Below are 72,089 nucleotides of genomic sequence, written 5' to 3'. Positions count from 1 at the left end.
TTGTAGCATCGGGACGCGAGGCAGTATGTGTGTGCGCGCGTGTGTGTGGGTGTGTAAGTTACGCTCAGCGCAGCTTCTAGGTCTCCAATGTCAATTTTTTTGAAATATGTGAAATGTTTGTCGCTGTTATTGGAGTTGTCATAAAGAATAGAGCGTCTTGTAGTACTGCAGTGCTTTATCAATATTTTTTTGCATTATGCTAACAAACAACTGACTGGGTCTGTCATCTGACCAATCACTGCCGATTAGCGTCACGCAAAGGAGTGGTTTGGAAAAATGAGTCGTTGTACGAATCATCTGGGAGTCGGTGAGCAAATCAGTTAAAAATAAATGCATATTATAAGACAAATAGTGTTTTTTTATCCTTGCATGCATGTTAAACTGTTTTTGGGAACTCCTAAAACAAAAATAGGAACATTTTAAATGCTATGATAGGGGCTCTTTAATACCATCTCAGCCCTTTTCATTTTTATCTGTCAGTGTAAAAAAAAAAAAAAAAAAAAGTTAGTCATGAACATTTAGAGTTGATGATAATATCATATATGAATTTGATGATGAAGTGGATGATATCATCAAAGGATAACAAGGATAGGTGAACTATCCCTTTAAAGTAAATAGACAATTCCTATTTTTATGGAATAATTGTTGATCTTCACAATTTAGATTTAAAAACAGTAAAGTTTGCCGCCTTTAAAGATACGTTTTATAATGTGAATCTACAGACACAAATAAATAAAGTGCAATAAAACCAAACACATAAAAGGCTATTTTGGATGTTTTCATTCCACTAGTCACTATAATAAAAAAGCCAAATGAAAAAATTGCTTTTGCATGTAGCGATCACGTTATGACGAGGCTGTCTTCATACCTAGAGCTGCATGTGATGATGACCTAACGACAGATGCTTTGATGTGGATGCTGCTGGTTCAGATAGTGGGAAGGAACTGACCCAAACCATGTGCCGCACAGACCCGAGATCAGCCCCCGAGCATCACACAGGCGCCACGCACAGTGGCAGGTCTCCGATCATGTCCTCCATCCAGCGCGAGGCTGAAGCCCCTGCTGGGAGCAGAAGGCTAGAACGGGGCTCGGGTTACGAGCTGCGAGTCTGCCTGTCTTTCTTCTCTCAGACCTCCAGCCTGGACCCACTACCGAGCAGAGACAAACCCGGGCAGGGCCCGTGGCCGGCGGAGAGCCCGGGTGACCTCTGCCAGCAGGGTTTGGGGACGAGCAGATACAACAGCGATGGGTTTCTTTGAGGAGAGAGGAGTCACGGCCTTAGGGGAGGAAGACTTTATGAGCTGGAAAGCTGCTGCAAGAAACCCCCTTAAATTAGGAAAACCCTCGGTTTATGTGTATCATCACTAAGGCTAAAGGTCCGTTCAAGTCACCTTCGTTTATGTAGCGCTAGATTGTTTCAAAGCAGCAGGAAATTAAACGAACGGAGATTGTTTTGGCTTTACAGCAGCTCTAGAATAAAGTTATGTTCCAGCAAAAGTTCGTTTTTGATTCGTTCTTGTTCTTCGTTTCAAAAAAAATGTTTTCCCAAAAAATGCTCATCCACAGTGAAATATGTGCAAGCGTAAAACATACTAAAAGTTCACAAGATGATACAGAGAGATTAGATATGATAAAGTTCTCGCGCTATCATTTTATTAGCTAAATATCCCGCGACTCTGTGTTGAGTCACACTCAAAATCGCACAATTGGCATCATGTTTTGCCGCAGGACAGCAATTGCGAGTAATAAAGTCATGAATTTCAATTTCAATTGCAAGTTTTCTTCCTTACATTCAAATTCAAATTGCAATTGACTACATCAATACAATTTCTAATGAATGGAATTGAATTTTTAATTCAGTTCTGAATGGTGCACTTCAATTGTAGCCGATTTCTCTTCTAGCATCTAACCATGTCTTTCAGGACATTGACTGTATTCAAATGCCCTTGAACTGAGAAATCAATTTTTCCTTGAGTTTTGACATCTAAGAGGTCAATCAATCATATTATAAGAATACCCTGTAAGTTTCAGAACTGAAAACGTCCTTGTTAGTCCAATTAAAGCTTTTATTGACACCAGCCTCAGCAAACGACTCGTTTTTCAAAGTGGGGAACTATGACGTCAAAGAGGATAAAACACCATTTTACAACATTGGACGTTTTTAGAACAATTTCCCCAAGTGCATCGACGAGTGAGTTGAAACTCATTATAATATGCAAAACTGTTATCCACTCACAGCAGTGGGCGTTTACTTCCAAGTCTTCAGTGCGAGATGCTCATAAAAACCCAGTGTTTTTGAGCTAGGCTCAAAACTAGGGTAGAAAGTACTTACTTATTCATTTTGATGTTTTTGAAACATCCAACCAAGCGAATGTCATAAGTTGACCTCAGACAACAATATCATAAAATTTAAAAAGCCAATTCATGACCCCTTTAAAAGTCAAATAAACTCAGCAGAACATCTTAGCATATAATCTCAGCCTGACGCACCTGATTTTAAGTGACAATTGCATGTAAAGTTTCTATGAATAAGGAGGATTGTGTCCATTTCAGCATAATACTGATTCTACACACAAAAGCAGGTTAACCCTTAAGGCACCCTGAACCCTCACATTATCCCATCCACACCTTTAAAGCGTTCTGTAGCGATGGTTAACTCAGGAGTGGGCTGGTGTCAAAAAAGTCCACTCACTTTCGATTGCATGTACCAGTTTTGACGCACAACCTTCACATTTAGCAGAGGGAAGTTACAGGCTATTTCTGGGCCGCTGAGGGGGAAGACATGCCCTACTTTGAGCTGGTCATCGGTACCAGGCAAACCCCTCACGCTGCGAGGTGTTGTAAGGTCACGGAGAACAGGAGGAGGGAGTGCCAGAAGATCCTAAATCAACACTATTTCCCCTCGAAGCTTGTGCAACAGCAGTCATGGAGCATGACGGTGAATCACAGCACATGATAAGCCCACCGATCTCACGCTAGTCTCACATCACTTAGTCTTGGTGTCTAGTATCAACAAAGTCTTTCAGTATATTCAGTTTACACCGTGTGTTCAAAAGATTCAGCAATCTTGATCACAACGGAAGTTGCACCAGTTTCTTTGAATGGGCATTTCGTGCTTTATCTCAGATGTTGCTCCTAAAAATGGACTGAATGAGAAATGAGAAACACAAATTAGACATTTTTAAGTCCAAATTGAAATCTTTGACTTCTGACTGCAGAATCTGAGCACAGTTTGAGATATTGTCCTGTTCTGGAACTCTAGACGAGACACGTATGAGATCATTGAGCTCTTTTTCTCAGAGGAAACATCTGAAAAACAGTTCAAATTAATTTACACTCTTAAACGCAAGGAGGTTTCACAGCAATGCCATTGAAGAACCCTTTTTGGTTCCTCAAATAACCTTCCTCTACAGGTGTTGAAAATTAGCATGTATGCTATAATCACTAAAAACAAACGCATATGGTTCGTTCGTCCAATGTAATTGTATGTCCATGTCCTTTCAGAGAACATTCTTAAAAAGTCCTCTTGTAGTCAATAATTGTACCATTAAATCACCAAAATTATATATTTAAATGATTTTTTTCTTGAAAATAAACTCTTCATGCCTTAAAGGGGAACTCTGGCGAACAATGAACCTTTGGTCTACTAAAACATCGCTACATAGTCAACCGTTCTCTGAGATTTGTTTTCATGATAATCGAATGTAAAAAGTTTTATCTCTACAGTTTTTAGAGATAAAACTCTTTACATTCGATTATCGTGAAAACAAATCTCAGAGAACGATTGACTAGGTACCGATGTTTTATTAGCCCAAAGTTCGTCTGAGTTCTCCTTTAAAATAGCTTGAAATGTAACTCTACAACCTTGCCTCATTTAGTATACGCAGTTCTATGAATATGCAAATGAGCCCCGCCTCCACTCACTCAGCTCTGAGATCTACTCGTTGACGATCACACGTTGATCTGATTGGATACAAGGTTACAGTTTGTGACATCAGAAACAGCAGCGATTTCAAACCATGTTTTTGAGACCGTCTTTGATTCACTGCAGTTTTAAGCAGAACATACTCGGCAATGACTTATGAATTTGCACATGGTTTATCTTAAAAAGCATATTAAAAATACCACATAGACGTATAGACAACATTAAAATAACCATTTTTCATTTAATAACTCAAACCTCTTTCCACTATAAAGAACCTTTAGTGGAATGCAAAGGTTCTTCACGGAACCATCAAAACACTGCTGGGTTGTTTGAACCCAAATTTGGGTCAAATATGGACAAACCCAAATGTTGGGTTAAAAATGCAATTAAAAAATTACAGTTGAAAGTAAAAAGTTGAAGTTGGGTTAAAATTTGAAATTACAATTTTAACCCAACATTTGGGTTTGTCCATATCTGACCCGAATTTGGGTTCAAACAACCCAGCATTGTTTAGAGTGAATGAATAACCTTTATTTTTAAGAGTGTACAGTGAAATAAATAACACATTTCAGTGACAAAAAAAGAAGGAACAATATGCCCCAATGGCATATTTCCAATATCTCAACTCTTTCACCAAGACAGAAACTAAATTACAAATAGGACTTTAAGGTGCGCGGCGTGTCGATGGAGAAGTTTAAAGTTCGGCACACTGCCGGCTGTCATCACCTCCAAGGCAAGCATCCCAAACCCTCCTACCCCGGCCAAGATTGTTCTGTTTGAAGCTCCTTCAGGGTCGGGAAAACCAGATTACAAATCACCTTGAGCTGAAGGAGCATGGGCGCGAGGGAGGAGAGGAAAGTCTTGCGTGGGTCTTTGCACGGGAGGCATGAAACACAATCCGGAGAGCACTTCCCACCGAGTGTTGTTTTTGCAGCCTCTACGACTTACTCGTCTCCGCAAACTCACAGGAGCTGAATGTTTCGAGGTCTTGGTGGCCCGCTGTGCCCGGGATCCTGGATTTACACCCGGATACGCGGCCTTGATCCCTTTGATAGACAGGGAGCGCTTTCTAATAAAACTGAGCTCTTGGTTTTTACAACGTGACGCCCCTGCTTGCCTCCTCATTTGCAGGAGAGTTATGGAGAGTTGAAACTGAAGACAAAAGGCTTAAGATATTCCCACTGAATGGAGAATGAACTCTTTACCTTTCCTTACATCAGAATATTCAAATCAGATAAAAGCCGATCATTTTTGACTGTAACCACCCACATGTTAAAGGTTGAACGGTTTAAGGTAGTGGACGTTGAAGTGGTAGTGTAAGAAAAATGTTCTTCATATATTTAAATGTATTCATTTGTTTCAGTCACACAATGTCTTCCATTCATCCACTATATTTGTGAACATCAATGAGGCAAAGTAATGGAGATGAATACAAAAACAAATTTGAAGTTAAGACATAAATGCTGTTATATTCAAAGAATCTTGAAAAACAGTGTATTACGGTTTCTATTTTCGGATAACCAAAAATGGGCAGAGGCGGATTAGCTGAGGTGACGTGACGCTAACAGACAGCACACAAACGGCTAGTAGTGACATCAGCGAAAATCCACCGGTCACTCAAGTGGCACACCCTTGTGGGCGGAGCCGGCCGTCGCCATCTTGGATGCGCGTCACTCCCGGATAACCGAAAACGAGCAAAGAGGCGGATTAGCTGAGGTGACGTGACGCTAACACACAGCACACAAGCGGCTAGTAGTGACATCAGCGGCAATCCACCTGTCACTCAAGTGGGCGGAGCCGGCCGTCGCCATCTTGGATGCGCGTCACTCCCAGATAACCGAAAACGAGCAAAGAGGCGGATTAGCTGAGGTGACGTGACGCTAACACACAGCACACAAGCGGCTAGTAGTGACATCAGCGGGTCTATGGGAGCCTGCCTCTAGTGGCCAGTCGATGAATTACAGTTTGAGTCACTTCCGTATTGGATTCAACAGAGAAACAGGACGGTTGCTGCTTGGTGAAAACCAGGCCTGACATTGTTCTGTCATGATGCAAATCTCATCTGTTGTGAGACGGGACGGTTGAGGTGTACAGGAATGTGGTCCGGATCGGCGTCCTGCAGACCACATGTCACCCCCACATTAGTTCTGACCCACTGGAGGTGGAAACAGGCTGTTGTGCACCTGACCTGGAGATAATGAGTTTCGTCTCACTCCATCTGTTTAACAGACGACCAACAATAGTTGGCTGAGTTCAGAAAAACTGCTCTGAGTTCGATTCTCTATTCAGGACAGGAGGACAGCAAAAGCAACACGAGATGCATCTTACGACCGATAATGTAGAGGCCTAAAACAGGTTCTGGTTGATTAATTGTACCAATGAATACCAATATTCTTCATAAAACTCAATATTGGTGAAGCATATGAAAATTCATAGTCATTAAAAATGTGACAAAATCTTTTGCGCACTACTAAAACATCTCTTGTGTTTGTTTTAAACTGTTTTCAGAGGCTTTTGTGAACCCTTGGTAATCTTTAGAAGGTAAAATATGGTGTTTACAACAATGCACAATATGTACAGTAATAAGAACAACGTAACGTTCAAAATAATGGTGATCAGAACCCTGTATGGCAAATATCTAATGAAGTAAATATTATACAGACATGTTAAATAAATAAATAAAAAGGTGACCAGAACCCTGACTTGAACGGCTACTAACTAATGAAGTAAATAAATAAATAAAATCATTAAATAAATAAATAAGTAAATAAATAAATAAATATTACATAAAATGGTAAACAAACAATCATAATTAAATAAATAATGGGTGATCAGGACCCAGACTTGCTTGGCTTAACTAACTAACTAACTAAATAACTAACTAATTAATACATGTTATATAAAAATGTTAAATCAACAACCTTAAATAAATAAATAAATAAAGGGTGATCAGGACCCAGACTTGCTTGGCTTAACTAACTAACTAACTAACTAACTAACTAACTAACTAACTAACTAACTAACTAACTAACTAACTAACTAACTAACTAACTAACTAACTAACTAACTAACTAACTAATTAATGTTATATAAAAATGTTAAATAAACCACCATAGATAAATAAATAAATAAATAAATAAATGTTATATAAAAATGTTAAATAAACAACCATAGATAAATAAATAAAAGAATGAATAAATAAATAAATAAAGGGTGATCAGGACCCAGACTTACTTGGCTTAACTAACTAACTAACTAACTAACTAACTAACTAACTAACTAACTAACTTTATGTTATATAAAAATGTTAAATAAAAACCATAGTTAAATAAATAAATAAATAAATAAATGAATGAATAAAGGGTGATCGGGACCCAGACTTGCTTGGCTTAACTAACTAATAAATGTTATATAAAAAAGTTAAATAAATAAATTAAATAAAGGGTGAAAAAAATAAATAAATAAAGGGTGATCAGATTCAGGACCCATACTTGCTTGGCTTAACTAAGTAACTATCTAACTAACTAACTAACTAAAAACAAAAAAATTAATAAATATTATATAAATGTGTTAAACAAAATGAATAAAAAAATGTGGAAATTATTTTTGATAATGCAATCACAGAGTGATACAAAACACATAAAACCAGCAACTATAAAACTATGAAGCAAATCGTTTGCTTGGGACAACTTTCCATTATACGGTTCAGAGCTCATTATGCAAAACAACTGCAGAATAAATCTGTGGCCAGTGCAGAAAAACAAAAGGACACTTAAACACACATGTGTGCGTCTAAAGCCTCATAATATCGATCTCATGTTCTCTGATGTGGTTTAAGAACAGAGTCGCAGGGGTCTTTTCCAGGGTCCCTCCTCTTCCATCCCGTATTGTTCCATCCTCTCATTCTTTTCCTTCATTCTCCACACGAATAAGTGGATTAGGGAACAGGCTTCCGGTGGGCACAAAGCGACAGGGGAGCTCAGTGTCACAGTCAGTGATAAAAGTGTGGAGCTCAACTCTACAGCCGGGGCGGAAGCGCGGGGGTCATACTGCTAATCCCATTAGAGGAAGAAGAAGAGACCACGAGAAAGACAGAGGGAATCTGGGAGGTGCGTCGGGAAGCGGGGGCCTGCGAGGAAAAAGGTATCGCTCAAACGACGCTCCAGTCAAACTGGAGTCCTCTGATATGTCAACTTTGTCAAAAATGTTTCTCACTAAATTCCTTTAGAATAGTAAAAAAAAAAAAAAAAAAGATACAAAAGACACATAAAACATCAAATGAACGTGGATAGCAGCTCGGACTATTTGTTCCTGGGAGAATTTGATCAGAAATGTTTGATTCTACTTAAATATTTAAAAGTTAGGTAATTAATAATTGACTTATTTTATAATAGTCCGCTAATTATTAAAAATATATATATACACACAAATATATTCAGTATCTACACACATGTATACATTCATTTATATCAATTTATTATATTTATGTTAATTTGTATATATTTTAATTGCATAAATATAGGTGGAAATCTGGATTATTAGATTCCAAAAAAAATAAGTACCTGTAATTAGATTACATTACATTTTATAATGATCAGATTATAGTAACTTTATGGATTAAATGATTATATATTATTCACAAAATGGTAATAAATTATTCATAATTTATTGATGCTTGGTAATTATTATTATTATTTTTTTTACATTTTTATAATGTAATTAATTATTATCTTTTCATCAATCCACTGTTGTTTTATTATATAAAAGTAATGTAAAAGTAGTCTGAATACATTGACTGAACTTAGTTATCTAGACTAAGTTACTTTGTAATTTGTAATCAATAACGGACAACAATTTGCAGGTAATCTATCCAGCACTGTATATGTGTGTGTGTGTGTGTGTGTGTGTGTATGAAGAGTTCAGATGCAAAAGCTTCTAAATGCCATTTGAAATTTTCTTCTTTAATGATGATTTTTTATCAAACTTGTATATTTAAGTTCAGTAATTTCACTTAAATAACAATTAATAGGTAATTATCATTGCCATTTAAGTGAAATTACTGAACTTAAATAAACAAGCTTGATAAAAATGATCATTCTAGAAGAAAATTTCAAATGGCAAATAGAGGCTTTTGCATCTGAACTCTTCATATATATATATTAAAGAGATCTCATGGAAGTGGTAAAAATGGGTTGCAAATGCTATAGGTCTCTGTGCACTGCGGCATCATGGGGAATGTGCCGGTGTGAGAGGATGGCGTGTGTTTCTGCATGTCTGTGGACTCTCACGTGTTCCTGAGAGTGTTTCTGTCCTCCGTGAAGGAGAACGCTGCGCCCCGCGGGCAGAATGTGGGACGGGGGTGCGAGAGCAGGCCTGCAGGTACACACAGCACTTAACAGAGCCGTGACAACCTCTCCTCACAGCGGGGTGACAGAAGAGCCGAGAGGTGACATTTCAACAGGCATTCCAGACCAGAAAACCACACACACACACACACACACACACCAGTTCAGAGGAACTCTAGAGAGATTCCTGCAAACACTTCCACAACAACAAATAATCCACAGTACAGAATCATACAGCCACTGTTAATACCCACAAATCATTTACAATAGAAAACAAGGGATGAAATCTGGCTCTAAATGCACATCAGTCTACGACCGGCACTAGCACTGACAGACCACAAACATCAGCCAACATACTGCGAAAATATGGAAATCACAATGTTATAGAGCCATATGAAAAATACAAATCTAACAGCAATAATCAAAGACTCACATTCAACCTATGAAGACAATTCATGTATAAATTAATAAATCGAGGAATTTGTACGTAAATGTAAAAAATACTGTCAACCTAACAAGAAAGAAAGAAAGAAAGAAAGAAAGAAAGAAAGAAAGAAAGAAAGAAAGAAAGAAAGAAAGAAAGAAGTGTGTGTGTGTGTGTGTGTGTGTGTGTGTGTGTGTGTGTGTGTGTGTGTGTGTGTCTTAACATCATATAAATCTAAGTGATGTTTTTTGAAAATGTAAAATACAGGAACTGTTCAGTATAGGGTTAGGACAGAATATACAGTCTGTACAGTATAGAAATCATTATTGTCTACACTCTTAGAAGAAAAGGTTCTATATAGAACCTTAAAAGGTTCTATCAGTGCTACATATTTGGAACCCCTAAAAGGTTCTATACACTCTTAAAAAAGGGTTCTTCTGGGTTCTATATAGAACACTGGGGTTCCATACTTGGCCAATAGAAACTTTTACCAAAAAAAATGGTTCTATATAGAACCATTTTGGAGTTCCATATATGAAGCGGGGGATGGAACCATTTTTGGTTCTAAATAGAACCATTTCTTCTAAGAGTCTATCATGGAAAGTCCTCATGAAACATGGAAACCCAACTGTGTGTGTGTGTGTGTATTTCACACTCTCTCTCAAAGGAGGCCACAGTGTGCAGAGTGAACGATCTCACACACACGCGATGAGCCAGAGGAGCAAACACACCCTGAGCTCAGAGTCAGACACATCTATTACCCCGTTAAACTGCAGAATCAGGCTTTGTTTAGTTATTGTTCCTCAACAGGTTTAATGCTCCCCAAATGACCTGATCCTCGATAAAGAATAAGGCATATGTGATAGAAAAGCACAATCCTAAAAACATGAGATTATTTTATTCATATTGATCCTAATTACCCTGCATCAAGTCATATATACATTTACTAAATCCATAAAATGCTTCTACAACCGTTTGTATAATCAAAGATAAAACAGATCATATTAAAATACAGTATTTATCTGGTGTATATTGTTTCATTAACACATTATGACAATTGTCTATATTATTTTTTACACCTTCTGAATTGAATGTGCAAAATAGCATTGTGTTTTCTCCAAAATTTAAAGCTGGGATCATGTCAATATTTGTCAAGATTTTGAACATATAAAATATCCTGTACCACATCATTTTAATTGCGTGCATTAATATTTCTACAAATTATGTCATGTTTTAAACACTGTAATCCAACCCTCTGGACAGTTAAAAGAGTAGTTTTATTGATAATTTACTCACCCCCATGTCATCCAAGATGTCCATGTCTTTCTTTCTTCAGTCGAAAAGAAATGAAGGTTTTTGATGAAAACATTCCAGGATTTTTCTCCATATAATGGACTTCAATGGGGACCAAACGGTTCAAGGTCCAAATGAGAGTTTCAGTGCAAACTGCAAACTGTTCAAAGGGCTTTAAACGATTCCAGACGATGAATAAGGGTCTTATCAAGCGAAACGATCACTCGTTTAATAAATGAATAACAAAGTTTAAGTTTTATAAGCTCAAATGCTCGCCTTGCTCTGTTCGGTGTCGTTTAAAGCCCTTTGAACAGTTTGCAGTTTGCACTGAAACTGTCTTTTGGACCTTGAACTGTTTGGTTCCCATTGAAGTCCATTATATGGAGAAAAATCCAGGAATGTTTTCATCAAAAACCTTAATTTCTTTTTGACTGAAGAAAGAAAGACATGGACATCTTGGATGACATGGAGGTGAGTAAATTTTCAGCAAAAGTTTTTTTTTAAAAGTGAACTACTCCTTTAAGACACGATTAAAGAACGTCATCATCACAATAAAAAACTAAATGTCAACAGGTTCCTGAACCCTACATCTATCCACTTAAAATAAAACACTGCCACGCAGCTTATTAAAGTTAAATGCTGGTGCAACATGAATTTGATACTTAAGTTTTTAAATTGTGACTCAAGTGAACGAATAGTTTTAGGGGCCAATGACGGAACAGGCTAACGTCTCATTCCCACATCATTTCTGAAGGGCTAATCAGCATGTTTGTTGTTTCAGTAATCGAGATATTTCTCTGCGCATCAGAATCCAAACATAGAAAGAGGAGAGAGTTGCATTATGAAGATCAGGGTTCAGGATCTCAGGAATTCCTGCTCTCTGTCTCTCAGACCCGACCCAAAACACGGAGCATGAAGTCAAAGCCATTAAAGAGGTTGTGAAATAAAACCTTGTGTTTGTGTCTATGTTTCCTAAAGGTCCAGCAGTGGCTGTAAAGTGGCAGATATTTTCTCTCTCGTATACAGACGTCTATAACACGGTTTATGGCCTCTTTGGGTTTGGGGTTCTGCCATGTCAGACTTTATGGACAACTTGCTCTTTTGAGCATTTCTAGTAAAAACCAAATTGTGCAAGCAGAATAGCGCAATCTCAATATCAATAAAACGTTTTACAGAAAACATGCAACAAACTCACAAAGAAACCAAATGTATAGAAATTATAATAAATTGAAATGAAGCATACTACTGTATCACCATATTGTCCAATATATATATATATATATATATATATATATATATATATATATATATATATATATATATATATATTAGGGCTGGGCAACGATTAATCGCAATTAATCGCATCCAAAATAAAAGTTTGTGTTTCTATAATATGTGTGTATAATTATTTTCTTTTTATATATATATATATATATATATATATATATATATATATATATATATATATATATATATATACACACACACACACATGCTTGTATATGTTTAAGAAATATTTTCATGTATATACTGTATAGATTTATATATAATTTATATTATATATAAATATTTTATATATAAATAATATATATATATATATATATATATATATATATATATATATATATATATATATATATATATATATATAATATATTATAAATAATATTTTTTCTTAAATATACATGCATGTGTGTATATTTATATATTATATATACCACATATATTATGTAAACACAAACTTTCATTTTGGATCCGATTAATCGCGACTAATCGTTTGACAGCCCTAAGATTATGTTATACATATTCTACATTATATTATATTTTTATCAATCAGGATATTTTAGATAGCCACAGGATAAACACACACACACACAATATATAGGCTATATATTTGTATACACACCAATATTTCAACATTTATATGTATGCAGTACAATAGCAACATGCCAAAAACCCACAAACGAATCAAAAGTACAGAAATTATAATACATTTTGGGGCTAAAAGAGCATATTGTCCTTAAATATACTGGATTTGCATGCTTTCCTGAAAAGAAGCTTCAATAGAATAAGCAGTACATCAGAATCGGTATCTTATAAACACAAAATATGCTTTTAAATGATAAGTTTGAGCATGTCTTATCATGTCGTGAGCCAAGTGTGAAATCAACACGAAACCACACATTCCTGCGATCACATTTAAATGCTTGACGAGATACACAAATTCAACCAGAAATAGCAGAAAATCCACAATCTCTCCCAATTACATAACTAGAAAATGTACCCTCCGACTTTTACAACACACCACCATGCATACGTGTAGTGATGTTTCCTCATTTGAAAATCATTACATCACTGTCTATACCCTCAAAAAGAGGAATATGAACAATATGAACGTCCAGCTAACATTTGACAACCACGAAGAGAGCTAATACTAATGTTTTATCACTTAACGCGACAACATAATGTGATTTATTATTATTCACAGCAGACTGGATGAGTTAATCCAGAGACATCTCTTTATTTGAGATTTACTGTTCGACTCATTACAAGCGTGTCTGTCAATTAGAGCGAGTTAAACATGGAGGTGTGTGAGTGTGTTCTGTGGCTTTGCTTGTTAATCTCTCTTAAAAGAGAGCCATAAAAAGCAGTGCCGGGCCGGGTGTGAATTAAGAGCACTAAGTACCTCATCACTGCTTTATAAATACTACTTTGAAAGAGACAAATAACATGCAATTAAAGTCAATTCACACTACATAGTTTGTTGACTGCAGCGTAAATATAAAGTTTGTGCTATAAAATTCAAAGTGTGTAATTTAGCCTAATAAGAGAAAGACATAAATACATATAATTCTCCAATTGTGTTACAAACTTTGTCTACAGTGAATCTATCTATCATGTATTTGACACTATTAAAAAGAATTTAAAAGACACTAAACGTATAGGCTATTAAAAACCATCAGACGCTTATATAATTCAAAACCAATAATAAATAGGCCTCAATGTTAAAAACTTTAACTATTAAACCACATTTAATAAAACAATGAAGACAGAAATATTTCAAAAAAAAAACTGCTGTAAAAACTGAACGAGACGCGTGACGTCAGATTGAACGCGACAATATCGCGATGATTGAAGAAAAGTTGTTTAAAGAGTAATTGGACAAAAGAAAAAAAAAACTCTTGACAATCATGAAGAGCAGACTAGTATAAACAGAATTCACTGTAGGTACGACAAGCTCTGTGATTTATGAGTGGACACATCAACGGCAATAAAAACAAGATTATTATACATATTACCCAGAATATTCGAGTTCTTTGTAGGCTATTATAATTATCGTGGCCAAATTTTCACGTTTAGTTCAATTTATTTCTTTAAAGTGTTTTAACGTTCAAATTAGCCTATATGCATCTATTTTCTAGCCTATTTGCTTTTACAATATCGCACAGATATAATAGGCCCTAATAATAACAATTAGGCCTAGGCATATGCCGTTGTCGTTATTTGCTAAAAACAATTAAATTGATAATATCGATAATATCGAAATATAAATCATTTACGATAGAGCCTATCCTTAAAAACCACGTGAAAGACAATGTTTGATTAAAAAAAATAATCGCTTCTAAATATTTCCTTTAATGTAAACACACACGCGGGCGCGCGCGAACTGATATCGCGACGCTCCAAAACATCGCGCGCCAGAACTAGACACCAGCTCTACATGCCGTGGGATGAATGAACGAGCTCTTACTGTTGGTAGTCGTGTTTGCAGTAGAGTTTCTGGTCTCTGGAGTAGCAGCTCATGGTGAGAGGCTGCTGACACACCGAGCACTGCACACACTCCTCGTGCCACGAGCAGTCGTTCACGCGCAGGAGGAAGCGGTCAGAGATGGGTCTGTGACATCCTTCACACACACTCGGATGCGCGCAATCTGAACCTGCAACGCAACAGCAATATACATCACACACACTCACAAATGCCACATTAGGAACTTGCGTTCTGAAGTATCCTACACTAAAAAATATTGTTTCCATAATAACATCTCGAGCCTAAATAGTGCCGTTCGAAATCGTTAAAAAGTAGGCCAACTTTAGTTGGGGTAAACTAATGTAGGCTAATCAGAAATTTCATTTAATAGCCGGGCTACGGAATTGTAAACTATTCAAAAAATCAATAAATAAACATATTAAAATATTTTAGGCCTATGCCAAATTGGCCGATGTTTACAGAATGTAAAAAAAATAGAACCAGTTAATTTCGATGTTAGCCTATCTGACAAAACACTTAAACTGGTAATTCTGACTGACTGTCGTTGCAACATTAACCTAAACATTTGTATTAGCCTATATTTTCTGCACTATCATTTAATACAACTGTTTGTTTTTTGTTTACAAAAATGATCATGACCATGATCCATGTCTCCAGTTGATATACAAGCAGTTGTTTTAGGGGCAATATCAAAAACAAGCTGATTAAATGCATTTTACATTAGTAGCCATTTGCAATATAGTAGCCTATACTTCTATGACGAACATGTAATATTTAATTATTTTGAGAAGCTCCTTTTTATTACAGCTCGTCGTTGTCACTAGTTAATTATGCAAACATATAGGTAGCTATGTCTATCGTTTTTAAAGCGCTGTAAAAACGAGAAAATGTGCACACAAATGTTGCCTAATTGATGTCATATTTAATGTTTTGGTAACACTTTAAAATTTGGCTTCATTTCTTAATATATCCTAGTTAACATTAACAATAAACAATATTTGTACAGCATTTATTAATTTTACTCTAGTCTAAAAAATATTGTTTCAACGGTCAAATATGCACAAACCCGACCGTTGTAATTAAAAAATGTAATTATTGAAATTAAACTAACGGTTGGGTTGAAAATATACAATTAAAAAAATTAAACCAAAGGTTGGGTTGAAAAATACAATTTAAAAATTTAAACCAACGGTTGGGTTAAAAAAAATGCAATTTAAAAATTTAAACCAACGGTTGGATTTTTCAATGTTTGACAGTTGAAACAACACAGCATTTTTAGAGTGTCATGATATTTTTTTCATTTTTACAACATTTTTATATCCAAAGTTGTGTTTGTCAACATTAGGCTACATAACATGCCAGTTAATGAACTAACATGAACAATTAGCCTAAAAAAGTTAACAAATATCAGTGTGCTAAAATAGTTCATAATGCTAACCAAGAATGAGACCTTAATGTAAAGTATCACCAATATATTTATTTTAGTTCAGACGTCTCTCTGGAACAACTGTGACACTTCGATGTAAAGTAAAGTGTTGTTAGTCGTTTCTGTGAGAAACTCACCGAGCATCAGTGCCAGAGACTCGGCTCCAGTCCTGAACTGATCTTCAATCTTGATTCCGTCCAGCATCTCGACTCAGCTGATCTCGGACCTGTTGCGAAGTCCAGAAGAAGTGAAGAAGCAGATCCAGACTTCTGCTGCACACGGACCGTGACGAGATAGAAACTAAAAGTAAACTGCCTTTTCTTTTTTTATACGTGTAGAGTAGGCGACGCCTGTTTCTTCGGTTGTTCGGCGAGAAACAGAATGAAACCGTCGATCCTCGGTAATCCAGGGGCCGCGCGCGCGTGAGCTATGACCGGGACCGGCGCGAGATCTTCTCACACTGATCGCGTTCACGAGCCCTGCTCCTCTTGAGGAGTCCGCGCGCGTCATTCTCCTCAACTCCGTGTGATGCTATTGGTGCTGTTGGGTCACTGCGGAACCGCCTACAACACACACACACACACACGCACACACACAATCATATGCTGCTGAGGGCAATTACAAATAGATTGAATACATAATTAGCATGTCTTTATAAATAAAAATTAGATTGCACATGAACATCTGAATTATTCAAGTCAAAAATATAATTGAATATCCCCAACACTGTAAAAACAAACCTATAGAATCTACAATAATATATATATATATATATATATATATATATATATATACGAACAGGTTCACATGCCAATTAAAGTATTTTTAGAGGTCAAGGAAACAACGTCATATTTTCAGGTGTTACAGTTTGCGACCACAAAACATTCAGAGTTCAATGTGATGATTTCAACAACGATGACAGCAAAAAATAAAAAGCTTTGTAATAATTTATGGTGATGGTTTTTGGCTGTTATAATTAATTATTGTACCGTTACTACATACAACCATTGAGTCGTTACTAAAGTGCTTTTTATAAGCGAAAAAGTTACATAGCCTGTATGAAAAAAATGTTGGGTTGTTTCAACTCATGTTTGAGTCAAATATGGACAAACCCAACCGTTCGGTTACATTTTTAACCAATTAAATGAAACTTAGGTTAGTTTAAAAGGTTAACCCGGTTTTTAATTTAATTTAAAATGTATATAGGCTATAGCAACGGTTGAGTTTGGCCATATTTGACCCAAACATGGGTTGAACAACCCAGCATTTTTTTTAAATGATAGCCTTTTTAGTATTAAAACTATTTTAAGTTTTCGTCTTCATATTTTATACAGCTGATATAAAACAAACAGCATGTAATTGGGGCGTAAATTAAGTCCCAAAGCCATTAACGTTTTATTTCCATTTTATTTCGCGTTCATAAATAAATGACGGAAATGGCTTTCTATATAAAATATGACTAGGCTATAATTAAAAATAACTCTAATTGTTTATAGAATATAGGTAACTTTAACTCGTTACATATTATTTAATTGCTTTTGTCATAAACAATTTCTCACTCAAAACACATTCAACACAGGCGTGAAATCGAGCCGATATATTCAGAATCCGAATCATTTGATTCCTCGCGCAGCTGCTTTCATCTTCATGACATTATCTGCATGATTAATAAAGACCCAGATAAAAGCTGATTTAATCTCTCTCCGCATAATATCCATGCAAAATTCATAAGGAGAATCTTTTGTGTTTCCGATCTGCGCAAATTCATTTCACAGACAGACATCTCAGGGCAATAAACCTGCGAGGAGAGGAAAAGAAAGGGGGAGTTTGTATCTTTATTACTTTCCTCATTAGTATTCATCTCTCTTCTAATTATGACAGGCTGATTTACGCTCTCTCCGTGAAATAAATACGACTTTCTCATCTTTTTACAGTTTTTATCTTTCCCAGTAAAAATGATGGATGGATCAGAAGAGGGATTTATTTGGTAAATGCCTCACACCAAAATATAGCCTAAACACACCTGACGTATCGTATGTGTGTGTTTAGGTTATCTTATTTTATGTTGCATTTTATATAAAATAAAGATTAGTAAAACATAAACTAACAAATAAAGATGATTATTTTTTCGCGACATGCTATTTTGTATTAATAATATTAATTTTCATGCAAATAGCATTAGCCTAATTAAAGGGCAAACAAACACACTGCATTATTTTTATTCAGCTATCACTATTTTAACCTATTAATAATTAGCAATAGCCTAGCTTATATGTAACACTAATTCAGGCCTTTTGGTGTCTGTAGAACATAGGCGCGAGTGGGAACAAATATTGTGAACAAACATCAGGGAGAGGTTTTCTTCTTCCTCTTAGAATTCGAATTATTCAGCGACTTTCAAGCGGGAGATTTTTCCCTCTAGAATTTCTACACGTTCTAAAAAGAATTCGGTCAGTTTTAATATCGCGCATCCGGTACTTTAGGCCTACTTGTGTAGGCTATCTTTGTTTTATGAATATTGATCTACTTTAAAAACAAAAACGCACATACTTAGGCCTAGCTATAGCCTACTTTTTATATATGTTATACATTATAGCCAACTGAAATCACCCACCCTTTTCTTTGAACTTCTATGAATGGATTTCAAGCCATATAAACACAGGGTTAAACAGGCACAAAACCCAACAAACTCTAATCATGTCATTTCTAATCCTTTGCCATGTTATCCTTAAAACATTTTCAAGTATTTTAACTCTAAAACCCCAGCAATTATAAGCTAATTACAATCACACAAACATATGTTTTTAAACCAATTTAATATAAACATGAAACTACAACTTGCAAAGGAAATAATTCATAGTCATGTTATTATTACTAGACTCATAGTTTCTAAAAGTATAGGCTATAACAGGCTATATGTCATTAATAACGCTGAACGCTTGTGTTCATATTGTGTTCTTGCGCTCTCTAGTGTTAATCTTCCTGATCACAACCTCTGCCTTCTGTCTCTATCACTCACTACACAATGAAAATATCGAATTACAAACATTGTATTTTACAAAGAATAATAATAATAAAAAAAACTCTTGGGATCATTTTTTTTCTTATTCAAGTCATTTAAACCAGGGCTGAATAACTGGAGGGAAGAAAATAGTGCCATAAAACAAATAGTGCCATTTGATATCAGCGACACTGATAAGAATGAAGTTAGTAATTGTGAGCAAATCCTCTTCACAATAGCCGTTTATTAAACTCAATAGCACCATTTATCAACCTGGCCACACACTTTGGTATCACACAAGTAATGTTCTCACGTAAATGCGTCTATAGCACGCATTGTGTTTTATCGTGCAGTTTATACGCGAAAATGAGTTAAAAAAAATTTTATTTTTTTTCAGGCTATAAATTGCACGATAAACACACTGCGTGCTATAGAGACGCATTTAGTGTGATTTATTAACTAATTTATGCAGGAAAAAAATCTGTACCACGTTCAAACTCCAGCGCCTGGTTTCACAAACAGAGTTTAGAATACAGCCCATTCTCACTCCCAAGGCGTCACCTAACTGACGCCTTGGGAAGCATTTGGACATGCTTCAATATCTGACGCTTTAGGCGCCCTTTAGCGTCAGTTAGATGACGCCCTAGGATCGCGTGTACCCTACCCCCACCCCACACCTAAACCTAACCGCGTCCTCTAACAGACGCTTTCCTTTAGCGTCAGTTAGATGACGCCGTAGGATCGCGTCATGTAAGTGACGCTAAAGGCCGCCTAAAACGTCAAATATTGAAGCATGGTCAAAGGTGACGCCTTGGGGTGAGAATGCGTTGTAGAATAGGCTAAGCCAGACTATAGGACTTAGTTCAATTAGTAGGCCTATATTTAAGAAGCTTTTATAAATGTCCCGCTACTGTAACTGGTCTTCATCTTGAGACAAAACAATGATAGGCTACATTTTAAGATATTACAGTTAATAATGATAAATAATAATAATAATAATAAGTTGATTTTAGTTAAAACAGCTCAAACTTGTCAATGAAGCGAAACGGGGTAAATCAACCAGAGCATTACTACATGCATTGCAAATGCAATCGATTTCTGAAGAAAATGTTAGCGCTTGCCTGTGCAAAAGTCACAACTAAAAACATGGAGGTGCAAACAAATATCAAATCAAACAAGAATCAAGACCTTTTTGACGGGCAGATTACAGCAACTTCTGCCGACAGAAACTGGTGGACACTGAGTATTAAGTTGTGGATGTTTAGTATAGATGTTAATTTAGGAAAACCTCCCATGAGCTTCATTAAATCCCTCCTGAAAGAGAAGCATGTCTCATCAAAGCGCTGATCAAATGACTTTTACAATATTAAAAGTTAATTCATGTAATCTCCATTTATGTGACGCAGGTTTTCTTCCAAATGGAAAATATCGCATGTAAATGCATTTAACAAGCGGGGAAAGCAAACCGAGCTGTTAAACCGTTTATTGTGGTCGTATTTAATAGGTTCCGTAAGGCAACAGGATCCGCGGCTAATTCAGACGAAACCTTCTACGGCGACAACAAATTTGTGTTCGACATGTGTCAAAATGATGCAAAACAGAAGGAGAATTAAAATGAAATCTACACACAGTAGGGACCAAAAGTGATCCCCAGCCTAGGAAAAATTAAATATTAAATATGCACTCTATATAGAACCTTAAAAGGTTCTATCAGCGCTACATATTTGGAACCCCTAAAAGGTTCTATATACTCTTAAAAAAGGGTTCCTCTGGGTTCTATATACCCTGGGGTTCCATACTTTGCCAATAGAACCTTTTACAAAAAAAAAAAAAAAGGTTCTATATCGAACCATTTTGGTGTTCCATATATGAAGCGGGGATGGAACCATTTCTGGTTCTAAATAGAACCATTTCTTCTAAGAGTGTGTTTTTATGCTAATCCACATGCAGATGCACTTTGACAGACCTATACGCACAAATACAAAATTAGATTAAAACGATGATTGACGGCACTTGCTCAATGAATGCAATATCCCAGCAAACGCAGAAGGGGAACGTTCTCAGAATGGTCCCATGAGGTTATTTATTTTGGGAACCAAACAAAAACGCTATAGGAACGTTCCATGTAGGTTATTTTAGGTTCCATTTTTATAACGTAAGGAGAACGTTCCGGGAACGTTCCCCTAACCTTAAGAGAAAGTTCAAGGAACGTACTGGGAACCAAAAACTAACGTCCTGGGATTGCTCTTAAATGTGTACTGTTTCACACACTTTAGGAAATGTGTAGAAGCTTAACCATTTTTTTTTACCTCGGTTTTTTTTACTATTTACTATTTTAAAAGTCTAACTTTCATCATTATTTTTAGGCAAGTAGTATTATTATTGTTATTGTATTATTATACATATTACTATTGACCTGGTTTTACAGGGTTTAGATTAAGCCAGGATTACGCTTTAGTTCAATAAGGACGTTTAAGTATAGCTTTTATAATTGTACCATAGGACAAAAACATTACCGGTGTGAATCTTTATATAAAACAATGGCACTGACATATTTTAAGATATATCAGTGCAAGTTGTGTTGTTAAAACAGCTCAAACATACATTTTAGTCTGGGACTAGCTTAAACCTTGTCTGTGAAACCGGTCATAAACGTATCTTTGAAATCAATGTAACCTTTAAAAAAAAAAAATTTTTTTGTCATTTTTGTCTCTCTGGAAGTTATAAAGTCCAATAAAGGTCAGATAACATTTGATCAGATCTCTTTGCTGGGAGGTTTTGCTTTAATGACTTTTTTCATGGTTTGGCTTCATTATGAACTTGTTTTATTGTCCTGTGGAAAAGGTTCCTCTGAAGCTAATGGAAAAACAACCTTCAAAAGACTATCAAAGTAGAAATGACACAAGCTTCAGAGGCTGATTTCGACTGGGAGGTCTTTGAGGTGCGCTGTAAACGTCTGGTAGGAAGCCCAACTTTCTTTCCATGACGGCAGAACTAGACATCAGAAGTGTTCAGAGGCAATACATTAGTTAACAGATGAAGATATTTTTGATGAACTCTGAGCATTCTGTCCTCCAGTGACAGTTACGCAACTGTGGAGGGACAGAAAGCTCTCAGATTTTTATCGAAAAGACCTTCATTTGTGTTCCGAAGATGAACAAAAGTCTCTCCCTTTAAGCCTTGTGCATTATATTCCATAAAAATATTTTAACAGTCCCAAGTTCAAGTAATTTTTCACTGATAATCTTACCCCCACTAAAGCTCAGACATTTTATTCACATGCTTGTGCTTTATGCCTTGCTGTGGCGGTCATTTACCTGGATCTCACCTAAAAGTGTCTTTCAAGATGGTGTTCAATTTCTGTGCAAGTGATAAATGACCTGAACCACTGGTTGTTGGAGAATCTTCCAGAATCCCATGGCTCTGAATGAAGTTTCTAAAATGAATGCTGCAACAAATTTGGCATAAACTTCATTTCAGTTGCTTTTCAGACTGACCTGGATCTGAATCCAGCTCTCAAGAGTCTACACTCTTAGAAGAAAAGGTTCTATATAGAACCTTAAAAGGTTCTATCAGCGCTACGTATTTGGAACCCCTAAAAGGTTCTATTCACTGTTAAAAAAAGGGTTCTATATAGAACCCTGGGGTTCCATACTTGGCCAATAGAATCTTTTACCAAAAAAAATGGTTCTATATAGAACCATTTTGGAGTTCCATATATGAAGCGGGGGATGGAACCATTTCTGGTTCTAAATAGAACCATTTCTTCTAAGAGTGAAGTCCTGGCCATGGTTTCTACTAGAATGTTAATCAGATCTTTGTAGGACACAGTACGTGATATTGTCAAGTGGTAGAAACCCAAAAACAAACAAGCCGAGCCGTTTCTGAAATCAAGACCACAACCTCATTAAAACGGAAGAAATTAAGCAGTAAATACTTCTGCAAAAGAGATGCATGCACACTGACTGAACTACAGTAAAAGTGAAGGATTTACCAGAACCAAGATGTCACGATTAAGAGAGAAAATGAAATAACCTTTGTGTGGTTTCTTAAATGCTCAATCACTGTCTATAAACGTGCTTTGCCGTTTCTTGTTCGGCTCTTCATTCTCTTAAAAGCTCGTTAAAAAGCCGCACCAACAGCAGCACATTCCCCCGAAACCTGCAGCGTTTTTATGCTTGAAGTCTTGAAAGTTTCCCTGTGGTTTTGGATCTACATAAAGTGACTTGTCAAATGGCCACAGGAAGCTCGGAGCGTTTGTGAACCCAAAACAGAGGCAACGTTCCAGTAAACAAGCATTATCTGCACACATGGGGGTAAGATGTGCCACTGTGCACAAATATCTAAAAGTAAGCATCACATGCAGTCAAACTCATTGCAGTACTCACTAATCGAAGAGCTTTCAATCTTTCTGTTTCTTTGTTGATAAGAAATGCATTTAGAGTTTACGGTATTTTTATAGAGTAATAAAGCACAAAATTCAACCAGCAGTCAACACCAGCTTTCACATTTTTATAATAAAGACGACGCATATGACAAACACACACGGCAGGTTCATCTAGAAGCAAAATAATGATATGATGATATGGTTTATAAAATGGTGAACAGGAGTTTATTTACGCAGTGCAGAAACTCAACATCTTTTATTGTATTTGTTTGCATGACCAAACTTGCAAAACACACTCAACTATTCCCAAAAAAAATAATTAAAAATAAAAAAAAAAATAACCAGGGGCAACATACTAGCTACATTCCTAAACATTTAAATTAGTCTTCATATAAAATCATTAAATAATTAAATCAAAGAGTACTATGAAATAGCTAATTAAATCCTCATTTTAATGTTGAAAAAAATAGATAACGCTGCATGCATTCATATAGGGCCTTATTTTTCTGTTAAACAAATGCCTGAATTGACTGAAGAAATCAGCGTGGAATTCAGATGATGATGTTGTTAAACTATAGTTTTGGTTCTGATTTTATTTAGATATAAACATGGGAGTTTTCCAGACAGATTTATGGAAGCTTGTTTCCGCCACTGAATAAAAAAAAAAGAAAAAATAATTGCGACTTTTTATCTCACAATTGTGTGATGAAAGTCAGAATTGCGAGATATAAAGTCAGAATTGCGAGATATAAAGTCAGAATTGTGATATAAAGTCAGAATTGTGAGATATAAAGTCAGAATTGCGAGATATAAAGACAGAATTGTGATATAAAGTCAGAATTGCGAGATATAAAGACAGAATTGTGAGATATAAAGTCAGAATTGCGTGACATAAAGTCAAAATTGCGTGACATAAAGTCGCAATTCTGAGAAAAAAGACAGAAGTGCGACTTTTTATCTCACAATTCTGACTTTTTTCTCACAATTGCAAGTTTACATCTTGCAATTCTGACTTTATAACACATAATTGCGAGTTTATATGTCGAAATTCTGACATATTTTCTCAGAATTGTGACATATAAACTCGCAATTGCGACTTTTTTTCCCCTTAGGCCAATTCTAAGGGGAAAAAAATAGTAACTTTCCCCCTCAGAATAGTTCAAATCTCGCAACTCTTACTTCATATATCTCGCAATTCTGACTTTATAACTCGCAATTCTGACTTTAAATCACGCAATTCTGACTTTATATCTCACAATTCTGACTTTATATCTCACAATTCTGACTTTATAACTAGCAATTCTTACTTTATATCTCGCAATTCAGACTTTATAACACGAAATGGCGACTTTATATCACGTAATTCTGACTTTATGTCACGCAATTCTGACTTTGTCACGCAATTCTGACTTTATATCTCGCAATTACGACTATATCTCGAAATTGCGACTTTATATCATGCAATTCTGACTTTATATCTCGCAATTCTGAGAAATAAAGTCAGAATTGCGAGAAGTAAACTCGCAATTGTGAGAAAAAAAAGTCAGAATTGTGAGATAAAAAGTCGCAATTACCTTTTCTATTTTTCATTCTAGGGCGGAAACAAGCTTCCAGACAGATTTAAAAACAGGCTTGACAGACGCCTAGAAAACCAGGATTGAAGGTCTCAAGCTATCGACTTCCACAGCAAGAAACAATAAAAAAAAAAAGGTCAGGTCAGATTTGTGGTTAATTTCAGATTTGAAATCTTACATAATAAAAGTCACAATAGTGGTTAGAACATGTAACAATATAGCTGCTTAAACAACGTGAGAAATAGAAACCCATCTGAGTGTTAGATTAAAGTCTCACAGTGAAGGTGTCAAACCATCTGACCAGACGCAGACACGTGGTGTCAACACTTTCACCTGAGATTGCGCTTTCAGAAATAATAACACTGTTCTTTCACTCATAATCGTCACCGTATCAAACACAGCAGCAGTGGCCGACTTTGTGCGAGCTGCTGAACGCTTTACTAACAAATTTGCTCAGGTCAATCTCCCATAAAACGGTCAAGAATTCCTCAGGTCACCCTGAAAATCAAAAGAAAGAAATGAGAAACTGTATTTTGCATAAAGAAGCATGAGATTATCAAAATCAATAATGTGATATGAAAAACACTGTCAAATCGTCAGCCTACCTCGTTTTACAGAATTTAAACTACTTAAAATGATTTTTCAGGAATGAAATTGAGTGGAAAATGAGTTTCACATTTTCAACTTATGCAAAATTGAATTTCTATTGTTTTTTCTTTAGATCTCGGGGTGAAATATAACTTGAGCAAAAAAAATATTCACTGGTTTATTACACTTAAAAAAACAAAATGTCACCACAAACTTCAGAAGCCACAAAATGGACCGGCACAAACAATATCCAAGTGCTTGAGCACCGTCGAACACTATTACAGACTGAAAAAGAGTCAAATCTCAGTAAAACTGGACCAGTGGTGACCGGGGTAAGACGAAAGGGGAAAACGAGTAACACGCGATTCTACAACGGCACATTCCTGATTCATCGGCTGTCTATGTACAAGGGCTCGCTCAGAGCTGGAGTGTTCCTACTCTCTCATCGCTCTTTCCACACAAACACAAACATATCGAAATCCTGTAACAGTGCAGTGATCTGAGGATCAAACACACGAGTCATGCAGTCGCTGCGATCTAAATAAAACCGAGCAAGCGAATGAAATACAAAAAAATAAAATACTCTTCCAAATCCAAGACTTTGGGGCTCACGGGTACGTCCAAGTCCGACCCTTCATAAAGTCACGACAGTAACAGCTTCTCAGTCCAGCCGCCGGAAGAAGCCAATAATAAAAGCACAGGCGTTTCCCATCCGGCCCCTTCGCGACACTGTAGTGGTTTTGATCGATCGCTGTAGAGACTGAGCATCTCTTTAAGAAAAAGCAGCATCAACTTAAGAGACTGAACTTGACCACATGAAATGACATTTCTTAATTTTTTTTTTTTTGTTTTTTTCTTGATTTTATCCTCTCCAATGGGTTTTGTGTTTTAATCTCAGAGAGGTGTGTGAGTCTCAGCTCAGGTGTTCAGAAGTCCTCTCCGTCTTTCCTCCGCTTAGGCCTCCGAGCCCAGGGACGTTCTGGTGGGACTGGGCGGCAGACGGGCCGCGGCGCTGTGCTCCGTCCGGAAACTGTATTCATACTGACACACAAACAGAAAGAGTTAAACACAACACTGACCTCTAGTGGCTCGCACATCGGTACTGCAGACACAACTCTAATCATCTAAAATTCAATATTTCAAAACTAATTATATCAAATGATATATCTAATATGCTGCTCAATGTTGAAAAGCGCTTAATATTTTTGAAGGATTCTTTAATGAACAGAAAGTTCAGAAATTGGAAATGTTCTGCAATATTATAAATGTGTCAGTTTTGATCAATTTATTGTAACCTTAATGCATGAGGGACTCAACAAACCAGTATTCTGTAAACAATAGAATTACTTCTTGATAATCACAACTATAGTGTGTTGAGGCCTTTTCATATACAGTGATGTGAATAAGTTTGGACACCCATGCTAAAGTTGCCTAAAAAGAGGAATAAAAAAATCATCTTTTGGATATTGATCTTAATGCCTTAATTAGAAAAATGAGGAAAAATCCAACCTTTAAGGACACCAATTTTCTTTGTGAATGAATAATGTCTTATTGATAAATAAATGTTCTTCCTTAAAATCAGGACAAATAAATTCCCATAGAGTCGGGCGGATTTTTATTTTTAAAAGGCCAGTTATTTCATGGATCCAGGATAATATGCATCCTGATAAAGTTTTAAAATAAAAATCTGCCTGACTCTATGGGACTCTATCCTCTTTTTGGGCAACTTTAGCATGGGTGTCCAAACTTATTCACATCACTGTATATATATATATATATATATATATATATATATATATATATACATACACTGCTCAAAAAAATAAAGGGAACACTAAAATAACACATCATAGATCTGAATGAATCAAATAAAATGTTATTAAATACTTTTTTCTTGTTTTTAATTTTTAAGTGTTGTTTAAGTGTTCCCTTTATTTTTTTGAGCAGTGTATATATGAAGAGTTCAGATGCAAAAGCCTCTAAGTGCCATTTGAAATTTTGTTCTAGAAAGACCATTTTTATCAAGCTTGTCTATTTAAGGTCAGTAATTTCACTTAAATGACAATTAATAGGTAATCTTCATTGCCATTTAAGTGAAATTACTGAACTTAAATATACAAGCTTGATAAAAATGATAATTTTAGAAGAAAATTTCAAATGGCACTTAGAGGTTTTTGCATCTGAACTCTTCATATATATATATATATATATATACTGTATATAGCAATTTTCTTGCATTTAAAGGGATAGTTCATTTTGAAATTAATTTTTGGTATGTTTTAGCTTAACTCAAGGGCATCCAAGATATAGGTGTCTTTGTTTCCACAGTAGTTTCAATGTTGATATTTTTAGGTCAAACCGTTGTTGTCTGTCAGTCATATAATGGAGGTCTATGGTCACCACCTCAAAGAGCATGCACAGAGAAGTCCAAATTAAACATGATTTAATGAGGCGAGTCATTAAATCATGTGCATGCTCTTTGAGGTGGTGACCATAGACCTCCATTATATGACTGACAGACAACAACGGTTTGACCTAAAAATATCAACATTGAAACTACTGTGGAAACAAAGACGCGTCCATCTTGGATGCCTTTGAGGTAAGCTAAAACGTACCAAAAATTAATTTCAAAGTGAACTATCCCTTTAAATGGGGGGAAAAGGACCCTATATTGTCATGGTTGAAACTCAACAGGCCCTCACCTCTTTCTCGATCTCTGCGAGTGACTTGATTCTGATGCCCATTAAATCAACCTGCTGCAACTGAAACACAGACACACAGTTCTCCTCAATGTCTGGATAAGCTCTTGTACCAGTTACCTATAACACATTATTCTCTACTGCCAAATGGCATTTTATCCTTTGAAAGTATTTTGTTTAGTCACATCTACAGACTGCTGAAGAGCGGATGAAGCATGAAAGCAGACTCACATCACTGGAGGCACACGCAAACTTCTCCGAGATCATGAAAGGCACTCCATCCATAGCTGAGAAGTCAAGAGATCAGAATTAACTAGAGTTACCTCGAATGTGTCCAGCACAAAAATCACTAAAATGTTAATAAATCACTCTAAATAAAATTCTAATGGCTATGAAAAGTAGCCAAATCATCATTTTTAACCAAATCAAATCATTTTTATCATTATAAAACAAATAAATTGCAATTAATGATTAAATTCTGTCACGTACAGTGTAAGCCTAATATGTTATACTGATATATATATATATACATACATACATATATATATATATACATATATACACACATATATATATAAATACTAACAAAATAAACCCACATAATTTACTTTAACTGCTGTGAAAATGAATAAATTAATAATATAATATAGAGCTGCACGATTAGACGTTTAAATATAGTTTAAAGCCATTTAAAGTCATGTAAATATAAAATCAACCAAACAGTATCATTATTTTTGTAATAATAATTCCAATGATCACAGAAGTACTGGGATAAAAGATTATAGTTCGGATATAAACACTGATGTGTACGGTAACAATCAAAATAGAGCAAATCACCTTTTGAAAGCAACTTTATGCTTCAAATAAAGATTGTATCAACATTGTTACACCAGTAGGTGGCGACAAAACAATACAAATGTATTTGCCAGTTATGAAACTAGTGACATTTTTTAATTCAAATAAATTAAATATGTTTTTAAATAGACTGCAGCAAGTGTAGTTGTCTTCAGAATCATGGGAGACTAATATAATATACAGGTGAAACTGAAAAATTAGAATATCATGCAAAAGTTCATTTATTTCAGTATTTCAACTTGAAAGGTGAAACTAATATATTATATAGACTCAGTACATGCAAAGTGAGAGATTTTAAGCCTTTATTTGCTATAATTTTGATGATTATGGCTTACAGATATGAAAACCTTCTCACAATATTCTAATTTTGAATTTAGGGTTTTCATAAGCTGTGAAACATGATCATCAATTCTAACAAATAAAGGCTTGAAATATCTCACTTTGCATGTACTGAGTCTATATAATATATTAGTTTCACCTTTCAAGTTGGATTACTGAAATAAATGAACTTTTGCGCGATATTCAAATTTTTCGAGTTTCACCTGTAATATACTATCATGTAGCCGATACTGTTTTTGTTAGAAAGAGTAAACTCCACTACTGATTATTTCTATTTAATGATTTGTAAACGCATGTGAATTTCTAGGAACATTCGTCTCTTCTAGTTTGCACTGATGGGATATTGGAGATGTTGTGAGGGTGTTCAGTTTAGGTCAGCTGTGTTCTGTGTGGTTCTGGTACCAGAGATGGCATAGAGGTTGGAGTTCTGGTGTTCAAAGTCTGGTCTGGTTGTGCTTTTCCTGAAACATGCCGGCAGGGTCATGGATATGTGCCTATAGAGAGAAACAGAAATAGAAGACTATTATTCAAGATATCTTCTTTCAACCTCAAAATGATCAGAGTTGTTTGTGTCTCATCAGCTGTAGAAAAACAAAATCTTTTTGCTTTTTAAATCATACTAAATGTCCCTGCATTCATCTGACTGGCAACCTTGATGAAGACTGAGGGTTGCATCCGCAATACAGTCATGCAAATTGTGATAATTCTGTCTCAGATCACATGAGGAGATCTACATTCTTGCTTTTTAAGGATATTTTTTTAGCAATTGTGCTTTTTCTATTTCGTTTTTTTATGTTTTTAGTGGCGAATCTTTAAATAAGCTGTTAGAAACCCCTCTCAGAGAAATGTCTTGTGCGCATCTCGCCATGAGTGTTGTTTTTAAGGGCGTTTTCAGACCTGTAGATCATTTGATTTGTTCTGAAACGGGGGCTTTATTTGTCAAAATGTTGCATTTTCTTCACTTTCACAAGGCAACACTTTTAACCAGAATTTAAGCAAGTCACATGTGAGTAAATCCGTCCTCTTATTGGTCAGACTTCACCTGTTTATGTTCATCTATATCTGTTGTGACACACAAACTCCTGATAAATTATATATATTTAATGACATTTAATATGATATATATATCACTTCTAATGCAGTTAGAGTGGGAATCAAGGCTTCGTTGGGACATCATTCTTTCAATGCACTGAGAAAAGTAAATACACAGATGAAGAGGCGTAGATGTAGACACTGCTGCTTTTATATAACATATTTCCCGTTATGAATTATGGTATTGCACCTCAACCGAAATGGTTCGTTTTCAATCTGGCCATCTTGTTCAGCCGATCTCAGATTGTTTTGGTGCGGATCTGAGCGTGATTGCCGGTGTTCATATATGTCTAAACGAACCAGCTGAGGGAGAAAACGCACCAGTTTCCAAAACAAATGAGCCAGACCGTTATTATCGGCCGATATTAGGCATTTTCCAAAATATCGGTATCGGCAGTTATAATGGCCGATAAATGAATATTTCAAAAATAACATAAAAACGGCCTTTCCTTGGCCTGTTATATTGAAAATGTATGTTTTACAATTTGCAGTATAATGTTGTTATCTATTGCTAAATTATGGCTCATCATAGACTAGCTAACCACAAAGCTAGCTAAAGCCACTATCATCAGTGGAAGACCGCTAACGTTAACATTAATGAGCTTGGAAACCACAATGAACTTTTTCTGGCTAAATAAAGTAATGATTACTGTATTTATAACTAGCATATCTCTAGTTACAGTCCCTGCATTGTAAAATGTAAGTTATACTTGCGAGGAGTGACATAGAGAAAAAGTATCAAACGTATCTTGCGCAGAAAAGTTAGCTTTTCTTTTACACGTGTGTGAAATCCAACAATATTTAATAAAAAAAAAATATCGGCCGATATATCGGATTTTAAAACCCAAAAATATTTGTATCGGTATCGGCCTTCAAAATCCTTTATCGGTCGGGCTCTAGTGAAAACGCCCAATGATGTAACAAGTTAGAAATACTACAGCTTTTTAATAAAACGATCTGTTGCGCAAACATAGAGCTGTTTTTGAACGCAAGAATCAGTGGTATTTTAGCGGTTTGGTGGTTCAACAAATCACAAAACTATGGATTTTGAGTCATGGTTTGCATAATCAGATATTTATAGGCTGCTTTCACTTTAAGAGCGAATGCACGGATCCAATAAAATGAGACGCATCCAATTTCTTTCCCACTTAGGCCTCGTTTACACTGTATGGTTCAAGTGACCCAAATCCGATATTTTTTTTCTTCCCAGATCGGATTCATACGTGTTAATAAATCGGATATGAATCGTGCATTTGCGTGTGCCATGTAAGCAGACAAATGGGATATTCCCCGGTAATGCGAGTCGCCAGTCATTACAGGCGCGATGAAAGAAAGGATACACACAGTGGAGCAATGCGGAGGTTTCTTGTCTTTTGAGTGTTTGGGGCGAAGAGTGCAGGCGAATTTGAATTACAGGAATTGTCAGGTTGTTTGGCTTTGGAGAAACTCACATATATTGTTAAAGGAGAAGTTTGGAACCCCTTTATTGAATTTTTAAAGGAAGGTGAACCAAATAGTTTATTTTCGTTGTAACCAGGAATAACAAATTATGTTATTAATGTACCATTGTCTTGACATTTGTATAGTATAGTTGTTGTCGTTGTTGTTTTTATTATTATTTCTTTTTTTTTTGTATTTTATTTTTCTTTCTGTGCTTGTTTTAATGTAAATGTTTCTAAAATCAATAAATACAATGTTGAAAAAAAAAATCTGTATTTGAAGACATTTCACGAGATATGAGGCATCGTTTTAAGCGCTCGTGGCTACAGTGCCAATGTTTTGATGACTTTTCTAAATATTGTGGAAAGAAAAACACTGGATAATTTTATTCACATCTGTATCCATTGCATTTTGTGCTGTTTTACTTAATTTCCCGAGTCAGAACGTCTACATTTGGTAGTTTCAGCAGTGTATAGTGTAAATGCAAAAATCGGATATGGGTCACTTTTAAAAGATGATGCAAGCAGGTCGTCAAAAAAATCGGATATAGTCAGAAAATCGGATTTGGGCATCAAGACCTGCAGTGTAAATGCAGCCTTAGACATAACTGACTGTGTTAACATGAATTCTTACCAAGACGGGTATTTTGACAATGTAAGTGTGTGTGTCCGTTCAAGCACATAGAGATGTGAAAGAGGAATCAGTGTTCACACACAATAACCATTAGCAACTGTATTTTTCAGGATGACGTGTAACGGTAACGTGATCCCTGCTGCTTGCACACGTTTAGATAAATCTGTGCATTACAGATCCACTTAATAACAGGAGAACGCTCAACGCCCACCATTAAACACTCATAACATGACTAAACCACACACACATGACTTGATGTGTTCAGTGTGTAGGTGTTCTGCTGGCAGCTGTAAGGGAAACTCCACACTTAATACCAAATCATGACAAAACAAACAAATCTACCCACTTTTTTCCTAACAAGCCTCTTCTGTGATTTAGATCATGGAAGGCACTTCTGATTCGGGTGAAAAGACTGAAACAATTCATAAGGTTGCACTACAAATAATCCTCATCCGTCAGCGTTTGCTATGACAAGAGCTTTTTTCAGTCGCTGCATTATTTTATTCTTTCCTTCTTTTTCTTTTGTATTCTGCTGTAACAGCATATTCTCCGCATTTGTGATTCAATTTACAATATATCCCATGAATAAATCATTGGGATGCACTAAGAATCTCTCGTTTATTCCCCGAATCCTTGCGCCTCTTTCCAGGTTTGTTTTCAGTGTTTACTGCAATTAGGGTTGGGTATCGTTTGAATTTGAACGATTCTGATTCCGATTCCGATTCCTTGTTTCGATTCCGGTTCCTAACGATTCTCGATTCCGATTCTTTTAAGAGGCAGGGTCAAAAAAGTTTAGCTAACCTTGCTAACCAACGGCCTTTCTGAAGGAAATACTCCTTTTGTCACAAATTTTGCATTTTGCCGAGATTTCGTTATTTTTATAAAAGTGAACCCACACTTTGGATCGCCGACGTAAGCTACTCATGTTTGACTCGCGCGGTTATGCCAACACTTCCGGTAGACGCTTCTTCGTTGGTGTTGTTCAGCGGTTTCTTCTTCCGCTCGGCGGACGATTCCGGGAAAAACTAAAAGTTAGTCTCGGTTCCAATCAATACTCGATTCTCGATACCCAACCCTAACTGCAATGTTTCTAAAGCAAGAAAACACAATATTTATTATCTGTCAAATGATGGAAATCGATTTGAAATAATATCACTGAGTGTTTCAGTTATTTAACATTTTTGATTAAGGCAACTAATGTTACATAATACAGACATACTGTATATTACTAGTGATATTTAACACAAACTAATTTTTATATTGTTGCAGAAATAATCAATTCATGGTCTGTTGTAGTCATTTTTTAATGCTTTTATACTAATAAAATGTCCTTTTAATGTTTAATGGGTGAAGGGTGAGTTTTTGAGAATGCTTATAGGGATGTAACAATACCCTCATGTCACGATTCGATACATACTATGATACTGAACTCACGATACAATATTATTGCGATATTCTAAGACATATGGTAGGTATGTGGACATATCCATAAATAGCGGCCGCCATTGTGTTTCAAATCTCTGTGGCGGATTTTCCCGAATCACTCTGAGCGGGTCTCCTAAAATGCGCCGTTTTCATTGACTCGCTGTGGGAATCCTTGATTATTTTTAGCCAATCACATCATTAAGGTTTTCGACTGCACATTTGTTTTCAATTTTCTCTAGTCAGGCTGCATTTTCCTCCTGAAAGGCGATTTCAAACAATACGGAAGAATTCAACTGTCAAGAAATTATTTTTACCCACTTTGGACACTTTTCAGAGGCAGGTGGACATGAAGAACATATGTTTGTGGTGTGCTGTACACAATTTCGTGGCCATTTAAACTCCCCCACTTTTTTTATGACTACCGCCACTGAACGTTACCTGTAAAAAAGCTGTCAAAATGCAGCGCGTCGTGTCGGCTACACTCATCATTTGTGTGGTCTCCTCCACTTTCTTTCCTCCACCAGCGTTAGTATTTTTAACTCTATATTCTTACACAACTGTTAAATCTGTTAAATTAAGGATATATAATGTTTCTTGGATCGTTGTTTTCCATTCAATTATTTGTATTTTCAACAACTGCTCGTCAGAAAAATACCATAAAAGATCAGTCTTTATGTGTGTTAAAATCAAGTATAGATCCAAATAACTATATGAAACCCATCTCCACAGAAAATTCATTAAGAAAGTTATTAGAATTTTTGTGAAAAAAAAAACAACAACTTGTTTTCGTGCAACTAAATTCTATTGTTTTCACCTTAGAAATGAGACGATAATAGGCGCTGATTACTGAACTATAAAATGTTGTAACTTTCTTCATACTTGACATATGTACCTTTTTTTTTTTTGTAAAGGGGGTACCCAGGTTTTTCCACATATGCTATCCATTTGTCTATTTGTTGAGTTTTAATTTTTTGTCCACATACCTACATATGGTAAAAGCTAATAAAAAAAAATGTACTGTTGATTAAAATGCTAACTTTGATATTACATTGTGTGTGTAAATGAATAGGCTTGGACTATTCCCAAAGACAATGGTGACACCAGAATAATAATATGGTGAAAATCTAGAATTATTTTAGATGAATATACTTGCGCTCCATCACTGACTAGATATAGGCTATTTAAAATAAACGTAGGCCACTTTTTACTGGTAACAGATATTTGGCATTGTCAGGACCCACAAATATTCCCCATTACATTATATATAGCAGTTTAATGTAGTACTGACACTACTCTGAAAAATCACACAGTCATTTTTATTTTGGGTGGACTATTCACGATACGTATTGTTGCATTTTTGTATTGCGATATATTGTTACACCCCTATTCGTAAAGCGAACCTTTCACTGACTGTTTACAGTTTAATGAAAGTTACTCACATTATTCGTGCAAAATCTCGATGGGCATAGGGAAAAGGTGGATATACAGAATTTAGTTGTGTTAAATCACTGTAATGTGGTAAAGATAACTGACTTGAATTAACCCCTTAAGTGTCACCCCCCCTTTTTTGAATATAGATGAAAATGCACATTTCGAACTTAAATGGTTGTAATTCAAGAATGCTTTGGAATATAGACGTAAAAATGGTCTCGTTTTAAAGAAGACATTTGGCAGATTTTTGTAGAAGTGAATTAAAATGTACAATATAAAAAATTTAATTATTCATATTTTATATAAAATATATATTTTCAAAACCTGGCGAGTCTAAAACTGCAAAAAAAAAAAAATCCAAGCCAAAAATCTGAACAAGTTGTGTTTCAAATTTTAGGTTGATATCTCAAAAAATGAGCTTTCAGTAAAATTTTGTTTGGGCGCAGTACCAAACTTTTTCACTAGGGCACAACCAGACTCCATTACTGCCCATATAAGGGCGCCTCCATTTCCATATGAAATAATAATTATTATAATTATAAAATAATTGAATGGAGGCTTTCTTTTGAACTTTTGGCATGAAAACAAACAGGTTTCTACCCTTCTGTCATGATTTTTCATGCTCATCACAATTTCAAAATAAAGGTCTGAACACACCTTAGAGTATGAAAATATTCTTGTTGCAAATTGATAAATGGCTCCTCTGTAATATATTTTGAAAATCAATTACCATATATGACAACTAGAAATTCTAAGCTTTCAAATGATATATAGTTTGTCAAGATTAGTTTAGGTTTAGTATAGGATAATACTCTTTTAAAAATGTTAAAGGGGTTAAAGTGACTGAATTTATAGCATTATTATAATCTTTCCCTTATAACATCCAATACAGGAACGAGAGTGTTGTTATTTAAGTATCTTAGTCAAGGGTTTGAGTTTTTCATGACCATTTCAACCTCTAAGATTTCGATATGCGCGTTCAGGGACCAGTCAGAGACGGTCACTCCCTTATTGTGATGCATTTTTGGTTATGTGACTTCACTGCAGTTGTATCCTGTTATATATAATAGGTCGGTATCAAGAGAGCAGACAGACAGAGAGGAAACCATGAGAGGGAAACAGCTGGAACAGACACTTCCCATTAGGGTCAGAAAAAGCTCCGGGGCGTAACAAAACCCTGAGACACAAACAAGCCCGTAAACATACACAAGAATAGCACGTGAAAGCACTCTAAAACATTTCATTAGTCCAGTTATATCATGGAAAACAGCATGTTTGTTCTTAATTTGATTATTACTGCTTGATCAAAAGTGACAGTAAAGACATTTCTATTTCAAACAAATGCTGATCTTTGAACTTTCTATTCATCAAAGATCCTTAAAGGAGTAGTTCGCTTTTGAAAAAAAACTTTTGCTGATAATTTACTCACCCAAATGTCATCCAAGATGTCCACGTCTTTCTTTCTTCAGTCGAAAAGAAATTAAGGTTTTTGATAGATTTTTCTCCATATAATGGACTTCAATGGGGTCCAAACGGTTCAAGGTCCAAAAGACAGTTTCAGTGCAAACTACAAACTGTTCAAAGGGCTTTAAACGATTCCAGACGATGAATAAGGGTCTTATCAAGCAAAACGATTGCTCATTTAAAAAAAAAAATAACAAAGTTTAAGTTTATAAGCTCAATTGGTCACCTTGCTCTGTTCTGTGATGCGCGTTCGTGACTCGTTTATCAAACAAATCTTTTTTCGAGTCATTTGGTAAATTCAATGAACAAAATGAATGAATTGACTCGGAAAAAGATTTGTTCATTTTGATGAACGTGTTTGAACAGGAGAGTCACGAACGCGCATCACAGAACAGAGCAAGGCGAGCATTTGAGCTTATAAAACTTAAACTTTGTTATTTATTTATTAAATGAGTGATCGTTTCGCTTGATAAGACCCTTATTCATTGTCTGGAATCGTTTAAAGCCCTTTGAAGCTGCACTGAAACTCTCATTTGGACCTTGAACCATTTGGACCCCATTGAAGTCCATTATAAGGACAAAAATCCTGAATGTTTTCATCAAAAATCTTCATTTCTTTTCAACTGAAGAAAGAAAGACGTGGACATCTTGGATGACATGGGGGTGAGTAAATTATCAGCAAAAGTTTTTTTTATAACTGAACTACTCCTTTAAGATAGTGTGGAACTATGGGATATACTATAACTTACTGTGGAATTTCCTAAAAAAAACACAAGCTCGTTTATTCCAGTATATAAAGAATGCTAATTAAAGTGTTTTTCCATGCCATGTTTCTCTTCCTCCTCTCAGTTTGTCTCATATCTCTCTTCCTATTCTGCAGCTGTCGCTACGAACGCGGTTCACACTTCACCAACACGTACTTGACAATGACTGGCGCTGGAGTGGAGTTGTTGGTGACAGTCTGGATGTTATTGGTGGTGTTGGTGGTGGAGGAGTTGTTCTGTACAGGTGAAGAGTCCTGGGTCCGTGGCACCTTTCCCATCCGGTACCAGATCCCCATATTGTTCAGCTCTCTAAGAGGAAATACACAATTCACCAAACCGGAAATCATTTACTCAGGATAAATTAAACACTCAGAAACACAAAACACAGATGTATTTAATAAGAATATGTGACCCTGGACCACTAATTTGTTAAAATTGAGATTTATACATCAACTGAGAGCTGAATATATAAGCTTTCCATCGGTGTATGGTTTGTTAGGACAGTATTTGTCCATTTCTGTTTACGATTGTGATGCATTCACTCACAAAAATAAATATTTTAAATATTTACGGTAGGAAATTTAATAAATATCTTCATGGAACATGATCTTCGTTAATATCCTAATGATTTTTGGCATAAAAGAAAAATCTATAATTTTGACCCATACTATGTATCGTTGGCTATTGCCACAAATACACCCGTGCGACTTATGATTGGTTTTATGATCCAGGGTCACATATATCAACAAAGGAGATCTCAAAGTACAGCCAGAGATCTCCAGATATTGTAAGAAAAATACTTACAAACAATGGTGTCTTAATAAGTTTCGGCCTTATGACATTATTAAAGATGTTGAATAATGCTCTAATAATTATATATATTTTTCAGAGAGTAGAATGATAATGGGACACTTGCATGTTTTTTAAAACAATTATTTTTCCACCAAAAAATTAACCATTAAAAGTTAATTAGATAATAGATTTTTTTACTTTTTATCAGAAGTAAAAAAAAAAAAAGTTTAAAAAAAGATATTATTAATATATCACAATATTCATATAATGAATACAGAATTGTATAATATTAATATATATATATATATATATATATATATATATATATATATATATATTATATACACATGTATTATTAAAAATTAAAATATATACTGTATGTTGAGTTCATTCGTGGTGGAAGAAAAATATTTCATCATGTAAAAGTACAGTTATTATGATGCATTTTTGGTTATGTGACATCACTGCAGTATCCTGTTGTATCCAAGAGAGCAGACAGACTAATATATTATCATTATTATTAAATAAAGTACATAAATCTAACAGAAATATTTATCTAAACTAAATATAAAAATTACACTAAAACATTTAAATTCATTAAAAAAATGCCATGAGGTTTTCTGAAATCTTAACTCACTAAATAATAATAATATAAAGCTGTTAGGTCACACTTATGCTGTTCAATTTCACATTTCCCACCAGCAGAATATAATTCATTTTCTCACTGAATACTTCCGAACTGTCTTTTAAATATATCAGGAAGCCAGTCTAGGTCACGAGTTCTTGTGTAGAGTAACTGACCCTATGAACGTATACTGTGGCGGCGCCTGTTTAGAGCGTCCTAAGATACGGATATCACAGATGGCAGCTTCGGTGGAGTCTCTCGGGATGAACTTAATACATAACCTCCTCTTCCTGAACGCCGGCTCCTCTGGAGAGAGAGAGAGAGAGAGAGAGGAACAGGACATGTTAAAGAAAGTGAAAGGGAACTGGAGATTACAACAGAAAGAGGTCAGAGGATCATCATCACACACTCGATTAATTATTTAACACGAGATACTAAATCCACAATGGAGGTTCAGCTCTTCTACCGCATGTCTAAAAGCAACTACAAACAAACATCTCTTTAACTCTAGTCTGGAGTGTCACTGGTTTATTTAAGCTACAATAATGGTTTCATATCTTGAGTGTCTGTGCAAACATGCAGGGAGTATACGAAATTACTACATTAGGATTTAAAGGGATAGTTCACCCATGGGTGGACCCCATAGACCTGCATTATATGAACGGTTTGACCTAAACATATCAAAATTGAAACTACTGCGGAAACAAAGACACCTACATCTTGGATGCCCTTGAGGTAAGATAAAACATATCAAACATTAATTTCAAAGTCAACTATCCCTTTAATTTGTGTTCAGAAGATGAAGTCTTACAGGGTTGAATGACATGAGGGAGAATAATTACTGACAGAATTGTCATTTTGGGGTCCCTATCCCTTTAAGCCTGAAATATGCAAACGCAAGTATGTTACGCAAGTGCAATTCCGCATTTTTGCATTGTGAAAAAGACTTCAAAATACTCATATTTCAACATCAAATCCACCCTAGGATGCTATGCATATGCATATCAATTAGAAAATATGGTTTTGAAGATGCATCAGTTGTGCTCTGGCTGAAATAGCAGTTGTAAATGAACAAGAGGAACATCTTACGTGTGTCCACGGTCTCCTGAATGGGAATGAATCCCACAGGCAGCGTGTCCTTGATGTCGATGAGCTTCATGTCTACGAGCACATTTCCTAAATGACTCTGAGGAGAGATACAGGAAGAACATACAAGAGAAAGTCAATAGACCACATCTCTAGCCATGTGCTTGGTTGCATGCTTATTTCTAACACATAAGCATCATCATCATCATAATAATATCATATGTATATGTTATATTAATTTGTTTTATTCATATATGAGTGCTCAATCATTTGTTTTATGTCTTGATACCAGTGTCAAAGATGAATTTCTGTCTAGTAAATCTTGACAGACAATAAAGTCAAACAAACAAACAAATAATTAGGGATATCGTGATTAATCGCATCCAAAATAAAAGTTTGTGTTTACATAAAATGTGTGGGTTCACAGTGTATAATTATTTTATATATATATAAATACACACACATGCTTGTATATTTTTTCATGTATATACTGTATATAGATTTATATATAATATATATTATATATAAATATAATTATTTTATATATAAATAATATTTTTTTCTTAAATATACATGCATGTGTGTGTGTATATATATATATATATATATACAAAATAATTATACACAGTTCACCGACATATATTATGTAAACACAAACTTTTATTTAGGATGCGATTAATCGCGATTAATCGTTTGACAGCCCTACAAATAATAGTAATAGTACAAAAAAAAAAAATAGTACAAAAAAAACAGAAGTAATTTAAAATCAGGAAAAAAAAGTAAATCACAAACATTTTAAAGCGTTTTCCGCTTTGGTTTGTCTGAGAAGACTAAGACTAAACCCTGCAGGGACAGAAGGAAGAAGAAGCGGCTTTGTTTTCACGATGAACAAAAATAGTCTAACAAAAAAACAAAAAAGAGATTCTGTGACATATTACAGTCAGAGATCATTTCAACTCTAACAAGATTTAACATTACATAAACACTCCATCATGAACATGCTCTGGATATTTAAAAAGTTCAATAGCCTTTAAACTAAAGTGTCTCAGTACTAAAGTATGTTTAAGCAAATTGGTTGTGCTATATTGTAAATAAAGTGTTGTTAGGCATGACATATTTCTCTTCTAATTACGTGTTTACTGGCGCGAGTGCGGGACAACCCATCACTCTCATAAGTTCGACCAATAACGAACCACAACAATCCAATTATCCAATCAAATAAAGTCCCACCACCCAACAGTTTCTCTTGTTTGAGAATCCGTTACACTCAGATATACGTCACAATAGGGAAGAACAGTTGATTGCAAATTAGAAATATTTGTAAAATGTTACCATAATTAAAGGAAATGATCTAATAAAGAACTGAAGACTCACGTTCTCTTTGGAGAATGCTCTGGTGAAGCACAGATAGCGGGTCACCTTGGATTTGAACAGGCCATCTTTCCATAAGTCTGCATCAATCCCATCTGTGGTTTGTGCCACCTAAAAGGAATGAAAAGAAAAACTGATTGGATTATGCATTATAATCAGTCCCTCCAGGATTTCACGATTTTTTTTTTTGTGATTTTTGCGATCAAAATGACTGATTTTGTGGTGGTAATTTCCAAAAATTTGTGAAAAAATTTGCGATTTATATATAACATTTACCATAATAGTATTCAGTCCTTCCAGAAAAACGCGGAGTTTTTTTGTGATTGTTGCGGGCAAAAATTGATGGATTACACGGTAAACTACTGGCAGCTGTGGTTGCCAGCATCATACCGTAAATTTATGCAATTTTATGCGATGAAATTGCAGGAATTTGCAAAAATTGCAGTTTGATGAAAAAGAGAAAAAAAGTGATTCCCCCAACACCCTATTCGCACTAGGCTAATGTAAGAGTCATTTCTTATTACTTCCTTTGATAAGCAAGCATACTACATCATAGAAAGTGCTGGGAATATTTAATTTCTCATCTTGTTTTATTTCAGACTGTAAGAGTGTAAATAAGGTGTGGCCCCTTTAAGAGCTGCGCGCTCCCTGTTGAACTCTCTGCAGTGTTATATGAGCGCCTCGAACACCCCATGTGTGCGGGTAATTTCTGTTTGATGCTACTTCTTTTATCTTATGTTGTTTATTAAGTAACGATGTGACGGTAGAACGTTCGACAGACAGTTATACGAGTTCGATTTGTGAGATGTCAATCGCCTCCGTGAGTCTGTCTGGCGTCGCGTAATTGCGTCACTTCATGACGTTCCCATGGAAACAGGGGGAAATGGCTGCTCTTGTGTGAAGCAAACGCAACATTTTTCAACTTTCTGCTAAGATACATGTGACTTTTTTTGCAACGAAAATGCGAGAATTATGAAATTATGCAAACCCCGCATATTTTGCACAGAAATCGGCAATTTATGCGGCGAAAGTGCGGCGTATTTGAAAAAATGCGGCCCCCGCATAAATATGCGGACTTTGGCTGATTTTGCATTGAATTCAGCGATCGCATAATCGCGTTTTTCTGGAGGGACTGTATAATAAAAAAAAAAAGAAGGTTACTTGTTTGATTCTGTTCTTAAAATGTATTCAGTACGACAGCCATGACGACAAAACATTTATTCACATTAATAACCCATCAGAAAAAAGTCCTGATTTAGTTCAAACCAGTTCCTAATTTAGCATCCTTTTACAATTAGGCTCAAAACTAGGGTACAAAATAGCCTATTACTTATTCATGTTGATGTTTTTGAATGTAAAAACCAAGTGAACGTCATAAGTTGACTTTAGACAACAATATAATAAAACAGGGTATATACAGTAATCCTTAAGTTAAATTTACTACTTTTTAATACCTTCTTTACTACCTTCAGAATTTTGACATTCAGATTTTGAACACAGATTTTGACATTTATAACATACAAAAATGAATAGATTTAGAGCACACATTCCATTTTTATGTTTAGTGGATTGCATTTGCGACCGAAGTTTTACACTTTTACCGCCGGTACAACCCCCCTCAGCCTGACTGAGTGGCAAAAGATCTGTTGCGTGACTGGATTTAATAGGGGAAACTATTAAACGAAAATGTGACTAAAACTAACAATTTGATCAATTTAAACGAAATGTTGGACTTAATATAGTTGCACTCCTAACAACTTACTAAAGATCCAGTGATCCATGGATATTGACATGCAGCCAGCAATCGTGTCGCCTGACATTTATGTTTGCCTGATTTCAATAAAAGGAAAATAAAAGCAATATATAGATCTACATAGGCTAAAGCAAATTTGCCTGTGAACGCTTTATGTAAATACAATATAGGTAGGTCTAAATCCGGGTGATCACTTATATCAGGGTTATATAGCCTCTATATATCGTCCAGCCATTGAATATTACGTCAGTATCAAACATAGACAGAGATGAAAGATCTTTGATTGTGCCCAGATAAGCTAAAGCCCATATTTATACGGACTAACGCAAACACAAAATAGGACACCTGATAGTCTAAAAAAAAAAAAAAACTAATTTAAAAAAAAAAAATACCTCTCAGACTACATTTAACACTTTTAATGGCCTTAAATTTGACAATTTTGATTTATCACTTTTTAAAACCCCGCGGACACCCTGTAAAATTTAAAAAGCCAGTTCATGACCCCTTTAAAGGGTTTTAGGAAGTCTTCAATTTCCAGCACTGTGAAATGCAAGTAAAATTGTGACATTGACCATGTGAACTTAAAGGGATACTCCACTTTTTTTGGGCTCATTTTACAACTCTATCAGAGTTAAACGGTTTAGTTTTACCATTTTCGAATCCATTCAGCCGATTTTCTGATATTTAGAAGAATATCAGTAACCAGACAGTTTCTGGTCCCATTGACTTCCATAGTAGGAAAAAAAATATATACTATGGACGTCAATGGGACCAGAAACTGTCTGGTTACTGATATTCTTCTAAATATCAGAAAATCGGCTGAATGGATTCGAAAATGGTAAACTATTTCCAAAAAAAAATTGGAGTATCCCTTTAAGTCCTGGCTTGCATTGAGGCTCAAGATGCTCTATGAAACATCTCAGATCCACCTGGAAAACATGATCATCACATTTGTTCATGTAGCTCAACAAATGCTGCTGTCATTAAACGATTAAAGCAAAAGAGACACAATCGAAATACTGAGATTTTTCACAAACAAACATTTCATTCACATTGATGACATAATTTGGCATGAAAAAGAAAACAATTGCACTGTAAAAAATATTTTCAAGATTTGTTATCGCAACATATTTTCTTTTGTCAAATCAACTTTATAATAATTTATTTAGTTGAGATAACTTATTATTTTGAGTTTCTGATGGTTAAATTAATCTCCTTCATTGTATTAACTCACTTTTTCCAGTTCAATCAACTTAAAATTTTAAGGCAACCAGGTTACTTACTTTTTTAAGTTAAACCAACAATATTTTTTACAGTGTAGTAATCACAACATTTTTTCTTTTGTCAAATCAACTTAAATAATTTATTTAGTTCAGATAACATATAATTTTGAGTTTCTGATGGTTAAATTAATCTCCTTCATTGTATTAACTCACTTTTTCCAGTTCAATCAACTTAAAATTTTAAGGCAACCAGGTTACTTACTTTTTAAGTTAAACCATCAATATTTTTTTACATAGTGGGGGGAAAAAAGTTTACATTTTATAGACCCCATTGAAGATTATTCAGCTTTATCTTCCAATTCTCTGCCCATGCCGTACATTGCTTTGAGGAAGCAAATGCAAGGCCAGTAGGTAAGAAGTCAAGGCTAGCTAAAATGGTACTTCCTCTATTCCTGTATTTCCTAATTCCTGCTGTAATAAAATGGTAAAATTGCACTAAACTTTGTCGTTGTCCTGCTCAGTATCAGCTAACGTCTCAGTAGATATAAAAAGTCACTAACCATTCAATTTGTTTAAATGCCCAAGACTGAGCAATAATAATAATGCTTTACTTTGAAAGCACCATTAATTAGCTAAATTAATCACTGGTGAAGCAAATATTCATAACATCTGTACCAATGTATAATATATTGGATGAATAGGCTATTGAAACCTTTTTTTGCCCATCTTAAAAGGAAATTTAAAATTGATGAAGGCAGTTTGATATTAATAATTAAAAAAAAAAAACTAGACCGATATTATCGGCCAATATTAGCGATTTTTCAAAATATCGGTATCGGCAGTTATAATGGCCGATAAATGAATATTTCAAAAATAAAATAAAAACGGACGAAACACGCTTCAATCATCTCTCCTTGGCTTGTTATATTGAAAATGTATGTTTTACAATTTGCAGTATAATGTTATCTATTGCTAAATTATGGCTCATCATAGACTAGCTAACCACAAAGCTAGCTTATACCACTATCATCAGTGGAAGACCGTTAACGTTAACATTAATGAGCTTGGAAACCACAATGAACTTTTTCTGCCTGAATAAAGTAATGATTACTGTATTTATAACTAGCATATCTCTAGTTACAGTCCCTCCATTGTTCATGGAGTGAACATTTAGACATAGCTTGATGGAAAGAATTTAAAAAGTGCAGGTAAAGGGATAAGCAAGCTGACATTGTAATTATAAGGTAGCTTATAAGGCAATGTAGGGACTAATTATTATTTAATTTATCAGAACTTTAATATATTTTGATGTTCCTCTGTTCTGTCGTGACAATAAAAGAAACACGTTTATTTTTAAAATGCTTTATCATACTATTTTAGTTAAAACTCATAAATAACTATGTTATGGAAATCTATTAATGTTTTGTTGCGCGTTTCTGAAAAAAAAAAAAAATAATTATCAGAAAACCCAAAAATATTTGTATCGGTATCGGTCTTCAAAATCCTTTCGAAAGAACTGTCTGTAAACAACAGACAAATAACAATGCCTCCATTCATTTGAACCAATTAAAAAACACCTCATAGGATATCTGACAAAGTAATGACTCAATGAAGAGCCCAGATTTCAGGGGTTGTCCAAGAGTCAAACCGCAGACTTCTGTAGTTTGATATTGAACAGACAGAAAGACACAAGTAGCTCACAGTTAGTGTTGGAAACAACAGATTTCCCTCTCTAGTTCTGATGCTTTGCGTCTCGACTACAGCGATTCTGCCATTTGAGAAGACGTTTTGGGGGTGGAGTGGGTGCTATCAACAGACCCGGCTTTCACACACTCTCGCAATCCACACAGGAAGCTTTGTTAAGCTCTGCGCTGGAGTGACGACAACGACCGGGACAGCTAAAGGAAACACAACAACCCCACTGCGTCTTCTCTTGCCAAAGTAGATCCAAGTCATGTGTGAGTTCCTGCCCAAAAAAACAACAAAAAAATAATAATACGGCACAAAAGAAACTGGGCCCGTGATCAGAAATGTACTTTCTACGGTGTTATGTGACCTTTATGTCAAGCTGCCGCTATTCATGAGGTGCATCATGTAAACATTAAAGGAGTAGTTCACTCACCCCCATGTCATCCAAGATGTCCATGTCTTTCTTTCTTCATTCGAAAAAAAAATTAAGGTTTTTGATGAAAACATTCCACGATTTTTCTCCTTATAATGGACTTCAATGGGAACCAAACGGTTCAAGGTCCAAAAGACAGTTTCAGTGCAAACTGCAAACGGTTCAAAGGGCTTTAAACGATTCCAGACGATGAATAAGGGTCTTATCAAGAGAAACGATCACTCATTTAAAAAAAATAACAACAAAGTTTAAGTTTTATAAGCTCAAATGGTCGCCTTGCTCTGTTCTGTGATTCCCCTGTTCGAACTCGTTTATCAAAATGAATGAATCTTTGTCAATTCGCCCGTTTTGTTCTTTGAATGAACCAAATGACTCAGAAAAAGATTTGTTCATTTTGATGAACAAGTTCGAACAGGAGAGTCACAGAACAGAGCAAGGCGAGCATTTGAGCTTATAAAACTTAAACTTTGTTATTTATTTATTAAATGAGCGATTGTTTCGTTAGATAAGACCCTTATTCATCATCTGGAATCATTTAAAGCCCTTTGAACAGTTTGCAGTTTGTCCTGAAAGTGTCTTTTGGACCTTGAACCGTTTGGACCCCATTGAAGTCCATTATAAGGAGAAAAATCCTGGAATGTTTTCATCAAAAACGACTGAAGAAAGAAAGGGGTGAGTAAATTATCAGCAAAAGTTTTTTCAAAAGTGAACGACTCCTTTAATCCTGACGATCCTATGCTATGCGGTTTCATTTTTCCAAAAGGTTTTGGGAAAACAGTCTTACAAAATGAAATAGACGTTACGTTGACAATGTACGCAAAGACGTCTCCTTGATCCCCTTGATAGTTCAGATTACATCGATATCGCCTGCATAGCTGTGAGCCTTTAACGTCATACCTTTAAACCACATACAGATCGTATTTCTCCTAGCCTGTTAACTGTGGCCTCCGTGACAAGGGCTTTTCTGCAACTGAGATCAACATGGTTTGTGTGCATGTCTACAGGGCTCTTTGTTGATATTACCAACTCTAAAGAGAAATACATCCAACATCGTTCTAGTATTACATATCAACAATTACACAAGGCATCTCATATTACAGCAGTCTGTTCCACTCACATTTACGTGCACTGTCCGAGTTTCTGGTGACTTATTAATCTTGAACGGTCAAATACACACACTTATGTTTCCAAATGTCCCTGTTTGCAAGTCTCCTTGAAAACAGTCTTTTACGTTTCAAGCGAATGTAAAGAGTTGAGAAAGAAAGAGCATGTCTATCAGTTTATTATCGGAGTCAACATTTGAAGTGGATCAAAACCTTTCATCAGTTATAGATCCAGACCGATATATCGGCCGATATTAGGCATTTTCCAAAATATCGGTATCGGCAGTTATAATGGCCGATAAATGAATATTTAAAAAATAAAAACGGATGAAACACGCTTCAATCATCTCTCCTGGGCCTGTTATATTGAAAATGTATGTTTTACAATTTGCAGTATGATGTCATCTATTGCTAAATTATGGCTCATCATAGACTAGCCAACCACAAAGCTAGCTAATGCCACTAGTATCATCAGTGGAAGACCGCTAACGTTAACATTAATGAGCTTGGAAACCACAATTAACTTTTTCTGCCTAAATAAAGTAATGATTACTGTATTTATAACTAGCATATCTCTAGTTGAAGAGTTCAGATGCAAAAGCCTCTAAATGCCATTTGAAATTTTCTTCTTTAATGATGATTTTTATCAAACTTGTATATGTAAGTTCAGTAATTTCACTTAAATGGCAATGATAATTACCTATTAATTGTTATTTAAGTGAAATTACTGAACTTAAATATACAAGTTTGATAAAAATCATCATTAAAGAAGAAAATTTCAAATGGCAATTTAGAGGCTTTTGCATCTGAACTCTTCAGTTACAGCCCCTGCATTGTAAAATGTAAGTTATACTTGCGAGGAGTGAACATTTAGACATAGAGAAAAAGTATCAAACGTATCTTGTGCAGAAAAGTTAGCTTTTCTTTTACACGTGTGTGAAATCCAACAATATTTAATTAAAAAAAAAAAATATCGGCCGATATATCGGAATATCGGATTTTAAAACCCAAAAATATTTGTATCGGTATCGGCCTTCAAAATCCTTTATCGGTCGGGCTCTAATCAGTTATACATGAATTTTGAACAATGTCTTGTGTTAGGAAAACTTTTTTTATCCACTTCAAATGTTGACTACTGTAGATCAGTGCATTCGGTTTTAAAGTGACAGCAGCCTAATATACCCGCTTCCGTCTGTGTCATTCATGTTAATCAAATTAAAGAAAGGCGAATAAAATCACTCAATCACGTCTGTAGCTTTAATAAGAATAAATGTAGGCTATATTTAATTTACACAGTGAAGAAGACTATGTTTTTTGTACATTTAACTACTTTATTCAATTTATGTAGAAGTTGTAGTATTTATGCACTTCTTATTTCTAGAGATTGAAGTTTTTTTTGAAGTAATTATAATTTTACTTGTCTTCAGTAAGCTGTTTTTTTTTTACATCAGCTAATATTTGTTTTTTGTGACATTGAAATTGGTGATAAAAATGGTAATTAAATTTCAATGTTCTCAAAAATTGTGAAACTTTATTTAAAGCAAAATTAACTATCGTTTATTATATACAGTTATCATAAGGAAATTACTAATTTCATGATATAAGACTTTGGTCATATCAGTAAAGGTTATTTAGCTGGTATTTGACCATTATCAATAAGCACAATAACAATATGCTTTCCCAAATTAACCATGCTAGTGCTAGCTGCCCTTGTGTCAGTTCCAAAATCAACCACCAATAAATGAATTAACATTGTGTTTCAAAATTTTGGGCTGAAAATATTGTGTACAAAAACTATATATCCTTTATATTGTTCAAAAGAGTAATAATGTTGAAAATTCAGCTTTGATCTCAGGAATAAATTATATTTGACAATATATTCACACAGAAAACTGTGTTTTTAATCAAATAATTGCAGCTGTACTGAGCAATTAAACAGTACAGCTGCAATTATTTGATTAAAAACACAGTTTTCTGTGTGAATATATTGTCAAATATAATTTATTCCTGAGATCAAAGCTGAATTTTCAGCATTATTACTCCAGTGTCACATGATCCTTCAGAAATCATTCTAATACACAGATTTGCTGTTCAAGAAAGACATTATTATCATCAATGTTGATGTTGCTCTTATAAAAATAAGCGTCTGCTAAATTAATTAATGTAATCGGCATTGAGAACCCGTATTAATCTATGACTCCCTAGGTTTTTTGAACACAACAATAGTGTCTCGCGTAGAAACAGCATGCTAGGCACTAAACCAAACCCCCAAAAAACTAGAATAACAGATGTCATATCTTCACAAATGCTTTGGCGGAACAAAGAGTTTTACTTCCTTAAGCACTTTCTCCTCTATCTTCACCATCTGCACAACTGTATAGGACACTCACCACATCATAGCCGGTGGGAGCTCTGTTTCTCGAGGCCACGACTCCTACGCCAGTGATCGGGTCCATGGGCATCTCCGGCAGGGCGTCTGAAAGGTCCCGTACCTCAGGCATCATGGGGGAATTCTGAGAAGACAAGAGTGTTGTTAAAACATTTACACGCTAAACAACAAACCACTTGACAGAACATGTCGGATGAGTCTAAATAGTGTTTGTTTTGTCTACAAAAGCAAATTAACTTTTGTTAGACTCTACCCTTGGTTACGGTTGCCGGCTCATAACATCCCATAGGAATGAACCGGGGATTTCCATGTCAGCATGATGTGCTAATATAATAAAATGGCATTTTTAAATTATGCCGCAATATGATTAAAAACTACACAGACTGCAATGGATACACATACTAAAAGGAGAAAGTTCTCATTCGAAAGTGAACAGGTATAACGTTTCTAACGTACACTCCATTAACTACCCAGACAGCAAACTGACATTGAATCAACGTGGAAACAAACGACGTCTCTCATGACATCGAAACAACGTTGATCTGGCATTGTTTTGCTCATCGAATTAACGTTGAACCAACGTCAGACGCGGCATTCTTCAAAGATAAATGAAAATCGAAAATTGGTTTGCTTTCATAACGTTGAAACAACGTTGATTTCAAGTTGATTTTCCGTTAGTTTTGAGCGTCTGACGTTGGTTCAACGTTAATTCGATGAGCAAAACAATGTCATATCAACGTTGTTTAGATGTCATGTTTTCACGCTGATTCAATGTCAGTTTGCTATCTGGGTATGGTGAACATTTATGTTGCTAGTAGTAATCAACGTTCAATCAATCAACGTTTATTTCTATAGCGCTTTACACAACCGTCAGGTATCCAAAGTGCTTCACATCATAAAACAGCATATTAGATACATATAACAAAAAAAGGAAAGAAAAAAGTCAACATAAACAAGAAAAGGAAATTGCCCCACCACTACTACGTATTAAAAGCCATTCTAAATTAGTTTAGATCTAAAATTAGTAATGACACTACAATGACTTGAATCAATACACAAATGTAATGACATTAAGTTAATTTACCAAGCAATGGAACACACAAATTATCTAAAGACTTAAAGTGAAAAATTACTTGTATGACTCACATTCAGTTAATTTCCACAATGCTTCGTTTAAAATGCCCTCTTAATTAGAGTATATAAAATGATGCCAAATATGGCCTATATTGTTTGTTAGCAAATAGCAGTAAAAGGTTTTAAAAGTCAAAACACTCACATTTCCTCAAGCTGATACCCAAACATATCTCTGAGACAACACAGAGCAGAGTAAAAATGTGACGGCACTGCCGAAACATGAAGACAAGCTGACAAATGAAACCAAGTCACTGTGTAAAAGACATGTTTGAACAGAGAACAAGAGGGAGGAGACGAGACACCGAGCCAGACGACAAGCCATGAAACACAGCCTCTTTTAGCCTTTCCATGTCAACTTTTCCTCTAATCTCACACGCTAACTACTTCAAGGGAAAAATATCTTATTATAATTATCAGGATTCTGTTTTTTAGTCTGTTTATTTACTTTGATATGAGTAAACACACTCATCGTCACGATTCCGGAGCATCTGAGAGCTTATGATGAACAAGAACTTACAAGTTACGGTAAAATGTAAACAGTTTTGGCGGGTAAAAGGAGAAAACTTGCATGTCTACCAGAGATCAACAGATTAAACAAAGAGATGAGTAAAAACTGATACACTGTAAAAAACATATTTTCAAGATTTGTTATCACAACATTTTTTCTTTTGTCAAATCAACTTAAATAATTTATTTAGTTCAGATAACTTATTATTTTGAGTTTCTGATTAAATCAATCTCCATTGTATTAACTCACTTTTTCTATTTCAATCAACTTAAAATTTTAAGGCAACCGGGTTACTTAATTTTTTAAGTTTAACCAACAATATTTTTTTTACAGTGTAGGCATGAGTGTGCAGTGCACAGTGTAAAACACACATATATATTCAGTAATATTATTGATTTGTAGGGTACCGATATCGATTCCTGAACGATACTTTTTTTCGATACCAATTAGATAATGTTATAGCAGAGGCTGTAACATTAATGTGAAGAGGGAAAAATGAATGCAGCTAACCTTAAGGAGGAGCACACTTTACAAGATGCCTAGTTTAATGCGAGTTTAATTCCGTTTTTCTCGTTAAAATTCTTCTGGAATCGGGCATTCATTGTATTGCGGTCATCGCACGCTGTTGCCATCAAGCCGACGGATGTAAACTAGTGTTTTTCCTTGATGCCTCACCACGGCCAGCACTTGATTTGTGAAAATCATACATGCTTATCGTTTCAATGACGTTGACAAGATGAACCCCTCAGATATCGAAATTTGGTACCGAATGACAAGACATTTTTTTGATACTCGATGGTATCGAGGCAATTCGGTGGGTGCCTCAAAAGTAACGAACTCGATACCCAGCCCTAACTGACGTTTTACATATATAGCACAAATAAACACAATAGAGCAAAGTTAAAAATTAAATAAACCGTGCTTTTTAAAGTTTTTCAGGCCAATCTAACAGTAGTTAGATACATATAAGGTAGATTAGGTACAGAAATTTAATAATAAAATGTAATAAAAACACTGCATAGTCTTCACTGTACAAATTAAATATAGATGAATCCTTATTACAGTTACAGTGCTTATGTTACAAAAGTTATTCAGTCAAGATCATTAAGTGATTTTGTTGCGATTAACATCAAAAACACAGACAGCTGGAATATTAGGCTGCTGTCACTTTAAGAAATAACGCACAGATCCGGTTCACTGATACTGTTACACATGCGTTTTCTTTCTCCACTGTTTCGATTCACTTAACACATAGGCCTAAGCGACTATGTTTACTAGGATACTCGCCAAGGTGGGCTTGTGTCCGTTCATGAAAGATTCACTACTCACTTGAGTGTTTAAAGCAACACCAAGTAACTTTTCCTCTGCGGTCCCCCTACAGGTAGGAAGTGGAATTGTCAATTACCGCTATGGTAAATAATTTAACTGTTTATAAGCACCGGCTTTGGAATGAACGAAGTCCACAGACAAGCTAGAGTATGATGCATGATGATTTCATGAAAGTATGATGTATTGCGACATCAGAAACGAAGAAAAACTAAATAATGAATAATGTAACGCTTCACGTAAAGCAAGTAAAATTTGTAGTTCTTATATCTAGGGTTGGGTATCGTTTGAATTTGAACGATTCTGATTCCGATTGCGATTCCTTGTTTCGATTCCGCTTCCTAACGATTCTCGATTCCGATTCTTTTAAGAGGCAGGGTCAAAAAAGTTTAGCTAACCTTGCTAACCAACGGCCATTCTGAAGGAAATAATCCTTTCTGAAGGAAATACTCCTTCTGTAAAAATACTCCTTTTGTCACAAATTTTGCATTTTGCCGAGATTTCGTTATTTTTAGAAAAGTGAAGCCACACTTTGGATCGCCGACGTAAGGTACTCATGTTCGACTCGCGCGGTTATGCCAACACTTCCGGTAGACGCTTCTTCGTTGGTGTTGTTCAGCGGTTTCTTCTTCCGCTCGGCGGACTGTGAATATCGAAACTAGGAATCGAAATTTTAACTTTTGAACGATTCCGGGAAAAACGAAAAATTTGTCTCGGTTCCAATCGATACTCGATTCTCGATACCCAACCCTACTTATATCTCATTAGAACTACAGAAACGCGTGACCCGATCTGGCAATCTTACAAAGCGTGGTTATAGCAGATATAGGACCGCAAAGCGAATCCAGAACTGCCTTTCACCCTGTTACGACTTAATGAACCACTGAAACGATTTTGGAAACATTATTTTAAGGTAAAAAATCTTACTTAGTGTTGCTTTAATTTGGCATAGCTTAACGTGCAAAAGATAAACTGTCATGACGATGCAGCACTGGCCCGATCTCTCTTACCCATCGGGCGGTCCTCATTGTCGAGCCCTGCATTGTCAATTCTCTTTGCGTGGCATGTGTGAAAGTCTCTCTCTTTCTCACGTTGAGTGTGTGTGTGTGCGTTTGTGAAAGAAAGCAACAGAGGGCGCTCTCAGCCAAGCGACGGTGCGCAAAGCTCAACAGGCAATGAATTTATATTGCGCCAAACTGTCACTGAATCACAGGTGACTGAAATCCTTAATAGCATTGGCTAATTAAAGATGTTTTTAGTTGCCTAACGTTCAATTTGGTCACATATGCGAGTGATTTACACACATTGTAGTCTCGTCTTCATCACTAACTTCACAAATCAACTTTCTTTTGGAGTCAGTCAGGGTTTGTTCTTCCTGAGAATCTGAAGAGTTATGTCGCTGAATACAAATGATTCACAGTCTTAAGATGAAGCTAAGCGCTTTGGAGGCAACCTTGGCAACCAGGCCTGCCCTCCGCGCTCTGCAAACAAGCCACAAAGAAGCTGTGTCAAATCACTGGTGCACATAGAAGCAGCTTGAAGCCAAGCAAACAACAGAGAGACGAGAAGAAAGAGAGCGAGATCAAACTGAGAGCATGTGAGAAATCTATAGAGCCAAGAGAGAGGGATAAAAAAAAAAGATGTGACACGATGATCTCTGGAGTCAACAGTGAGAAAATAGACTGCATTCGTCAACAGGGAAGGAATGCAGTCTGGGAAATCATATACTGTATTTTAGTTTAATGTGAATCAAGACCGCAACATCCTGAGATTTCACTAACCCCTTTTTAATAATATGCCCAGCTTGGTCCAATTCAATTCTACCCAGGAAAAGGCTGTTCTGGGCAAAAAAACACTTAAAGGTGCCCTAAAATGTTGTTTTTTTAAATTATTTTATAATGTTTCCTGGGTTGCCCTTATAATGTTAGTATGTTTTTTTTTAGATCAAAAATAGTCATAATTTAGAAATAAAAGGCATTTTTCCTAGCCTGATTTTAGCCTCTGATCTGAACACTCTGTTTGAAGGGGCGTGTCTGCTGTGTGTAACCGGCCTCTGCTGTGATTGGCTGACATGCTTGCATTTAAAATAGCTAAGCTACTGTTTCGAATAATTTTACTCCAGCTATTATAGTTTTTTTTTCTATTACAGCTATCGAGATTAACGAATCGTGAGATGTTTTTGAAGTATTTAGATCTATTCCCATCACATAAAATGTTGCTGTGTTAACCCTTATGCTGCATTAGGGACATTTTTGGTCTTTTGCAGTTTAATTTCTTTGACCATTTTGGCTGTTTTAATGCAAATGGTATGAAATTTGGCAAAATTGTGACTTTTTGGATACATGTAAAAAATGTGATCCCATTTTGCAAAATATGTATAACACACACTGTGTAGATCAAATAGTAACACTCAGCACCATAAAGACCAAAAATGGCCCATTGAAACCCATTAAAACGTTGTTTAAATCTGAGGCTGTCAGTAATACATGAAACATGATTTTTGCACAAACATCCTTTCATTTTGAAGCAAAAGCATTATATTTGCATTATATAGTGTATTCCACCAGATGACGTCACTACATATTTATTCCCTATGGGTGGAAATGCACCTTATTTTAGGCAATAGGCAATGTTTAATAGGTGGCCATTTTTGGTCTCTAACGCACTAAGTGGGATTTTTTGCAAAGTGAGACTGTGATAATCCAAATCTAAAGTTTTCTCTTTGCATTTAGTTTATTGAAAATAATTGAATTTTTGTGTTTTTTCCTCTTATACAAATCGATGGTTTCGCAAACAAAACTGGTAATTAATAAAGGGTTAAAATCCTGAAATTGAATACATTTTTGGTAGTTATGATGAGGACGGATGCTGGTTAAAAGATTTAACTTGGTAAAAGTGGAAAATAATAATAATATATAATATTTTAGGCAATGTTTAATATGTGGCCATTTTTGGTCCTTAATGCACTCAACGGTGTTAAAAATCTAATGCAGCACAAGGGTTAAGTATTGAGCAAGCAGAGGACAGAAAGCCTGTCGATCGCGAGGATGAAGATCTTATCATTGCAACGCAATTTCTGCCTTCTCTGCTTTCACTAATGCAGACACGATCATGTAAATACAGCAAGAGCTTCGTTGTGCATTGTAACGTGCGTCATTGAATTCCTAATGAGTTTGGCAAGTGTCCAGATAAACTTGCGCTGTGTGGAAAGATATTGATCGCTTTCTGTATACAATTTATTCACAATTATTATTATTTTTTTCATCCTACTAAAAGAAACGATGTGAAGTCCCTGGCTTGACTTACTGATGCATAAACAGTATTGAACGATTTGGAGTGAAAGATTAACGTTAACTTTACCTGTCTGAACTTGAACAACAATAACACATCAGCTCGGTCCGAGGCCAGCTCTTGGCAAGTTGAGGAAACAGTCGTCGGTGAAATGTTTGGAAATATCCAGAGAAAATAAAACTAACCCATTGTTTCTTCAGAGGCTCGGATGAAGGATCTAAAAATACTTTTGTGTTCATGTGTATATCCAAACACTGATCAACGGCCATGCTTCGGCTGCGCAGCTCCGTCTCGTCTATCACTGAACATGGGCTGAACATGAACATGATCCCGACTTTTACGTCAGATTCGGTATTATGTGGAGATTCGCCTGTTTTTCAGGGGTGTTTTTCAAAAACGAGATTTAAGTAAGAAGAAGAAAACAATGATGTTTGAGACTCACTGTATGTCATGTCCATGTACTGAACTCTTGTTATTTAACTATGCCAACATAAATTCAATTTCACATTATAGGGCACCTTTAAACCTGCTGGTTTCGAACCATGTCGCAGTAGCGTCAGTGCTTGAGCAAGGGATAAAATTCTCACTAAGTTTACTTTTCAAAAATATAACAACGCAAAAGAACACAAAACAAAACTTCATAGTAGAAAACAAGAGCACTCGCAATATAATCAACAATCAAAACGACAAACTGCAAAGCTACAACTGCTGTTTCAATCTATTTAATTTTCAAATAGTTATGAGAAATTGATTATTATTCTTTCCCATTCTGACGTTCAGTCTCGGGTTCAGGAGATTGTCTTGACCAGGACCACACCCCTAAATGCATTGAAGCAACAGCCATGTGATTGGTTGATTAGATAATTGCATTAATGTTGAACAGGTGTTTCTAGTGTATTTATTCAATTGAAAAATCAGGGGGAAAAGCGTAGCCTTTGCTTTTTAATAATCGCTCAACGTCAAATCTGAATTTCGGTTTGATTTTGATAGATCGTGCAGCCCTAATGTGAATGGGATTATAAACTTTCCGAATCTGAAGTTGGACTGGATTCATTTCACTATATTTAAATTAGTCCATTTAAACACAGCTAAGGACGGAGTATTTGATTTGGATTGGAAAGTTTAGGGTACATAATAATTAGAGCCAGACCGATATTATCGGCCGATATTAGGCATTTTCCAAAATATCGGTATCGGCAGTTATAATGGGCGATAAATGAATATTTCAAAAATAAAAATAAAAACGGATGAAACATGCTTCAGTCATCATCTCTCCTTGGCCTGTTGTATTGAAAATGTATGTTTTACAATTTGCAGTATGATGTTATCTATTGCTAAATTATGGCTCATCATAGACTAGCTAACCACAAAGCTAGCTAATGCCACTATCATCAGTGGAAGACCGCTAACGTTAACATTAATGAGCTTGGAAACCACAATGAACTTTTTCTGGCTAAATAAAGTAATGATTACTGTATTTATAACTAGCATATCTCTAGTTACAGTCCCTGCATTGTAAAATGTAAGTTATACTTGCGAGGAGTGAACATTTAGACATAGAGAAAAAGTATCAAATGTATCTTGTGCAGAAAAGTTAGTTTTTCTTTTACACGCGTGTGAAATCCAACAATATTTAATAAAAAAAAATATCGGCCGATATATCGGAATATCGGATTTTAAAACCCAAAAATATTTGTATCGGTATCGGCCTTCAAAATCCTTCATCGGTCGGGCTCTAATAATAATATAAACAGTACTTTTGGAATCTGCAGTCAGATTGGACTTAGAAAATGCATGTAAACGTGTACGTAGCTAAGAAGGACATATTCTTGAATAAACATGGTCTTAGAATAGTCTTATTAAACAATCAAATGTTGGCAGAAGAACACTGGTATTAGCAGGCTTTCCCAAAAAAAGGAACGTTACAATCATCAATGATTTCCTATGATAAATCACAATGAAGCAAAGGTCTTTCGGACCGGCTATGTCTAACCAGTAGCCTGAATCTTCATAAACAAATGCACACCAAAGCAGTCATCATAAACAACAGATGCATCCTTCCTGAAACATGAGCAGGAGAGGCTCTGCGATGCCTCTCGAACATTAGGGGCAGATCTGCTTTCATATCACTCATCTGCCAGGAGGACAGAGAAGCCTCAGATGGCACAGATGCTGGCACTGTCAACACACTGCCAACCGAGGAGTCTGGGAGATATTGCAGGGCTCAACAATAAGGACGGCCCAGAGCCAGATTGAGAGAAGCTTGAGCCAGCTGACAGAAGCCACTGCATTTATGCTGTCAATTCATAATGTGTTTTTTTTTTTAAGTTTTTCCTAATATAGTTGTCAAATAAACTAGGGATGCACGATATATCGGCGAGCATATCGGTATCGGCTGATATATGTTCATTTTTTTTTATGTTATCGTTATCGGCCTGGTAAGAAAATGTGGCCGATATATTAAAGCTGATAAATAATGTATTATTCCCTTCAGCTGAGCACTGTTTATGTTTTTGAATTTCTTGAAATATGATTGAAATCTCTTCAAAAAATGAAAATACGGTTCAGTAAAACATGTGCAGCGCAAATCTGTCATATCGGCTATACAACACCATAACATGGACATGGATTTCATTGTGAGACTTTTGTTTTTTTGTAATAAGGCTCTCAAAATTAGATAAAAATTTGGGATTTAAGTTTATCGGCCGATATATCGGTTATCGGCTTTCAAATATAAAGAATTATCGGCCAAAATTTTCACATCGGTGCATCCCTAAAATAAACCTATAGCATTGTATATTACGGATATTGCTAGCACTTTGATGAATAGCTTTAGTTCCTCTTTTGTAAAAGTGTCTGCTAAATCCATAAATGTAATTCGACAGACTAAATGCTAAAAATATGTTGATAAATGTAAATTTCTGGGGCAGTGAAAAAAAAAAATGTACAGGGCAAATCAAAATCGGATCTACTATCCCAGTAGGAAAATAAATCCTTTTTGTTCAGCCCAGCATGTGTTGGTTTCATTGCTTGTTCAAGTTTACATCACCTCTCTAAGAAAGCATGCTTGTTTGAACAGGTGGATAAAGCAAACATCATCACGGGAAACTAATCAAATCCATGAGCACAGGTTCTAGCATGCATGGATGGATTGGTGGATGGGTGGTCAGGGATATGATAAATCCAAGAGAAAGTGAAAAGTACATGGAAGAACCCATAAAGATTATGATAACAGCTATACAAAACAAATTGTATCCCTTTTGAAACTAAACATCAACAGAGATCTGGTGCTAATCAAAATGAAACGACAACACCAGTGGCACAACTCAGAGCATTATAGAAAATACATACAAGACCAACATTTATTGCACAGATACAAAGCAGCTCTTGGTCTATAAATGAATCATAGCCTAGCACATTACGGCTCCAAATCTCACAAACAAGAGCAGCATTCAGTAGAGAGACACTGGCCGTAACAACATGCTGATTATTCTAACCCATGCTGGAGTATTGGACAACAAAATTGGTATGTCATACTTGCCTTATCAAATTCATTAGGCATCTTGGTGATAATCTGATCTGAAAATTCAATTTCAACATTTTAAAAGAGCCAATCAGAAGAGCATTTATTTCTTACAGCATTACCTCTGTTTACACAGTCACTTGCTCCCTGTAAATTTAATAACAACTGACACTAACAAGTCAGACATCTGCAGGGTTTCTGTAGGTTTTATGAAGGTACATTTAAGACCAAGTAAAGAACATTTATGGAATAAATTGATGAGAATTACATCAATATGCTATCTAACTATAAATGTCTAAGCTAAGGAGTATCATATACACTTTAAACGTTTGGAAATACAACTTACTGAACAAATATTATTTTTTAATTCATTTTACAAAAAAATAAAATAAACATAAACACTCACTTAATTTTGTTACGTTTTCTAGGCTTCGTTTTACATTTGAATTTCTAGTAACGTTAAATATACACTAATTTAAAGATCATTAGGCTATCAATGTATTGGATAACAGGGCCATTTTCTTTAGGTCTCTTTAAGCCTTAATTTGTATAAAGGAGAATTAAGACCCTCAGAAACCCTAATCTGAATCATGAACACAGAATTAAAAGACACTCTTAAATGACAATATATGACGACACTCTTAAATTTGATAACAAAGCGATTAAATATTGTCCAATAGACAAGCAATGCTCTGCATAATAAATTAATAACACCTTATCCCTATTTATATTCCCCCATAACAATGAAACATTTCCAGTTTTGTTTAAATGACCAGATATGTAACGTTAAGATACAAAAGCAAACATGTAATAAATAAGTATTATTTACATTACAATATTATTTACTATCCCGCTAAACAATTCACAAAACATTTCAAACACTTATCTAGGGCTTATTATAATATATTGAGTCCATAATATGAATAAATAATAGTCAGCTTTATCATTTGGCTGAAGCCCAATTTTAGCCATTAGCATTAGCTGGCAGGTTGCTAGGAGACTCCTTAGAGAGATTCTATACTTAGCCTAGCCGAGCTAACAAGCTATCCCAATTTAATTTCCTCAATATTCCTATTTTTTTAATATATGTGCAAATAGCAATATGACAATTACACTCCACATTGACTTAACTGTAAAATGCACTGCGTCCTTCCTTTTCGGACAAAAGCAGCTTTTCATGACCCGCAGCCCACAGCGGTAGCAGCAGGCGTAGCAGCGGCCGCAGAAGCCTCGGCAGCGCGTAAGAGCGGAGCGGGGCGGAGTGGGAGAGAATGCGGCGCGAAGAGCACGAAAGCTCGGGCGGGCGAAAGCAGAAGCGGAGCTAACAGTGCTAATGCTAATCGACGTCTCTCTTACCCCAATATACTTCACACAGATAGACACACAGACGCTGCTGTTTGAAAAGATATACGCCACTGGTTCCTTTTCTGTCTGTCGTTACAGCTCACGACTGGACTGTTGACGTTCCCGTTATCAGTTAATCCATTTCAAAGGAGCATTTCTCCCTAATTTGCCAGAGTCGTTTAGGGATCCTCAGAAGCTGCCATTTCTATTCTAACCAGTCACTGAAACTGAGAGAGGAGAGGGTGGGAGGTAGGGGTGTGAGTGTGTGTGTGTGTGTTCTGTGTTTTGTTGCTGATGTAGGCTATAGTTGTTATGAAGTCTTTGCCTTTTAATATCTGTTTTATATTCTAACAATTACACACAAAAACATAAAAAAAATACTATTGCTGTAATACAAAACTAGATTTAATTCCGAGATTTCAAGATATAGAGGCGGGTTGTGCATGTTGAATAATTCATCAGTTGTTTATTTTAATAATTTAATGTTATCAGCCCTCAGTTAAAGTAATGTAGCCTAATATATGGTACTTTATACTTTCATACGGCAGGGCAGTTTAAAAAAAGGGGGCCACAGGGAGTACTAAACCACAATAGGAGGTCTGTGGAAAAGTTTACAGTAAAAAAAAATAAAAAAAATAGAATGGGGGTCCCTCACACCAGGATGATCATATTTGGGAGACTGAGAGACCATATTCATATAGGCCTAGGCCTATACGTTCATCAAAATGACCTTCAACGAATACCATGGTACAGGTCCATAAAGCTGTGGAATTATTCTGGAACCATGTTTAAAACCTTTTTTAACTAACGATTGTAAATGGTAATTTGACTGTGATTGTGCTATTGCATATGGTTTTATATTAGAAAAGGCCCAAAAGTTTCATATTTTGATTAATAGCCTACTGCATCAAAACAGCTTTCATATCAGCAGATTATACCAATGCTGCCGTCTGTAAGTATTGCTTAAGTTCAATAGGACATTTTTTTGCTCTTCATCAAACGTTATCTGCAATCCACAGATTAAAACATGATGAAATATCCATGTGTGTTTGAGTGTGAAAGAGATTGTGATTGTCATGGTTGTCAGATAAAACCTCATTGACTGAGTGTTTTTTTCACAGTATTGGACAAACACTGAAAGCACTGATGCCCCAGATCAGAATTTCATAACTAATGAGATCGGTGTAATGAAGCCCACAGTTCATTCTTAACCCGACCCGACCCGACCCGACAATTAGGCTATTTACATAGGATTAAGCCCGAGACATCTGTTCATTATACATTAACCCGAACCCGAACATTTTTCGGGACCCGTCGGGCTCGGGTCGGGTCGGGTAACAGACCTTCTGAAACGTGTGAAAAATGCTGTTTGAAGGAGCGTTTGAAGAACTAAATATAAAACCCCAGCTCTGTTCGCCGCTAGAGGGCAGTCCGCGTCCGTCTGAAGCGCTGCAGCTCCTGTCCTGTGGACACAGTAAAGGCTGGACACCGCAGGATATCACTGACACTGAAGAAAAAATGAATACGTGAAAAATACATTTTACTGTCCCAGGCTGCTGATACAAATCACACAAACATGTGGAGTTATGAATGTGGCTCTTGGTCTTATTAATTCATGTGTTGCTAAGCACTAGTGCATTACTGCAGAAACTACAAACATTATATGACATTCCATAGACAAGTTCTATAGGCTACTGAACAAACTGTGTATTTTATCTAACCCTAAACCCTCATGTAGACCAAAAATATTCCCGCAAGGATTTCAAATATTGCTATCTTTGTGGGATCATTCTCTCTCTCTCTCTCTCTCTCTCTCTCTCTCTCTCTCTCTCTCTCTCTCTCTCTCTCTCTCTCATTCTCTCCGGCTCCATGTATATATTATATATATATATATATAGGCATATATGTACAAACATATTTTGTAGGCCTAACATATCTATAACTCTATGGAAAAAGTAAATGGTAAAATGTAATTTAAAACCAAGGTTGAAAAAAAACGTATTTTGACACTGAAATTAGAAATGACGCATTTAATCTGTTTAAAACAAATCACAGGCAGAAATGATACTAACACTGAGCGCATCGGCATGGTCTGAAAAGCAGACTACCATCAAAACAATTGCATTCAGCAGAACACACAACAACTGTGTGCGAAAGCCAAGCTGACACCGTCTGGAAGACTCCAGTGAGGATGAAGAGCCAAAACAACCGTCGTGACAGAACCGAAGAGATGTTCACAGCACTGAGACACCAGAGGAAGACAAAACAAGCCTCTTCCTCCTGCAACAAGAGCTGAGAAATACATCTCCGGCTCCACGACTGTCACTCTCAATTAACTTTATTGTCTTGGTTGTGGCGAAGTCCCAGGATATTTTTATCCAGTGTCTATCTGCGTTTCTCATGGAGGGCAGAAAAAGATCTCAGGGGCCACAGCTGCAGAAGAACCCCGAGACTGAGGCGTGTGTGAGGATGAGTCCTCCGCCAGCTGGTGTCTGATACACACACCGGTTCAGTTTATCCCCCAGAGGAGAGGGGCTATACCTGTCATCGACGACGTGCTGCATGCTTGCTTTCTTTTTAAATAATAAAAACCGTCTAGTTGGTCTTTTTCATTAAACTGTGAAGTGAAATGCAATCAGTAGTTTCTTAAACTGCATGCATCTGATCGTGGGCCAAACAAACACTCGTATTCTGATTTGCAGTTCATGATCCCGGTTTAAAACAGCACGGGAGTTTCACATCATGGATGTCCAGATCGGAATATCTCCATGCTGGAAAATCTTGAGAAATACAACATACAAATGTTCAGAAAGGATACCTATGTGTCAGATCATCGCCGAGACGTCAAATTCCACTCGGCGCAGCCCGTTTTCAGCTGTCAATCAAAGTTAACCGCTAAATATGATCTAAACTAATGAGTCAGAAAAAAATTCACCCCCCTCACAGTTGTTAGGCACTCGGAACCCATCGAAAAATACAATAAAAGTCCATGGGACCTGTTATGTTTCCACTCTTATAACATATATATTAAACACTTAGGGTAAAGCACGTGTAATGATCACAGCCAACATTCAGGGATACGTTTCTTCTTCTGAGTTTTTATTATAGAGGAACACAACTAATAATTATAAGTGGCAGTGCCACCAACAGGCACAATGGGGAATATCAGTATTACATACATACATAACAGGACCAAACTGTAAAAGCATGAATTTATGCTGTGAAAACGGACATTTTAACATGCGATCTTATGGATATTTGCTCCCTTTTGGGACCTCCCTCTAGCGGACTTCAGATGTATTGCAGTTATTCGCACTTCCGGGTAGGCTTCATTTTTCAGATTAGAACGTTGCCGCTTGTATTATACGCAAAAAGTCTTCTTACAGGTGACTACCAGGGCACTTTGACCTGATCCATAGACTAGACCTCACCTTGGCTACGGCAGTTCATTGATTGGAACGAATGCGTCAATAGAGCCGCCATCTTGAAACAGGGGAGCCCCTCCACTTTAATGCATCAGCGTCAATGTAGTAGACACAGGTCTAACGGAAATAAAATCACCATAAATCATTATGAATGCGATTTTCTTGATTTTTTTTTTGGTCAGACATGTATTTATCATTGATTCCAGAAAGAAAAAAGTAACATAAACCCCCCCCAAAAAAAAACATTCATCCTAGTTCAGATTTCATCCGTGAACATCATACGCTGCACAAAAGTCCGCCACCATCAATGAATTCGACGTAAAGGCAGAGATAGCAGCGTTACCTAGCTATTTCCTATGACAAGACCCCTGTTCCAAGATGGCGGCGGTTTTGACGCATGCGTAGAACCCCAAGGTGAGGTCTATGTCTATGGACCTGATCAAGTTTTTTTTTTCTTTAATTGCTAATGCGACCTTTTTTACACCACAGACTGAACAAAATGAAGCATTGCTTGGTAATTCATTGATTGTTATTATCTAATTGTGTTGTTAAATTTAACAGCATATTCAACATAACCGAATGGGCCAAAAGTTCTTGACGTATTTTATTACCATTTTTCTAAACTATAGCGAATAAACTGTGATAATGGGAGAAATGCGTCTGAATACATTTTGGTTTGACTGTACATCAGCTCTTCCGTCACTACTTGCATGTCATTTTAGTTGCACAATTCTGTTTGTATAACAAAAAAGCACCACAGCTGCAGATCAAGACTACAACTATACAAATCAGAGATGAGTGAGTGTTGGACGACTCCATGTTCAGTTCTACGTCTAGCTCTCTTGTGGCCTGTAGGGTTGGGTGAGCAAGGCAAACTAAATGTGACAGAGGAGAGACCCTGCACTAGCCTGAGGCTCACAAACTTGCCTTTGTATTAATGCTGGAACAAAGAGATTTCTCAAATTATACAGAGAGCAGTATAAACAAAAGTTCAGTTTTACTTTTAACAGTAGTTTTAATGCAAAACCTAGTGACCTGCCTTTCCATCTACATAGGCTCAACCTTTTAGGACACTAAGCTAGCTGTGATAAAAACATAAGCGCTCTACATAAACAACACCACACATAGGGCCCTATCTCGCACCCGGCGCAATTGACTTTATACACTGACGCATGTATCGTTCGTATTTTGCACCCGCGCAAAACGGACTTTTCCCCTCGCAGACACGCGTCGGTAAACTAGGGAATGAACTTGCGCTCCCAATAAAGGAGGCGTGTTCCAGCACAAACAATCCCTGGTGCTATTCTGCAGTTCCAGAAAACAATTGCGCCTTTGACCAGAAAAAACCTGGTTTAAAGTCAGTGGCGCGTTGCGCGTTGTTCATAATGCTATTTAAAGCGCGCATGCTTGGCCATAATGTAGCGGGTACACAACACACAAACACTTTGATTCTCTCATCAACACAGATGCAGCAGTTTTTATTTTTGCAAATCATACATTGTAACAAGAAAAAATATTAACACATGAGGGAAATCATTGTGGTGTCCATGAAGATGTAAAAAAAAAACATAGGCCTAAATCTAGCTTACACATTTACCCCAATTTTTCAGCAAAGTAGAGCACTATATAGTGAGCTCACCAGCATAATAGAAACACAACTTTCGGACACTACTCGATCGTCTCTCGGCGCCGTTGATTACATCTTGTCAGCTGGTGCCAGCCAGCTGAAATTAAATTTTTTTTAAAAGTAGCGTGTGTATGACCCGCCAATTCGTATTTCCATTTTTGGCGTGGCATCAACATGCATAATCGCTTTTCAGCGTGTTTATGAACGCCGTTGACTTAACGTTATTACTGTATATAAATGTATGACTTACCTCAACCCGCCCCTAAACCTAACCGTCACTGGGGTTAATGGCATTTATGAGTGTTCCCCTACCATCCTAGGAAAAAAAAAAGATTGCTCCCCAGATGTAGATCTACATTTTGCTTCATTTCACGCGGACATTTGACGGCGTGCAGACACACGGAATCACTCGGACGTTAATGGCGTAGACATACACGCGGATAGATCAAAATGCGTAGAGACTTGACTCGAAAGTGGCGTGTATGTTTACGCAAAAGTCATGATGTCATGTTGAAAAAATACATTACATTATATTGAGCTTATTTCTCCAAAATTAAATCATTTCAGGCCGTTTCTGTTATAATGCGCTACTCCACACATGATTATAACTTTCACTGCCCTGACAAGAACGTCGGTCTCCTCGGCTGTTAACGCGCCTGGTAAATCCGCCATAATAACAACAATCCGCCATGCAACATGCGCACCTGCTCTTAAAGTCCCCGTGAACCGGAAGTTGCAAACGACTTTTCTCCAGTGTTGTGACGTATTTCCGAGAGAAACAGAATACTAAATGAGGCAAAATAGTGGGCGTGGCTTTTTTTTCCAACTAGCACCTGATTGGATCTATAAAAATGGGTGTTTCACTCTGAAATGGAGGATGACGCAAGTTTACACACGCTTTCAATCAATGCTCGCTCGGCGCTCGCAAACACACAGCAGCTGTCAGTTGGAGGGGCGTGGTCATGGATGTTAAGGAGACACCCAAACCGTAAAGCCTACATCATCGGGCAAGGTCCTCCAATGCAGAGGGGAAGGGCATTTTCAAAATTTGATTAAAGATTACAAAGCCAAAAATGTTTTTTTGTGTGGATTGATTGCATGTATGAATTGTTCACCACAAAACGATCAATTTAGGCAAACAAAGTAAGTGTGGTCAATTTTGATTTCATAGGGACTTTAAAGGGTATGTTGGATGACGCTCTTATTGATTTATTTCACGTTACGTGAAAACGTTTATTTCGCGTTACACTGTAGACACAAATACTTGAGAGATCAAATAAAGAGATCTGTGTCACTGTTTCTGAACTCCCAGAAACGGCCCCATTGTAGTCTTGTTTTGTCTTCAGGGAACAAACACGTCACGATATTCCTCATTTTAATCATTCATAAATAGAATAAAGGGGCTGTGCCTATTTGAGTTAGGGACTGTTTACACAACACCATTTTCAACTAAAAATGGAAAACTTTTATGCGATTTGGCCATTCGTTTACACAATGCCAGCGTTTTGGGTGGCTGAAAAGCAAACTGTTTTCAAAGTGGACGTTTTTGAAAACAGACTTACCCAAACTCGCTCGAAGTGGTTGACCAATCACAGCACACGGATCCAGCTGACCAATCAGAGCACACTGTGCTTTTTAGAAGGAGGGGCTTCATAGAGACAGGAACTAAAGAGAGTGTTACTGACAGACTGGGAAGAGAGGAGCCGCAGTAATAGAGAATATGAGGAAAATAATTTGAGAATGAAAACCCAAAGACTTGATAGGTCCTCTTTAAATATTGAAAACACAATAAAACAACAACACAAGGACAAAATATATTGTAGTTCAGTCTTTAATTAGAAAATCTACTTATATACAGTATACATGTACTGTAGCAAATATTGTTGATTCCATAGGCCGCATGATAACCCCCCAGGTCATCGTAATATTATAAATAAAGTTTCATTTGAAATGTCTATTCAGCTGCTATCCCCATCACGGGAACACACGCTCTATTTGTCCATCCGTCAGCGCTGAACTGAGCATCACTCATCGCTCTCTGGCTTTGACAGACATAAAATTAAAAAGAAAAAGAAACAAGATCAGTCAAGACAACATGGCAGTCGGAAACCTGAGTCAGAACGTTTTGGATAGAACATACACCCTGAATCCAGTTTAACAACAGCAGCGATTGAAGTGGAGTTATTTGTAGAAAGAAACGGCAGGTTTGGTGCGGAGAACGAGCCATCTCGACACACACAGATGAAATGAACCAAGTATAATAATGTTATCTTTAACATTTATAATGAAATGTGGTAAAAACAGTCATACATTCCCATTGCAGCCCAAGAGGACAGTCCGAATGAACCAAAACATCCATCTAAAAGAGATAGAAGGCGATTGGACTGTCAAAATATACAATGCAGAGGGGAAAAAAAACACGTCACAGTAAAAAGTACGTATTCATTTCTTATTTGATCATTAAAAATCTGTCATTCCTTAACCCACGAGCCTCCTCTGTTGGTAAAAAGAGTCCCGACGCTTAAAATCTCGAAGAACGCAGTTGTCATATTGATCTGTAGCAGGCACTAAAGTACTATGGCCAGAGAGGGTTTGTCACGAGACCCTGAATATGGTTGCTATTTACATTTTCGTAAAAAAAAACAAAAAAAACACAAATAAACAAAAACAAATCACGATCCCTTTCCCTGTCAGAGTCTAATGCGGTTTAAGTTAATATCTTTGATACATATGGGAATAGATAATACGGTTGACTTGCTCTTTCGGGCTTTTAAGGTTCCGACTGCGTTGGTTTGGTGTGCGTTTATGTACAGTTGGTGTGTATAGGCAGTGGAAGTGAGTCTTTGAAACAGCAGCAAGTTCTCGGTCCTTGGCATCCAGAGTCCAGCTGATGGTTTTCTCTGTTCTGGGGGCGATGGCTGTGGCTTCAAACGTTAATATAATTGTTCAATTAGATTGTTGGTTGGTTTTTCTAGTACATTCGAGTGACAGCAGAGAGCATTAGTGCTCTGATATGATTAAGGACCGTCAGTCCAGGAAAGGCCGACCTTAAGAGGCTGATTTCTCCATCCGGATGAGACACGAACGTCTGTCTCATATTTATCCCATGATCCTTCTTGGAATCCTTCTACGTCGTCTCACTCTCCGTTCAGTTCTGATCGCTTTGGCCGCCAGCCCTACTGGCCCGACTTTTTGTCCTTCTGGAAACTGAAACTCGTGCGACGGTTCAGTTTGCGTTGTTTCTGTGCGAAGTAATCCGCCCTCGACGTGCTGGCACGAGACTCCAGGATGTAGTTCACCTGGGAGAGGAAGAGGAAGTAACACACTTGCTGTGAAAGGGATCACATTTATTCAAATGCACAAAATCAGAAGTAAAAACAGTATAGTGCCCCCATATTATGCTATTTTAAAGGGCAATTCCACATATATTGAAAGTGGCTCATATATGTAGTAGAATAGTATCATAAATTTCTCATTTGGGTACTTCTTGGCCTCTTAGGCTTTGACTTCTTAGGTTTTCACTAGAGCCCGACCGATAAAGGATTTTGATACGATACAAATATTTTTGGGTTTTAAAATCCGATATATCGGCCGATATTTTTTATTTTTTTTTATTAAATATTGTTGTATTTCACACGCGTGTAAAAGAAAAGCTAACTTTTCTGCACAAGATACGTTTGATACCTTTTCTCTATGTCTAAATGTTCACTCCATGAACAATGCAGGGACTGTAACTAGAGATATGCTAGTTATAAATACAGTAATCATTACTTTATTCAGGCAGAAAAAGTTCATTGTGGTTTTCCAAGCTCATTAATGTTAACGTTAGCGGTCTTCCACTGATGATAGTGGCATTAGCTAGCTTTGTGGTTAGCTAGTCTATAGCCATGTTTCCATCGACACGTTTTTATCCGAATTAAGTGATATCGAATGAAAAAAGCCTTGTGGAAACAGTAAAATTCGACTCAAATGAAATACGTTCGGTCTCATCGAATTTTCTCTTGATCGAAATACGACTAATGCGATAAAAGCTGATGGAAACGTTATTTGCCGAATAAATAATGAATTGCGATTAAGTTTTATGCCCTTTTATGGTTGCAACACGTCAGAAGACGAGTTCATTTCCTGCCAGTCTGTTTGCGCAAACATGGCGGATGTCAACAAAGACAGATGTTAGTGGACAAAGCAAAAAGATGCTTCAACCAAAGGGTTTCCGTGAACCACGATCTCCCAGAGCGCTGTCGTTCCCACACCGCAGTCACCTCCGCTGTCGTCGGGCAAACGTGCATCGGCATCGCATCATCATAGCAATGTTTATAGCGTCGTTGTTTTCTTAGGTTAGTTTTGCTTGTTTTTACGTGGCTTGGTTGAATTGTAATGTAGAATGTGGTCTGTTATTTCTAGTTAACAGTCTGCGGCGCTGCTAGTATAACACACCGTTGCCATGGACGCAGTTCAGAGACGGGAACAGACTATTTTCTTTAGCAGAAGCAAAACCCGTTTTTAAATCAATAAACTCGTTTTTAAGTCAATATTTTGTGTCAAATTATTGATTTATTTGGTTGATTTATATGTAATAAGCAGGATAATATATAGCGAGGCGGTTGTGAGGCGAATACAACAACCGCCTCGCATACATTATCCCATTCATATGTCACAATCAGCTGGCACATAAGCATTATTAGCCTTCAACTTGTGAAATATTGATCATTTTTTGGTAGATGGCGCGATCCGTTTTGTCCAACAAAACTTTGTTCGCAAAAGTTTGCTTGAATGTTGTTCGATTCAGTGCGAAAATAAATGGAAACACCTTAAAATGTCTCAAATCAATTCGATATACCAATTTGATCGCAAAACAGCATGTGACGTCATTACGTACAGGTTTTTATTCGCTTTAAAGCCGTTGGATGGAAACACACTTTCACCAGCTTTATCCGCATGAGTTTTTTAACCGAATTTCAGATAATTCGATTGACAAGTGGATGGAAACAAGAGCAATAAATAACATCATACTGCAAATTGTAAAACATACATTTTCAATATAACAGGCCAAGGAGAGATGATTGAAGCGTGTTTCGTCCGTTTTTATTTTATTTTTTAAATATTAATTTATCGGCCATTATAACTGCCGATACTGCTCAACTTGTTTCAGAATCAATTCCTTCATTTAGGAGACGATAACTTTATTTGTCATGCACTTAGATCAGACACATTCAGAAACATCAATGAAAGTTAACATTTGAAAAAGCATTATGGGGCACTTTACAAGATACAAAAATATAAAGTCTCAGTTGAACCCTACCTTGAGCACAATCTCATTGACGGTAGCAGCATCACACTCGAAGTACAGGGCTTTGTAGTCGTGGTTGCTTAGATATGTGAGCTTAAATATTGCATGACCTACAAAGAAAGCATACAAATCTTCTGAGACACAGAACACGATTGGGGATGCAACGTCCGAATGACCACCATGGTGCTGACATACAGCTAATCTACATTTGGGACATCCACACATTTTTTTTTATCCACAAGTTTCCGAGGGGCGCTCCTGTAAAAAATAAAGTGGGTGAAAC

The 72,089-nt window shown here is 36.2% G+C and overlaps 3 protein-coding genes across 5 annotated transcripts in view; all 3 read right to left on the bottom strand.

Annotated features, from left to right (window-relative positions):
* lmx1ba (LIM homeobox transcription factor 1, beta a) overlaps nt 1-16,872 on the bottom strand; it is a 53,956-nt gene extending 37,084 nt beyond the window's left edge. Inside the window, exons 1-2 of the mRNA XM_039654941.2 lie at nt 16,320-16,872; nt 14,739-14,925 (exon numbers count right to left, since the gene is read on the bottom strand). Coding sequence (XP_039510875.1) covers nt 14,739-14,925; nt 16,320-16,386 — 254 coding nt within the window. The 5' untranslated portion in view covers nt 16,387-16,872. The remainder of the gene's footprint in view (nt 1-14,738; nt 14,926-16,319) is intronic.
* A 9,631-nt stretch (nt 16,873-26,503) lies between these two features.
* Nucleotides 26,504-61,672, bottom strand: mvb12ba (multivesicular body subunit 12Ba). 3 transcript variants are annotated; one of them, XM_039655024.2, is made up of 10 exons: nt 61,252-61,672; nt 50,340-50,462; nt 41,752-41,859; nt 40,381-40,477; nt 39,468-39,597; nt 38,031-38,183; nt 30,028-30,119; nt 28,663-28,718; nt 28,435-28,494; nt 26,504-26,773 (listed from the first exon to the last, which is right to left on the bottom strand). In XM_039655024.2, the coding sequence occupies exons 1-10, from the start codon at nt 61,297-61,299 to the stop codon at nt 26,687-26,689; spliced, it is 954 nt and encodes a 317-aa protein (XP_039510958.2). In that variant the 5' UTR covers nt 61,300-61,672; the 3' UTR covers nt 26,504-26,686. The 3 variants fall into 3 exon arrangements, with proteins under 3 accessions (XP_039510958.2, XP_039510960.2, XP_039510961.2); XM_039655026.2 differs by having other exon boundaries at nt 61,477-61,660; XM_039655027.2 differs by lacking the exon at nt 61,252-61,672 and adding an exon at nt 51,615-51,702.
* Nucleotides 61,673-69,545: 7,873 nt separating this feature from the next.
* The window catches only part of mapkap1 (MAPK associated protein 1), a 47,939-nt gene continuing 45,395 nt past the window's right edge, over nt 69,546-72,089 (bottom strand). Inside the window, exons 11-12 of the mRNA XM_039655063.2 lie at nt 71,819-71,916; nt 69,546-69,815 (exon numbers count right to left, since the gene is read on the bottom strand). Of these exons, the coding sequence (XP_039510997.1) occupies nt 69,693-69,815; nt 71,819-71,916 (221 nt within the window). The 3' untranslated portion in view covers nt 69,546-69,692. The remainder of the gene's footprint in view (nt 69,816-71,818; nt 71,917-72,089) is intronic.

The sequence above is a fragment of the Pimephales promelas genome, chromosome 4 (genome assembly GCF_988280905.1).
Source record: "Pimephales promelas chromosome 4, fPimPro1.hap1.1, whole genome shotgun sequence".
Taxonomy (NCBI): domain Eukaryota; kingdom Metazoa; phylum Chordata; class Actinopteri; order Cypriniformes; family Leuciscidae; genus Pimephales; species Pimephales promelas.
This window is presented reverse-complemented; position numbering and strand designations above follow the sequence as displayed.

Bases quoted from the DNA above. Each gene is read 5' to 3' on its own strand.
- mvb12ba (XM_039655024.2), bottom strand. From the start codon at position 61,299: ATGAAAAGCTGCTTTTGTCCGAAAAGGAAGGACGCAGTGCATTTTACA. The intron at 50,463-61,251 runs GTTAAGTCAATG...TTGTCTTCTCAG, and splicing joins AGGACGCAGTGCATTTTACA to AATTCCCCCATGATGCCTGA. The intron at 30,120-38,030 runs GTACGTGTTGGT...TTCTCTCTATAG, and splicing joins CCAGCGCCAGTCATTGTCAA to GCACATATCCATGACCCTGC.